The sequence below is a fragment of the Bacillus rossius genome, chromosome 1 (genome assembly GCF_032445375.1).
Source record: "Bacillus rossius redtenbacheri isolate Brsri chromosome 1, Brsri_v3, whole genome shotgun sequence".
Taxonomy (NCBI): Eukaryota; Metazoa; Arthropoda; class Insecta; order Phasmatodea; family Bacillidae; genus Bacillus; species Bacillus rossius.
Window position 1 is genome coordinate 82,657,491 of NC_086330.1, and position 72,089 is coordinate 82,729,579.

At 37.1% G+C, this 72,089-nt stretch overlaps 1 long non-coding RNA gene across 1 annotated transcript; it reads left to right on the forward strand.

The window, feature by feature from the left end:
• The first annotated feature begins 20,696 nt into the window (after positions 1 to 20,696).
• Positions 20,697 to 21,366, forward strand: LOC134529279 (uncharacterized). The gene is made up of 2 exons (XR_010074523.1): positions 20,697 to 20,816; positions 20,906 to 21,366. It is a non-coding gene; the product is annotated as an uncharacterized LOC134529279 (long non-coding RNA).
• The last annotated feature ends 50,723 nt before the right edge of the window (positions 21,367 to 72,089 follow it).

Below are 72,089 nucleotides of genomic sequence, written 5' to 3' on the forward strand. Positions count from 1 at the left end.
AATACAATGGTGTCATGTTTCTAAATAGAGAATGTCCATGAAAGAATAACCCAGTTATGAAATTTAATAGATGAACTGTAGGCATTGTAGATTGTTGGTTCAAGGTCACAATTAAAGAGTAACTCAAACCGTTTCAGATAAGCGCATGCGCGAATACTGCTTTGTTGTTTTCTCGCTTACGGCATGAAAGAATGGCTCTTTCCCAATTAGTAGAGGGTGAAACTGTAAATTCTATTTGGCAACAGGATGGAGCCCCTCCCCATTGGGATCTCTTTGTACGGGATCTCTTTGTACGAGAGTGGTTGAACTTCGAACTCCCTGACCGTTGTATTGGTCGTAATGGTCGTAATGGTCGTAACAGAGCTGTTTTTCTCTGGCCTCCACGTTCTCCTGACATAACTCAATGCGATTTTTTTTCCTTTGGGGCTTTATAAAAGATTGTGTCTACGTTCCGCCACTACCTATAATTTTCTAGAGTTGAGACTTGGAATTGAAGAGGGTATTGATTCCATTACTCCGGACGTGTTAACCAAAGTGTAGGAAGAATTGGACTTTAGGTTGGATGTATGCCGTATAACTAAAGGTGCACATACTGAACATTTGTAAAAAAGAAAAAAAGATTAGCTTACCTTTAATTTGATGTATGATTTGTTGTAAAAAGTCTAAATTAAACTGTTGTAATATACCATTGAATCTGGGACATTCTATTACAGAAACTCTGTATTCCTAATGATATGGTCCTCCGAAACAAATATCAATTAATTTTCTGGTATCCTTTTTTATGAGAAACTAGCATTCAATAAGTGGCAGCCCTACATTTTACAGGGCCCCAAAAATTTTGGAAAGGGCTTCATCGGGGAGCCTCGAAGATATGAATAGCCTTCCCCAGAAAATTTGAAGACTAAACTATTTAAAATAAAATTTTAAATCATACACGAACTTAAATTTCGGCGAATGTTTTGATGATATGCATTAATAACATATGGTATTCTTTCCCAATATTAAAACCGAGTTCATGTTATTAATGGTTATAATCGAATTCCGGTGAATTGAGACGATGGAATTTTTGAAAGTATTTTTATAGAAAAAGTCATGAAAACACAATAGTTGAAATCTATACTAATATTATAAAGCTGAAGAGTCTGTTTGTTTGTTTGATTGTTTGAACGCGCTAATCTCAGGAACCACTGAACCGATTTGAAAAATTCTTTTAGTGTTGGATAGTACATTTATCAAGGAAGGCTATAGGCTATATTATATTATCAATAACATTAGGGATCCTTACTAAAAGTCCAATTTAGAATCAAATGCGTTGGAGGGGGTTAGATACAACATGCAGTACACGTACGAAGTGTGTGTTGACAATGCCGCAGGCACTAGAAGTTTATTTCCTATTGCCTATTAACATTGTTGCCACGCACTAGATGTCTTAGGGGTCGTCCATTAATCACGTGATGTTTTTTTAGCAAATTTTTAACCCCCCCCCCTCCCCCCTAGTGATTTGTGGTGAGGTTTCAGACTACCCCCCCCCCCCCCCAAATAAATCACGTGTATTTTTTTGGTGCAAAATATTTTTAAAAAATTCAGAATATTATCTTCTTCCTAGTGTGTTAAAATTAAGCACAGTGATAAAAATGTCCAGGTATATTCTCACTAACATAAAAATAATAAAGGAAAGGCCTATATGTGATTTACGCATGTATTCGGCGCCAAAATCACAGTCTTACTGGCGACTGGCAAGCCGAGCCGGGTGGTTCATGTTGCGGCGGGCGGGGATATTGTTGCCTGGCTACGGCGAGTCAAGGTCACGCGTCGCTTTTCGGATTAGTAGAAATCGCGCGAAAAAATAAATACACGTGATATCTCTCTACACCCCCCCTCCCCCATTGTGATATTTCGTGATTTTTCCCGACACCCCCCCCCCCACCCTTTCGAGCCTCACGTGATTAATGGACGATCCCTTATCATTCTTAATTTTTCCATACAAGTAAAAAAACACCCGTGTGATCTTAACAACGAAGCAATCAGTATCCTCATAAGAGCACAATTAGTATTTAAATTTAGTATTTTTATCACTTTAAATCGCAAAAAAAACTATTGTTTTTTTTCCTCTCTCTGTGTTTAATTTGTTTATTTCTATTACTAGAATTATTTTTATTATTTTTAATTAATTTTCATTTTTCGGACCATCAATAATTTTACTCTCCCATTAAAATTCTGACAAGGACTTGTATGTATATATATATATATATATATATATATATATATATATATATATATATATATATATATATAAGCGAAATACCACTTACTGACACACTCATCACGAGATCTCTAAAACTATACACCCGATTGACTTGAAATTTAGTATAGTTACTCATTTTGTGATGTAGACGCTCACTAAGAACGGATTCTGCGGAAATCCGATCCCAAGGGGAGTTTCGGGGGCGTAATATATCAAAATTTCCAGTTTTTGGTAGGAAATCACCATGGCAACGGCTGTTGCTTTGTTGATGCTTCATTCGTCTCTATGGCAACGACTATTTAATTGTTAGTGCAGTCCTCATCGAAATGTTGCGGGTACTTTAAATATCAAAAATTGTCCTTTTTTTCAAGTATATATATTTTACAGACTTGAAACTTCACAGTAATGTTACTTATTTTACGCAGGATGACATTTTCCAAAAATTAGATCCCATGGGTGGTTAAAACCAGGCAACAGTGGGTACTTTGTCTGCATTTGAACAGGATTTTGCATTGTTCATGGCATCTGCGTCTCCATGGCAACGGGCATCGCGCGGCAGTGGCGTACCCAGAAGGAGGGGCATGTATAATGAGCGGCGCAAGAGTGATCTGCCTGTTGTGCCGTTGTGCACTTGTTGTGTGGGCATGCGCCCATTATTGCTTATATGTTGTTTAATTAAATGCAAACTGGGAGGCTACTTTTTTTATATCTTTTTTTAATACCTCATTGTTTTTAACTTTTTGATTATTTGAAGAATAATGAAATAATAATTATTTTAAGTATCAATTTGTAAGAAATAATTGTTTTTGTATAAAAATCTTTTTTTTTGTTAAAATATATTTATGTCTTTGTTAAGATTTGTGGATTTAAAAGAAAAACATATGGACTTTAAAAGACTTTAAAAGACTTTAAACATCATAAATTCCTTTTTCCTTTTGTTTATATTAATATTGTGGTTAAGATTAATTATTGAGTTATTGCACTTAAGTGCAGGAAAGTGTAACTTTTTAAGTTTCTCATCTCTATGTATTGTCATATCTATGGTCATCTTCATATTGGAAAGGAAAAGGTAGTACTTTCCTTTCTGTTTTTGTCAGCCATAATGTAGACATCAAAATTTTTGTGCTCGTCACGTATCTATCGACATCCATGTCGAAAGTTGTGTATTTACTACCGCATTAGGTGAGTTTTACCGCCTTTTCCCCGGGAATCATTGTTTTATAATTATTTATGGGATAGTTTAATTTTTTGTTGTTAAAAAACTTGTTTAGCGGTCCGGGAGTTGGCGACCTCTCGCTGCCCCATGCCTGAGGTGTGATCCATAAGCTTCGCCCATAACATCTGGGCACCCCAGGGCTTGTCCCGTGGTTCTACGGCGATGGGAGCCGCCAACAAATATCCCAGGAAAGTTTTCGACGACTAAATCCTAAGCATGCAGCATGGGTAGTTAACCTGTTTCGGCCACGCGTATCTTGCAATTTCATCGACTATTTCATCAAACTACCCCTTTGGCATCGTAACCTACATTTAATTCCTGAGTAATATTTTAATTCTTTCTGTATCTTAAATTTACGTTAATTATTTTGAAAATGTAACTAATTAATAATTTTTTTTTGAAAATGTAACTAAGTATAATTGTTATGGGGGCCCCATTTTTGTTTTGACTGTACGAATACTCAATTAATACTCTTTATAGTGTTTTAAATAAATATGTTTTGTTATGGCTGACCCGATATCAGTGTGTATTTTATGTTGCAATTACCTAACCTTTTTATTTAATTTCTTATCTATATAAATTCTTAACAGGTTATCAACTTTTGTTCGGTAGTTTTCCCAGTCGGCATATTTCCTCTCTACTCATTATTTATTCAATACAACAAAGTGCCGTGCCATTGAGCCTAAGGTCCTGGAGTCTTCTGCCGTGGTTTACCTTGGTGAGGTTTGGTAAACTGAGCCAAGAGTAAATAACGGCTCAAAAAGTTGGTAGCAGAGCATGGTTGTTCTGGCATGTTGCTTTGTTGTGTTTCTTGTGCATGTGTAGGATATTTTATTTTCCTTGCATGTGTCCCTGCCTCAGAGTTTTGCATGGCTTGGAGATGGCAATAGTTTGTTTTGTTAATTTGGTCTTGGTATAAGTTTTGTAAGTTATTTGTTTATTTTGACGTCTACTATTGTGCCTGAGTTCTTGTTAAAAGATGAACTTACTTTTGAGTGTCTTTCACGTGGTCTACCATGTGAAAACACCACAACTGCTGTTTTGCGTAAATCTCTGCGCACTGCCCTTCAGAATAATGTGCCTGTTGTTAGTGATAATTTAAAGGACATTGATCCTAATGAGGAATTTAATTTGGTCTCAAGTAAAATCCTTGTGTTACAAGAGTTAGTGACAAATCTTGTTGATGATGAGAATTTTGCCTTACTTTGCCTAGAGTGAGAAATAGGTTGAGACATTTGGAACGACGCGTTCAATCCCTGTTAGAGTTACATTCTCTTGTTTTGTCTGAGGTCCAGGTTGCCTCATTAAAAAATGTTTTTGCAGAAGTTAAGAAACTACTTGAACTTGTCAGTAAGTCAGAATTAGATTTTTCCTTTTTAAGAGACCTGAATCCTGTGTCATCCATGACACAAGTCTGTGACCGTCTTGCTGGGCTAGCATTGCCCTCTGCCTCTAAGCAGCATCCTACTACTGCACCTATTCCAGGTCCTTCTCATGTGAATCCCGATCCTCCTGTGGTTGATCTACCTAACCTAACCTACACCACGGTGACACCGCCCACGAGTTCAAATTCTCGTGTCACATTTAGTAACGCATCATGTGTACCACACCCAGTGACAACACATAACACTTCATTGCCCAATGTTTTTGGTAAATTGACTCACCCGCTAGAAAAAATGTTAAAGGATTTTCCGACCACTGATGGTCTGCTTATTCCTACCTTTTTGAATTTTCTCAAGCTTATCGTCAAACTGAAACAAAGTAATAGTATACATGAAACTCAGATTTTAGAGGTTATATACCCTTTTACGCTTGGTCCGTTGGCTGAAAGGACACAGTTGGCCATTACACAAATGTTTTCGTTCGATCAGTATCATGAAGACATACTTAGTTTCTTCATCCCATCTAGGCTGCTGACCCAACTACAGTTGAACAATTACAACAGATTACAAAAGCCAGGTGAACATCTTGCAGCCTATGTTAATGAGGTAAAAGAGGCGGCTGCTATTTTTCGTTTGCAAGTTAGTAAACAGGAGGTGATTAACACCATTCTAGATGGGCTCACACCTGATGAACGGTCCAGATTAGTTTTTCTAACTAAGCCTTGTACATTTTCCGAATTGGATAGGATGTGCATTCACTCCCAAAATGTCCGCTTTGCGGATCATCAAAGAAACGGGTCGTTTTCTCAGTATCCTGGAAATAAACAATTCAAGTATTATTCTAGCCCGCGTACTGAAATGCATCCCAGCCATAATACAGTATTTAGGACCTCAAACTCACGATTTCAGAATAATACACCAAGAAATCAGAATCAAACTTATCATGGGCCTATCTGCTATTTTTGTAAGAAGCCTGGGCATGTAATAAAAGAGTGTAGGGAACTAAAACAAAAAAATGCTTAAAGCAGGGAAGTAAAGTGAGCGGCTTCCACTGCAAAACTAAACAAGCCAATAATTCTCAATACAATGCTCACCTATTTCGTCAAATCAAATCTGCCCGGCATTTTCAAAGAAACTTTGGAATCCAAATTCCTTATAAGCGAAACCCAGATCATATTGGTAGTCTTGGTCTTCCTAATTTTGTGGGTTTAATTCCTGCACCTGTTCCTCGTATACCAGTAAGTTTCAATAATTTTGAGGAAGAAGCTCTTGTAGATTCAGGATCCACACGTTCCATTATTTCATATGATTTGTTTTCTAAGTTAAAAGCAGCTAACCTAGTCAAGTTTGTGGAGAAAGGTGATTTCAAGTGTTACACTGCATCTAATGATGTGTTACCCATATTTTGTCGTGCGACTATAAAGTTGAAAATTGCACATTTTACTTGGATGTTTCCATGTTTGGTTTCTAAAGAGGTGATTTTAGATTTTATTCTAGGAGCGGATTTTATGTCCAAATCTGGACTTGTTCTAGATATGCAAGAAAAGAGTGTTTTTTTTTAAGTTTCAACCTAACCTTAAAATTAGTTTTGTGGGCACCAAACAGCAACATGATAACCTTGCAGAAATTAGTACAGAGAGCTACAGTAATAAAGAACATGACCCATTGGATCATTTACCTCATCAACAGCGTATCGCTATCAAAAATTTGTGTGAACAATTTCCTAAGGTTCTAACCTCAGAATTAGGGCTTACCAAACTGTTGGAATACGAAATCAAACTTAATGATAAAAGTTATGTCAAAAGTCAACCTTACCGTCTTGCACCTCCCCAAATGAATCTTTTGAGACAGGAAGTACAACAATTATTGGATAAAGGGGTCATTGAACAATCTACTTCACAGTATGCGAGTCCCGCATTTTTGGTCCCTAAACCTAATGGCAAACAACGTATGGTTGTAGATTTTCGCAAGCTTAACCAAAAAATTGAAATTGAGTCTGTCCCTTTGCCTGATTTGCATTCGGCATTTCATTGGTTTTCTAAAGCAAAATATTTTACCACCATTGATCTAAATTCCGCATACCATCAAATTCCTTTGAAACAGGAGTCAAAACCAATTACTAGTTTTTGCGTACCATGGAATTTAAACCAATTTACTCGTGTTCCTTTCGGTCTTGCGACAGGCGCACAGGTTCTCACACGATTGTTGGATCAGATTTTTCATGACATCAAATTTAAGTTTGTTTTTAACTATTTGGATGATCTGGTGGTATATTCCGAAAGTTTCGAGGAACATTACCAACACCTGAATGAAGTACTGTCTCGTTTGGAAAAGGCAGGTTTAACAGTGAATCCCCAAAAGGTTAAATTTGCAGTTCAGGAAATTTCATTTGTAGGTCACAAAATTTCTTCTCAAGGCATTTCCATCGACCCTGAACGTACCAAAGCAATTAGAGATTTTCCACCACCCCGTGATGTCAAGGGTATAGCCAGATTCATCGGTTCTTTGGAAAATTTATCCCTAATTTATCGGAAAAAGCAGTCCCTTTAAATCACTTACGAAAAAAGAATGTGAAATTTGAATGGGGAGAAGAACAACAAAAGGCATTTGAAACTTTGAAACAGGATATTATGAGTCCACCTGTCCTCCACATGGCGGATTTTTCAAAACCCTTTATTTTACAAACTGATGCTTCTAGTTCAGCCATAGGTGCAGTTTTGGCACAAGAGTTCGATGGTGTTAGACACCCTATTGCATTTGCATCCAGAACACTCACTTTTCAGGAGAAGAAATCATCAATTTATGAATTAGAATGTTTGGCTGTTGTTTTTGGTATCGATAAATTCAGACCTTATTTAGAGCATGCAGAATTTTTGTTGGAAACCGATAACCAAGCATTATCGTGGCTTTTGGCCCACCCACGTCAACTAGGCAAAATTGGTCGTTGGATTATAAGAATTTCTTCATTAAAGTTTAAAGTTCAACATATCCGTGGAACACAGAATGTAGTTGCGGATACCCTTTCACGCATGTTTAATGAGACTTGGGTTGATAAACCTCTAGATGAAGCTGCTTGTAAAGTACTCTTAACCGATTTTCCCTTAGCTTTCAAAAATATTCAGGCTCATCAGGAAGAGGATGAAGAGCTGCAGAAAATTGTAACAAGTTTAAGATCCGGCATTTCCCAGGGCCCATATTTTTTATCTAAAGGTATCTTGTATTCAAGAATTCGAAATAACCAGAAACGTATTGTGCTACCTAAAATTCTGAAACCAGTTGTATTTGAATATTTTCATTCCTCACCTATTGGGGGACACCTTGGCATTTATAAAACTATAGAGGCTATAAGAAAACATTTTGTGTGGAAAGGTATGCACAGTGAAATTTCAGAACGAGTTAAGAAATGTTACTTGTGTGCTTTTAGCAAACCTGCTCAAAATACCCATTTGGGTTTATTGGCATCAGAGGTCGCTGAACGGCCAATGCAGAAATTATTCATAGATTTTGTTGGCCCTTTGCCAAGGAGTAAGCAAGGGCATAATATGTTGTTAGTTTGTGTTGACGCCTTTTCCAAATTTGTTTGGCTTATTCCACTTCGAAAAGCTGATGCACCTTCCACTATCAAAGCTCTTCAAACTCAGATTTTTCAAAATTTTGGTATTCCATCTACTATTGTTTCTGACAACGGATCTAAGTTTACATCAAAATTATTTAAGAATATGTGTTTCACCCACGGCATACGCCGCATTACCTTGTCTCCATACTATCCTCCGCCTTCGCATGCGGAAAGATTCAATCGTAATCTCCGTTCAGCATTAATTGCTTTCCATGCGAAAGACCAGTCTAGTTGGGACAAGAATTTAGTTTGGCTACAAATGGCTTTCAATTATGCCCGCCATGAATCTCATAAATCTACTCTATTTAATTTAATGTTTACTTTTGCTCCAAATAACCCTTTGTCAAATCTTTGGTGTCTAAATGATTTGTTACCACAGGATCCACAAAGTGTTAAAGAAGTTTGGGCAGCTGCCCTCAAGAATCTGAAGCGGTCTCATGATAAAAGTCTTATTAAGTATAACAAGAATCGTATTGCAAATCCCTTTCGGCCAGGTGATCTGGTTTTGTGCAAAGCACACCCTACCAGCAAAGCAGTTGATAAGAGAATGGCTAAATTGTCTTTTCGTTGGTCAGGTCCATACCAGATCCAGCGCTTTCTTACCCCTGTTACAGCTAGTCTAGTAAATCCTGAGACGGGAGTTTATGTGACGAGAGCTCACATTTCCCATTTAAAAAGGTATTATTCCCAGCCTTCAGTTTAAGTGTGCATTGTTTAGGAATGGCCGCCTGACTTTGTGTCCATTTGTTGGCGTTGTTTTGTTATTTGGGTCTTTGACTCAGTTGATCGTGGACTGATCACCCACGTGTCCTAGTCTTTGAGTCCCTTGCAACTTTTGAACTCGAGTCATAAAAATAAATAAATAAAAAACCATGGTACTAGTTTTTTAAGTTGTTGCAACATTTTTTTTTATATATTCTTTTTTAATCTCATTTCATGGGAACAAGTTTGGGTGCATAATGTAGTATGTTATTGTATTTACATGTAAGGGTAAATTTTTTGTTTGTTTGTTTCTTGGGTTAATATTTTCCAGTTGTTATGTGGGATCTTGGGTCGATATGTTTGTGACCACATATTTTTTTGGTTATGTGTTTTAGTGTATTTTTTCCGTCTGCTCCGGGATGTTGGGCACCTTCGCCATGTTCGGGGCGGGGAGTCTCCTTTCGTGTCTCTTTTAATTTGGTTCTCAGCGATGTTACGGTAAACCCTCTCAACTCTGGTATTATTTTTGAAATGGAAGATCCACTGTTGTTCTCAGACAATTTCTATTCCGTCGTGTTGAATTTTGACTTGATACAATTGGAAAATCAAAGTAATCAATTGGAGGTGGCGTTAAATGACATAATTAAAGTAAACAATGTGCACCTTATGGAAAACGATTCATGGAATGAAAACTTTGCTTTTGTGATCCACCAACTTGAAGATAATTTTAACGCATATAAATCAGAGACCAGTGCAATGACTTCTTTGTTGCCTCGAAAACATTTGCGCACTAAACGCGGTTTGCTTAATTTCGGTGGAAAAATTTTGAAAACTGTCTTTGGAACTCTTGACAATGATGACTTAATTAGTTTGGAAGAACGTCTCAAGGAAGTATCACTTAGTCAGGATGAAATTTCGGCCAGTGTTGTGAACCATATGTTTGTTGTGCAACATTTAGAAGAAAGAGTGATTAATAACACGAGACTTGTGAGAAATCTAGCTGAACATTATCTTGATAGCCACAATGCATTTTTTAAGCTTTTTAATAATACTATTCATGAGATTTGGGATAAAATCATGTTGGTGAATTGGCGAGTTGATTTGAATACCCTTTTATTTAGAATTAGTGAAGCCCTATCCACTGCACGTGTTGAACTTTCTGATTTGAGGCAAGCCATTGAAAGTAGTGTACATGGCAAATTAAGCTCTGTTTTGTTGCAACCAAAAGTTTTTATCAACAATCTAGAAAAGGTTCAACATTTAATCTCTTTACCCTTACACATGTTTGCTCCAGTTTCTTTTGATAATCTATATATGTTTTATGGTCTTAGTTCGGTCCAAGCAGTAATTTTTAATGGTTCATTGAATGTTGTTATTAACATACCTCTTGCCAATAAGGACAGTAGTTTTGAGTCATACCGTGTTTTTGCTTTTCCATTTTTCTTTCACAAACTTAACCATTATCTGTATCTTAAGGTTCACGATATCATGTTAGTTAGTCCTGACAGAAAACGTTTTGCTACTGTTGACACTAATGTTCTGTCTGGTTGTAAAAAACATGGCATAACTTTATGTCCCTCTGTTTTTCCTTTTTTTTATTCCCATGTCAACAGTTGTGAATTTAACCTTTTTCTTGGCAAACCTTTCTTTGAATTTTGTGATAAATCTATTGTTTCCCTGCAACTACCTTTCTTCCTGAAGACAAATTCTTTGTGGATTTTTGCAAGCAACACATCCATTGATGTTACCTTTTTATGTCGAACGACCACCAAATCTCTTTCACCGTTTACCATACCAATAATCGGTAGTGGTTTTATCAGTAATGCCTCACATTGTGATATTGTAAGTCCTTTTTTTAGAACTTTTGGTTCTGTTAGTTCATCCTTGACTCTCAATTTAACATTGCCTACTATACATATTCCTAAAGTAGATTTTAATGTAAGTAAGTTGACTTTTGCACCATTCTCTAATTTAACCTTAAATAACTCCATTGTTAAAGATATCAGTAATCTTTTAATATCGCAACCCAGTGGTGCCTCCTTTCATGATGTGATTAATCTTCTTAAACCTCACCAGCAAGTTGAATCCAGTTCCTACCTTAACATTGTTGCTGTATCCTTATCTGCTCTGGTTGGCTTGGCCATTTTTATTCCCAGTCTTACTCTTTGGTTCAAGTTTCGGTCTCAAACGACCAACCCTCCTGTCTCTTCCTCTCCTATACCTGCAGGTACTATCTTGATTCCCTTAGCATCATCCTCCACCGTGGAGTAATTGTATCTTGTGTAATCTTAATTTTGTTTTTTTTTTTTGGGTGTTACCTTTGTCATGGGTATTATAGTTTTAGTTAGTGCACTATTGCCATCTGCCAGCTGTGGTGTGCTTTGAGGGGGGGAGTGTGTGCCGTTGTGCACTTGTTGTGTGGGCATGCGCCCATTATTGCTTATATGTTGTTTAATTAAATGCAAACTGGGAGGCTACTTTTTTTATATCTTTTTTTAATACCTCATTGTTTTTAACTTTTTGATTATTTGAAGAATAATGAAATAATAATTATTTTAAGTATCAATTTGTAAGAAATAATTGTTTTTGTATAAAAATCTTTTTTTTGTTAAAATATATTTATGTCTTTGTTAAGATTTGTGGATTTAAAAGAAAAACATATGGACTTTAAAAGACTTTAAAAGACTTTAAACATCATAAATTCCTTTTTCCTTTTGTTTATATTAATATTGTGGTTAAGATTAATTATTGAGTTATTGCACTTAAGTGCAGGAAAGTGTAACTTTTTAAGTTTCTCATCTCTATGTATTGTCATATCTATGGTCATCTTCATATTGGAAAGGAAAAGGTAGTACTTTCCTTTCTGTTTTTGTCAGCCATAATGTAGACATCAAAATTTTTGTGCTCGTCACGTATCTATCGACATCCATGTCGAAAGTTGTGTATTTACTACCGCATTAGGTGAGTTTTACCGCCTTTTCCCCGGGAATCATTGTTTTATAATTATTTATGGGATAGTTTAATTTTTTGTTGTTAAAAAACTTGTTTAGCGGTCCGGGAGTTGGCGACCTCTCGCTGCCCCATGCCTGAGGTGTGATCCATAAGCTTCGCCCATAACATCTGGGCACCCCAGGGCTTGTCCCGTGGTTCTACGGCGATGGGAGCCGCCAACAAATATCCCAGGAAAGTTTTCGACGACTAAATCCTAAGCATGCAGCATGGGTAGTTAACCTGTTTCGGCCACGCGTATCTTGCAATTTCATCGACTATTTCATCAAACTACCCCTTTGGCATCGTAACCTACATTTAATTCCTGAGTAATATTTTAATTCTTTCTGTATCTTAAATTTACGTTAATTATTTTGAAAATGTAACTAATTAATAATTTTTTTTTGAAAATGTAACTAAGTATAATTGTTATGGGGGCCCCATTTTTGTTTTGACTGTACGAATACTCAATTAATACTCTTTATAGTGTTTTAAATAAATATGTTTTGTTATGGCTGACCCGATATCAGTGTGTATTTTATGTTGCAATTACCTAACCTTTTTATTTAATTTCTTATCTATATAAATTCTTAACAGGTTATCAACTTTTGTTCGGTAGTTTTCCCAGTCGGCATATTTCCTCTCTACTCATTATTTATTCAATACAACAAAGTGCCGTGCCATTGAGCCTAAGGTCCTGGAGTCTTCTGCCGTGGTTTACCTTGGTGAGGTTTGGTAAACTGAGCCAAGAGTAAATAACGGCTCAAAAAGTTGGTAGCAGAGCATGGTTGTTCTGGCATGTTGCTTTGTTGTGTTTCTTGTGCATGTGTAGGATATTTTATTTTCCTTGCATGTGTCCCTGCCTCAGAGTTTTGCATGGCTTGGAGATGGCAATAGTTTGTTTTGTTAATTTGGTCTTGGTATAAGTTTTGTAAGTTATTTGTTTATTTTGACGTCTACTATTGTGCCTGAGTTCTTGTTAAAAGATGAACTTACTTTTGAGTGTCTTTCACGTGGTCTACCATGTGAAAACACCACAACTGCTGTTTTGCGTAAATCTCTGCGCACTGCCCTTCAGAATAATGTGCCTGTTGTTAGTGATAATTTAAAGGACATTGATCCTAATGAGGAATTTAATTTGGTCTCAAGTAAAATCCTTGTGTTACAAGAGTTAGTGACAAATCTTGTTGATGATGAGAATTTTGCCTTACTTTGCCTAGAGTGAGAAATAGGTTGAGACATTTGGAACGACGCGTTCAATCCCTGTTAGAGTTACATTCTCTTGTTTTGTCTGAGGTCCAGGTTGCCTCATTAAAAAATGTTTTTGCAGAAGTTAAGAAACTACTTGAACTTGTCAGTAAGTCAGAATTATGTTTTTCCTTTTTAAGAGACCTGAATCCTGTGTCATCCATGACACAAGTCTGTGACCGTCTTGCTGGGCTAGCATTGCCCTCTGCCTCTAAGCAGCATCCTACTACTGCACCTATTCCAGGTCCTTCTCATGTGAATCCCGATCCTCCTGTGGTTGATCTACCTAACCTAACCTACACCACGGTGACACCGCCCACGAGTTCAAATTCTCGTGTCACATTTAGTAACGCATCATGTGTACCACACCCAGTGACAACACATAACACTTCATTGCCCAATGTTTTTGGTAAATTGACTCACCCGCTAGAAAAAATGTTAAAGGATTTTCCGACCACTGATGGTCTGCTTATTCCTACCTTTTTGAATTTTCTCAAGCTTATCGTCAAACTGAAACAAAGTAATAGTATACATGAAACTCAGATTTTAGAGGTTATATACCCTTTTACGCTTGGTCCGTTGGCTGAAAGGACACAGTTGGCCATTACACAAATGTTTTCGTTCGATCAGTATCATGAAGACATACTTAGTTTCTTCATCCCATCTAGGCTGCTGACCCAACTACAGTTGAACAATTACAACAGATTACAAAAGCCAGGTGAACATCTTGCAGCCTATGTTAATGAGGTAAAAGAGGCGGCTGCTATTTTTCGTTTGCAAGTTAGTGAACAGGAGGTGATTAACACCATTCTAGATGGGCTCACACCTGATGAACGGTCCAGATTAGTTTTTCTAACTAAGCCTTGTACATTTTCCGAATTGGATAGGATGTGCATTCACTCCCAAAATGTCCGCTTTGCGGATCATCAAAGAAACGGGTCGTTTTCTCAGTATCCTGGAAATAAACAATTCAAGTATTATTCTAGCCCGCGTACTGAAATGCATCCCAGCCATAATACAGTATTTAGGACCTCAAACTCACGATTTCAGAATAATACACCAAGAAATCAGAATCAAACTTATCATGGGCCTATCTGCCATTTTTGTAAGAAGCCTGGGCATGTAATAAAAGAGTGTAGGGAACTAAAACAAAAAAATGCTTAAAGCAGGGAAGTAAAGTGAGCGGCTTCCACTGCAAAACTAAACAAGCCAATAATTCTCAATACAATGCTCACCTATTTCGTCAAATCAAATCTGCCCGGCATTTTCAAAGAAACTTTGGAATCCAAATTCCTTATAAGCGAAACCCAGATCATATTGGTAGTCTTGGTCTTCCTAATTTTGTGGGTTTAATTCCTGCACCTGTTCCTCGTATACCAGTAAGTTTCAATAATTTTGAGGAAGAAGCTCTTGTAGATTCAGGATCCACACGTTCCATTATTTCATATGATTTGTTTTCTAAGTTAAAAGCAGCTAACCTAGTCAAGTTTGTGGAGAAAGGTGATTTCAAGTGTTACACTGCATCTAATGATGTGTTACCCATATTTTGTCGTGCGACTATAAAGTTGAAAATTGCACATTTTACTTGGATGTTTCCATGTTTGGTTTCTAAAGAGGTGATTTTAGATTTTATTCTAGGAGCGGATTTTATGTCCAAATCTGGACTTGTTCTAGATATGCAAGAATAGAGTGTTTTTTTTTAAGTTTCAACCTAACCTTAAAATTAGTTTTGTGGGCACCAAACAGCAACATGATAACCTTGCAGAAATTAGTACAGAGAGCTACAGTAATAAAGAACATGACCCATTGGATCATTTACCTCATCAACAGCGTATCGCTATCAAAAATTTGTGTGAACAATTTCCTAAGGTTCTAACCTCAGAATTAGGGCTTACCAAACTGTTGGAATACGAAATCAAACTTAATGATAAAAGTTATGTCAAAAGTCAACCTTACCGTCTTGCACCTCCCCAAATGAATCTTTTGAGACAGGAAGTACAACAATTATTGGATAAAGGGGTCATTGAACAATCTACTTCACAGTATGCGAGTCCCGCATTTTTGGTCCCTAAACCTAATGGCAAACAACGTATGGTTGTAGATTTTCGCAAGCTTAACCAAAAAATTGAAATTGAGTCTGTCCCTTTGCCTGATTTGCATTCGGCATTTCATTGGTTTTCTAAAGCAAAATATTTTACCACCATTGATCTAAATTCAGCATACCATCAAATTCCTTTGAAACAGGAGTCAAAACCAATTACTAGTTTTTGCGTACCATGGAATTTATACCAATTTACTCGTGTTCCTTTCGGTCTTGCGACAGGCGCACAGGTTCTCACACGATTGTTGGATTTTATTTTTAATGACATCAAATTTAAGTTTGTTTACAACTATTTGGATGATCTGGTGGTATATTCCGAAAGTTTCGAGGAACATTACCAACACCTGAATGAAGTACTGTCTCGTTTGGAAAAGGCAGGTTTAACAGTGAATCCCCAAAAGGTTAAATTTGCAGTTCAGGAAATTTCATTTGTAGGTCACAAAATTTCTTCTCAAGGCATTTACATCGACCCTGAACGTACCAAAGCAATTAGAGATTTTCCACCACCCCGTGATGTCAAGGGTATAGCCAGATTCATCGGTTCTTTGGAAAATTTATCCCTAATTTAGCGGAAAAAGCAGTCCCTTTAAATCACTTACGAAAAAAGAATGTGAAATTTGAATGGGGAGAAGAACAACAAAAGGCATTTGAAACTTTGAAACAGGATATTATGAGTCCACCTGTCCTCCACATGGCGGATTTTTCAAAACCCTTTATTTTACAAACTGATGCTTCTAGTTCAGCCATAGGTGCAGTTTTGGCACAAGAGTTCGATGGTGTTAGACACCCTATTGCATTTGCATCCAGAACACTCACTTTTCAGGAGAAGAAATCATCAATTTATGAATTAGAATGTTTGGCTGTTGTTTTTGGTATCGATAAATTCAGACCTTATTTAGAGCATGCAGAATTTTTGTTGGAAACCGATAACCAAGCATTATCGTGGCTTTTGGCCCACCCACGTCAACTAGGCAAAATTGGTCGTTGGATTATAAGAATTTCTTCATTAAAGTTTAAAGTTCAACATATCCGTGGAACACAGAATGTAGTTGCGGATACCCTTTCACGCATGTTTAATGAGACTTGGGTTGATAAACCTCTAGATGAAGCTGCTTGTAAAGTACTCTTAACCGATTTTCCCTTAGCTTTCAAAAATATTCAGGCTCATCAGGAAGAGGATGAAGAGCTGCAGAAAATTGTAACAAGTTTAAGATCCGGCATTTCCCAGGGCCCATATTTTTTATCTAAAGGTATCTTGTATTCAAGAATTCGAAATAACCAGAAACGTATTGTGCTACCTAAAATTCTGAAACCAGTTGTATTTGAATATTTTCATTCCTCACCTATTGGGGGACACCTTGGCATTTATAAAACTATAGAGGCTATAAGAAAACATTTTGTGTGGAAAGGTATGCACAGTGAAATTTCAGAACGAGTTAAGAAATGTTACTTGTGTGCTTTTAGCAAACCTGCTCAAAATACCCATTTGGGTTTATTGGCATCAGAGGTCGCTGAACGGCCAATGCAGAAATTATTCATAGATTTTGTTGGCCCTTTGCCAAGGAGTAAGCAAGGGCATAATATGTTGTTAGTTTGTGTTGACGCCTTTTCCAAATTTGTTTGGCTTATTCCACTTCGAAAAGCTGATGCACCTTCCACTATCAAAGCTCTTCAAACTCAGATTTTTCAAAATTTTGGTATTCCATCTACTATTGTTTCTGACAACGGATCTCAGTTTACATCAAAATTATTTAAGAATATGTGTTTCACCCACGGCATACGCCGCATTACCTTGTCTCCATACTATCCTCCGCCTTCGCATGCGGAAAGATTCAATCGTAATCTCCGTTCAGCATTAATTGCTTTCCATGCGAAAGACCAGTCTAGTTGGGACAAGAATTTAGTTTGGCTACAAATGGCTTTCAATTATGCCCGCCATGAATCTCATAAATCTACTCTATTTAATTTAATGTTTACTTTTGCTCCAAATAACCCTTTGTCAAATCTTTGGTGTCTAAATGATTTGTTACCACAGGATCCACAAAGTGTTAAAGAAGTTTGGGCAGCTGCCCTCAAGAATCTGAAGCGGTCTCATGATAAAAGTCTTATTAAGTATAACAAGAATCGTATTGCAAATCCCTTTCGGCCAGGTGATCTGGTTTTGTGCAAAGCACACCCTACCAGCAAAGCAGTTGATAAGAGAATGGCTAAATTGTCTTTTCGTTGGTCAGGTCCATACCAGATCCAGCGCTTTCTTACCCCTGTTACAGCTAGTCTAGTAAATCCTGAGACGGGAGTTTATGTGACGAGAGCTCACATTTCCCATTTAAAAAGGTATTATTCCCAGCCTTCAGTTTAAGTGTGCATTGTTTAGGAACGGCCGCCTGACTTTGTGTCCATTTGTTGGCGTTGTTTTGTTATTTGGGTCTTTGACTCAGTTGATCGTGGACTGATCACCCACGTGTCCTAGTCTTTGAGTCCCTTGCAACTTTTGAACTCGAGTCATAAAAATAAATAAATAAAAAACCATGGTACTAGTTTTTTAAGTTGTTGCAACATTTTTTTTTATATATTCTTTTTTAATCTCATTTCATGGGAACAAGTTTGGGTGCATAATGTAGTATGTTATTGTATTTACATGTAAGGGTAAATTTTTTGTTTGTTTGTTTCTTGGGTTAATATTTTCCAGTTGTTATGTGGGATCTTGGGTCGATATGTTTGTGACCACATATTTTTTTGGTTATGTGTTTTAGTGTATTTTTTCCGTCTGCTCCGGGATGTTGGGCACCTTCGCCATGTTCGGGGCGGGGAGTCTCCTTTCGTGTCTCTTCTATTTGGTTCTCAGCGATGTTACGGTAAACCCTCTCAACTCTGGTATTATTTTTGAAAAGGAAGATCCACTGTTGTTCTCAGACAATTTCTATTCCGTCGTGTTGAATTTTGACTTGATACAATTGGAAAATCAAAGTAATCAATTGGAGGTGGCGTTAAATGACATAATTAAAGTAAACAATGTGCACCTTATGGAAAACGATTCATGGAATGAAAACTTTGCTTTTGTGATCCACCAACTTGAAGATAATTTTAACGCATATAAATCAGAGACCAGTGCAATGACTTCTTTGTTGCCTCGAAAACATTTGCGCACTAAACGCGGTTTGCTTAATTTCGGTGGAAAAATTTTGAAAACTGTCTTTGGAACTCTTGACAATGATGACTTAATTAGTTTGGAAGAACGTCTCAAGGAAGTATCACTTAGTCAGGATGAAATTTCGGCCAGTGTTGTGAACCATATGTTTGTTGTGCAACATTTAGAAGAAAGAGTGATTAATAACACGAGACTTGTGAGAAATCTAGCTGAACATTATCTTGATAGCCACAATGCATTTTTTAAGCTTTTTAATAATACTATTCATGAGATTTGGGATAAAATCATGTTGGTGAATTGGCGAGTTGATTTGAATACCCTTTTATTTAGAATTAGTGAAGCCCTATCCACTGCACGTGTTGAACTTTCTGATTTGAGGCAAGCCATTGAAAGTAGTGTACATGGCAAATTAAGCTCTGTTTTGTTGCAACCAAAAGTTTTTATCAACAATCTAGAAAAGGTTCAACATTTAATCTCTTTACCCTTACACATGTTTGCTCCAGTTTCTTTTGATAATCTATATATGTTTTATGGTCTTAGTTCGGTCCAAGCAGTAATTTTTAATGGTTCATTGAATGTTGTTATTAACATACCTCTTGCCAATAAGGACAGTAGTTTTGAGTCATACCGTGTTTTTGCTTTTCCATTTTTCTTTCACAAACTTAACCATTATCTGTATCTTAAGGTTCACGATATCATGTTAGTTAGTCCTGACAGAAAACTTTTTGCTACTGTTGACACTAATGTTCTGTCTGGTTGTAAAAAACATGGCATAACTTTATGTCCCTCTGTTTTTCCTTTTTTTTATTCCCATGTCAACAGTTGTGAATTTAACCTTTTTCTTGGCAAACCTTTCTTTGAATTTTGTGATAAATCTATTGTTTCCCTGCAACTACCTTTCTTCCTGAAGACAAATTCTTTGTGGATTTTTGCAAGCAACACATCCATTGATGTTACCTTTTTATGTCGAACGACCACCAAATCTCTTTCACCGTTTACCATACCAATAATCGGTAGTGGTTTTATCAGTAATGCCTCACATTGTGATATTGTAAGTCCTTTTTTTAGAACTTTTGGTTCTGTTAGTTCATCCTTGACTCTCAATTTAACATTGCCTACTATACATATTCCTAAAGTAGATTTTAATGTAAGTAAGTTGACTTTTGCACCATTCTCTAATTTAACCTTAAATAACTCCATTGTTAAAGATATCAGTAATCTTTTAATATCGCAACCCAGTGGTGCCTCCTTTCATGATGTGATTAATCTTCTTAAACCTCACCAGCAAGTTGAATCCAGTTCCTACCTTAACATTGTTGCTGTATCCTTATCTGCTCTGGTTGGCTTGGCCATTTTTATTCTCAGTCTTACTCTTTGGTTCAAGTTTCGGTCTCAAACGACCAACCCTCCTGTCTCTTCCTCTCCTATACCTGCAGGTACTATCTTGATTCCCTTAGCATCATCCTCCACCGTGGAGTAATTGTATCTTGTGTAATCTTAATTTTGTTTTTTTTTTTGGGTGTTACCTTTGTCATGGGTATTATAGTTTTAGTTAGTGCACTATTGCCATCTGCCAGCTGTGGTGTGCTTTGAGGGGGGGAGTGTGTGCCGTTGTGCACTTGTTGTGTGGGCATGCGCCCATTATTGCTTATATGTTGTTTAATTAAATGCAAACTGGGAGGCTACTTTTTTTTATATCTTTTTTTAATACCTCATTGTTTTTAACTTTTTGATTATTTGAAGAATAATGAAATAATAATTATTTTAAGTATCAATTTGTAAGAAATAATTGTTTTTGTATAAAAATCTTTTTTTTGTTAAAATATATTTATGTCTTTGTTAAGATTTGTGGATTTAAAAGAAAAACATATGGACTTTAAAAGACTTTAAAAGACTTTAAACATCATAAATTCCTTTTTCCTTTTGTTTATATTAATATTGTGGTTAAGATTAATTATTGAGTTATTGCACTTAAGTGCAGGAAAGTGTAACTTTTTAAGTTTCTCATCTCTATGTATTGTCATATCTATGGCCATCTTCATATTGGAAAGGAAAAGGTAGTACTTTCCTTTCTGTTTTTGTCAGCCATAATGTAGACATCAAAATTTTTGTGCTCGTCACGTATCTATCGACATCCATGTCGAAAGTTGTGTATTTACTACCGCATTAGGTGAGTTTTACCGCCTTTTCCCCGGGAATCATTGTTTTATAATTATTTATGGGATAGTTTAATTTTTTGTTGTTAAAAAACTTGTTTAGCGGTCCGGGAGTTGGCGACCTCTCGCTGCCCCATGCCTGAGGTGTGATCCATAAGCTTCGCCCATAACATCTGGGCACCCCAGGGCTTGTCCCGTGGTTCTACGGCGATGGGAGCCGCCAACAAATATCCCAGGAAAGTTTTCGACGACTAAATCCTAAGCATGCAGCATGGGTAGTTAACCTGTTTCGGCCACGCGTATCTTGCAATTTCATCGACTATTTCATCAAACTACCCCTTTGGCATCGTAAACTACATTTAATTCCTGAGTAATATTTTAATTCTTTCTGTATCTTAAATTTACGTTAATTATTTTGAAAATGTAACTAATTAATAATTTTTTTTGAAAATGTAACTAAGTATAATTGTTATGGGGGCCCCATTTTTGTTTTGACTGTACGAATACTCAATTAATACTCTTTATAGTGTTTTAAATAAATATGTTTTGTTATGGCTGACCCGATATCAGTGTGTATTTTATGTTGCAATTACCTAACCTTTTTATTTAATTTCTTATCTATATAAATTCTTAACAGGTTATCAACTTTTGTTCGGTAGTTTTCCCAGTCGGCATATTTCCTCTCTACTCATTATTTATTCAATACAACAAAGTGCCGTGCCATTGAGCCTAAGGTCCTGGAGTCTTCTGCCGTGGTTTACCTTGGTGAGGTTTGGTAAACTGAGCCAAGAGTAAATAACGGCTCACTGTAGACTGCCGTAGCGAAGTACGGGTACATCAGTTGTACGTTGCGTGCACGAGTCGGGAAACCATCGGTGCTATTCATTTTCTATCCGGTACATTATACAGCATTGTAATAAATTTTCACTGAATTTTTTTTATTTACCATTACTGTAAATGGGAGATGTGGTTTAATTTTTTTCCATTAGTATAGCCGTGCGATGCCGGGTCGGGCAGCTAGTCTAAAATATACTGACCAGATTCTCGTTATTATTTGGCAACATTAGATAATGCATATGTTTTGTAATCTTAATTGACCCTTATCATTAGAGACTGGAAATATTCGCAGTTGTATTTCGTCATAGGCTAGAATCCAAATGCATTAAATTTTTTTGCAGCTTCAGTGTTTCAACCATAGTTTGTCTGAAGTACTCTGAGTCAGTGATAACCCTCAATCGAATCACAAGCATCCTATTTAACAGGTGTCACGAGTCATTATCCAATGAGCAGGTGTAACTTTCCCGAATTTATGGAGGACCATGGAGTCTGTCACAGATTTCACTGAAACCCAGATTATTTCCAATCCCTACTTATCATTAGATCGTGGATCACTAAACGAGCCTTAAACGACTTTAATTCAGTAACAAACTTCTGAATAACATCCGACTTAGTAGCAAGTGACCGGGAAAGAATAAGAAATATGGCAGGACCATTTGAACACATTATATCAACTTAACTATGGACATGTTTGTGAAGTATAACCTGGTAACATAAAATCAGTGTGATTCGCTATTGTCAAGAAATTGTCGTTTGACAGCAAGAATCGTGTGTGGTCTCGTCCAGGGGAAAGAAATGGCGAGAAACAGAGAAGTATATCCTTGAACAGCTTCCGCAGTGCTGAGGGTGATGAAGGAGTCCTGCCTGACGTTGCAACACAACACGGAACAATGGAGTGTCTGGCACGAAGAAGCGTGTCTCGGCAGCGAGCGAGCAGCCTTGGTTACTTCCGTGGCTGCGGGGGAACAAATGAAGCGCCCGGGAGCCGTTCATACATATTAAAGCCCCTCTCCACTTCTTTCTGCCCCTCCTGCGGAAGAATTAATAACCGTCGCGGGAGAGTAAATAGCCAAGGGTTGGCGCCCCCGAGAGAAGGGAGGTCGGTTGAATGCCTGGCTCGGATGGGGAGATGTTGCGAACTAACTACAAGAAGCTCGCGTGCGTAGCTCTCTAGTATGACTCTGGGGAAAATCTGCTAGTTCTTGGTTGGCTTCTGGTTTCAAGGGTGTCTTCTGCAGCTGAGGACCACTTTCAACTAAGCACATTGGTATTTTAAATGGGAAATATGGCCAAATTACCTTTATTAGTAGATGACCAGGGCTTTATCGTATTCTGTGGATATTTTCTACTGTAGGTTTCAGTAGATACTTTAATGACCCGACATACTACAAGGACCTTTAGTCCTACAGATGTAAAGTATAAAAAATAGACCCAATTATTCCTTTTCTAGTTAACTAGATTTAGTGGCATATGACATATATTTTCCAATAAGTTTAGACAAAAACGATCTTGGACAACACAGTGACAAACAGACGGACCAATCGATTATACAAAATCTGGACCACACGACAACTCACGACGCAAAATAAACCAAACAAAAATATATTCTGACCGTCGTTATTGTGTTATCCAGTTCTGTTCTTGTCCCAACTGTCTCGTTGTGGTCAACTCACTGTTTGACTGTGCTGTAATACGTTTTCCCCACTAATTCCTTTCACGGAATTCTCTCTGTGCTGTCTGTGTGTTCAACATTTGACATTGGTTGATTTCGGGTGGTTTTCTGTGTGTTTATGTATTCATCTTTCTTTTTCATTCTGGCGGTTTCTCTATGAAATACAGTTAAAACAAGCAATAGCATATGTCCATGGAAATATTTTAAATCAGGCTTCCCCATTGCAAGAATCATTCAAAGAACGAATCTTTGGATACATTTACTTAGAATATACTGAAAGCAATAAGTTCGATTATCTTCAAAGTGCAGGGACTTAAAAATACCGCGGATTCGTTTGGTGTCAATCTAAACTCGACCACTCTTGGAATGTTTAGGCTTATTTCTTTGGAAGAAACCAGTAGCGTTTTTTTTTGGTGTGTCGTACGATTACCTAACTTCTTAATTATTAATGGTAGAGTGCTTCCCAAAGAATAGCGTGGTACAATCACCACGACAATAAATTATTATTTTTAAGTATCTGGACTCTATGCTGGAACAAATGCATGTAATTTAGTCAAAAACTTCGGGTGTTGCTTCATACGGTGCCCTCATACACGCACGGTTTGGCTTTCCGATTGGCCTGAACAGGCCTAGCCTGTCAGATCGTTAAAAGTTTTGTACTGTGGCGATTACAAAAGGATACGATAGGATACGTTAGACTAAATACGATCAGCGGGATACGATAGGATAAGATCGATACGATGCTATTAATTGTTTTTTACTTTGGTTGAAACGAATGCAAAGTATTGAAAAAGTAGGGCTAGTTGTTCGGATACGCTTGGCCTGAACGCCTGACCTTGTACATGACTTGGTTGACATGACTTGGTTGACAGGAATGCCGAGGATCTGAAAATAAGGCCTCTGGCCTCAGGCGGAACTCCTGTATGTTGGGGATGCCAGATCCGCCCGCCGGGTCGGCATTCACTTTATGTACGAGCGAAGAGAAACATCGTTGCATTGTGGAATGATGATCGCGATCCGACAGTCCGAACTGCAGGTGTGTGAGACGAAGCCAGTACAGGTGAAACTGTCGCAGTTTAGCCTGTCAGCCAGAACTGAACGCCGAATCGTACGAGTATGGGGCCCTATTCGAACTGACAGTTTGAACTGAATTGAGGCCCTGTGCACACACGATCACTCCGAACTGACAGTTTGGACTGAACTGAAGTCTTCCCCACACATGATCAGTCTTGTGATTTCTGTTGCTGTTGGAAGTATCGATTCAACGTAGAATATGGAAGAAACCTTAGATGCTGCAGTTGCAGTTGCACTTTTATTTAGAAAAAGGAAAAAAAAAAATAACATAGCAACCATAGAGTGCAAACAAAACAGTTGGCCACGACACTCAACTTATGGACTGATTTTTGGACTGACGGCTTGGTTTTGACTGGCGAGGCGCTGTTCCCACACACAACAGTTCAGACTGAGGGCTCTCGATCCCACAGCCACATTTGATGGGAAGCCATCAGATCGTCAGTCCATCAGTTCCGACTGACCAGTCCACCGTCCTTGCTCACACGACTGCTAAGTTCCAATTGACAAGTCCGAACTGACATGTAACTTAGGTTCACACCTCATAAATTCATCAATACTCCCCCAGGCATATGATCCCGTTAGGGTGCTATTCTGGTTAGGAGATAGATGGGTCTTTTACATGCCTGACACTGTTACCAGTGCCATGCAAACATGGGTTCCGAGAACTGGGAAATAGATTCGCCATTTCCAATCGCGGCATGTTACTGGTGAGCGCACGGCTAGGTCGAGAGGTTGAGGAGACACTGACAGTTCGGACTGATCGCGGGTGGGGGCCTTGACCAGCCGCAGGAACCACCCACGCTCCGTGCCCTGCAGTCCGCGGGTCACGCGATGTCTCGGCCAGCTCCCCCAGACGCCCTGCCCTCACTCCGGCGACCGGCCCCGAGTGTCCCAGGAGGTCCCCGCCCGGCTGTTTGCTCTGCTCCAGGAGCAGTGTTGACCGGCGCCCGAGTGTGGCCGGCACGATTGAATGCAAACAGACTCGTCACGGTGATGGGCGGTGCGTGGACCTGCCACGACATGCGCCTGTGGCGAACATAAACAGCTCCACAGTCCTCGGTGCACGCAGTCCGGCTCCATTTGTTTATTGGCTGCTTGTGTTTACCAAGTGATTATTCGCTTCTGCTGTGGGAAGTCTCATATTGACTACGAGTAGAGATGGAGAAACTTTTCAACACATCGATATATCGGTCTTTCTATGTATCGATACCGATAAAATATAGGCCTGAAGATATCAATATTTTCTATATATCGGTCTACCTATGCTTTACTTATTATAAAATTATTATATATAAGTATACGTTATATTGAGTTCTTGATACATCTTAGTTAGTATAAATAAATTCCCTAATACAAGTTTATCTCTTTTAACAAAACTGAAGTTATTAATTTATATTTTATATTTTTCAATAAAAAATACGCGTCAATAATTTTTTCTACACTTTTTAAAAAAATATTATATTAATTTTATTGACGTTTATTATTACAGACTTCTGAATATTTTAAGCTTAAAAGAATTAAACATAGAGGAACAAATATTATAAATAAATATAAACTGAAAAATTACTTAGTTTTATTTGATTTTGCTGGTAAGAGCCAAATTTGCAATAGGTAATTTAATTATTGTTTATTTAACCAGCATAAATATATAACAATTTTTTGTCAAACTTAGAAGCATTTATTTTTCAGTTATTTATGTAAACTTTCATTAATTTACTATTTCTTCTTCCAAATTAATTTACAGATAATTTTATAAAAATTGTTTTAGTACTCGAATAATATTATTTAATTCGAATTCGGTAGTATTGGAACAAAATATCGATATCAAAAATCATCGGAACTAAAATATCGATATTTTTAACCTGAAATATTGATATTTCCGATATATGGATACATCGTTGCCATCCCTAACTAGGAGTCCTCCTAAGCATACATATTAAAATAATATTTTGATACAATTTCACAAACAAAAAACACGATCTAGTAGGTTGCCAAATCTCACAGTCTCCACGCATGTAAAATGTGAATTTCACAGTGTTAATTTTGCGTAAGTGAGAACTTAAATGATTTAATTATGCTTTGCACACATAAGACACGGTCAATAAAGAACAATTGATATTAGACTAGCGGAGTTATTCACGACAAATATTAATGAAAAAGTTGATTTTCGTAAAAAAATTATCAATTTAAATTTAGAATTATTTAAGTATACAGAGTCCAAAATTTAATCTAGCGCGAAAAAAGTTCGTAAATTTCTACGTTTGTATTGAATAGTCTTTTAAATTTTATTTTAAACTTACTTTTGAAAGAAGAAAAGAGAAAGTTCGATTGTAAGGACAAATTCTGAAATGCTTTTCAAGCCCAAGCCTGAAAACAAGAAAATTTAGCAATACACCAAAAGATTCAAGGGTTTTGTTTGGTAACCGAACATAATTTTGAATCTTTCACTTCTTTTATTTCTCAACTTGCTCACAATATATCTTGTCCTTGGACCTATTTCACAAAAGAGTAGCTATGATTGACTTGCAAGTAAACCTAACTACTTGAAAAAAATTGCGTTCCACAATTTTCCAAAACTAAGGTATCTTAAGTCCCGTTGAGTGTATAAAAGTTTAAATTACTGTTCTACAATATTACAACTAATAAAAACCCAAGTCTGCGTTTGGCTCTTGTAAAATCCTTATACAAATGTACCCACGTTAAATGGCACGGAAAATTACTAACAAGTGTATTTTTTAAAATGAAACTTGTTTGCTGAGGGGTTACAATTTTCGAGAATTACGAAATTTTCTATCGTTCGAGGGGAATAGTGAGATAAGTGTTAGGGGAACCGGTAGGTGTGGAGACGGCAGGGGGAGGTAGAAATGACGCTGCATGCTTGCACACTTGCATGCGCTCGCATTTTTTTTGATCTGTGACCTCAGCCAAAGAGAATTATGTTTCCTATGCCTAATAATATAATAAGCAAAGAAGTTTCACTTCCGTCACGCATGGACTCCACGCACAAACAGTTTTTGTGTTTTTAGGTAGTTCCAATATTATTTAAACTTAATGACAGATATGCTCGTAATGTTCCATAGAGGTGGATTACCAACGAAAAAACTATGCTTTTCGTGTAGGGACAATGAAGCAACTGATGGAAGGAACCAGTGTCTTCCTCAGACCTTGCTGACCTAGAACAAGCAGATTAAACTAGTGATGGGTCCGAAACCCAAATGACTCGAATGTAAATCTTGGACTCGAATCACAAGATGTACCTGAAATATAACCCTCGAAATATAATCTAGGTATAAAGGGTCAAAAATAAAATAATATACAATAAATATAAAATACTAACTCTTGTGTTAAAGTATTCAATCATTTAAAGAATTAAGTTTCTTATATCAATACAAACAGAAATTTTATTTAAATAAAATTATTATTACTGCCATATATTGGCAAACAATAATATGATAGGTACAAAGGAAAACACAAATTTATAAAAATTCATCGAGCAAATTTCAGAGTTGTCAATGTTGAAATTTGGTATTTGGAACGTATCCTCCAACACTTTTCTTTGGATTATTTATTTTAATATGAAATATTTTCTACGTTAAATATTTGATGGCATTTAAGTGTTGAGGATTATACGGGCGCATCCATGAAATAAACCAAACCAAATAAACACAGAACTTGGATGGTAGATTGCTTGCATGCATGCAAGACCTCGGGTGTGACGGGTTATGTTGATCCCTCAGGAGTATGTTTCGGTGTTTCTGGCCAAAAAAAGGAAGGTATTTTGGGCACGGGAATTACGCCAGGTAACACCGGCCACAAACACACTTCTTCCAAAGCGGCAGGGCCATCGTTGGAGGAGGGAGTCTGCGATTGTGGGCGCGGGGGAGGCCGGAGATTAACTCGGAGTGGTACCTTTGAATATATATACTGTATAGAAGTCGCCAGCCCAGGTTAAAATTTCTAATACGGTTTTGAGGTAGTTGGTTAATTCGGACAAGTGCCGAACTCTTCAAACACCCCTTCCCCCTCCCGTTGAACGACCTCGAGCTGCAGTGAATGATGGGTGAGGGGTGCGGGGAATGACAGCAGGCGACAGCGCTGCGCTCTAACGTGTAAATAACAACTAAGACGATACAGGGCGTTACGGCAGCGCACTGCAGCGGTGAAGTTCCCAAGCTGCTCATCATACGCTTCTGAAAAACGTAGAGTAAATCCTATCCACTCGCGACTTCTATACAGTATATATATTCAAAGGTGGTACGGAGGGAGCCACCCAAGCACAGAGTGGTCCTGGATCGATGATTCTGCTCTCTCTCTCTCTCTCTCTCTCTCCAATCAAGGGGGGCACACACACACACACGCACACGTTTCATATTGTGTGTTCATCACCATCATGACTACTTTTTCCTTTCCCCTCCACACCAGTTCCCGCCCTCCGACACAGCTTGGCCAGTTCGACTGGAAGGGCCCATAGAACACATGGATTATCCGTTGTTCGCGAAAAAAAAAAGAGGCCTGGGAGAGGAAAGAGGGTCAGCTAAGGACCCCGGATACCTTGCCACGCATACTTAACGGCGTGCAGAGTTTAAGGGGAAAAAAACCTCGCTTTTTGAAAACTGCTCAAGATATCCGAGTGGAATCTGTTTACTTAAAGAATTTTAGAATACGCTGACTGGTTTCTGTTTCCGTATTTTTCGTTTTTGAAATGTATTTTTCGGAGAGTGAAAATGGTTACACTTGTTTTCAGAATGCTTTTCAGTCGTTAAAAACCTGGAACATATTCTTGATAAACAGTAAAGGAATTCGCATTACACCTTTATCTTCATTTTCCCGCCATGTAATATCATGGTCACCTCTCGAATCTCATAGAAGAAGACTTCTTGCCACTCCACAACCGTGCGCTTGGAGGCGATACCGCGCTGGAAGCACCAGCGAGCGTCGCACCTATAATTCCGCCCCAACAACACGAATGAAACCCTGTCTGCTGAGCGAACTGAAAATCTGGTCGAATCCGAAGCATGACTGCGCATTAGTGTATTCCGAACCGTAACCGATTTTCAGAACTGGGAACTTCGGTAGGGCCTACTAGTCTTCAACGGAACCGAGAATTACCGGTACTTTCGGTACTAGGAAGTTTTTTTTTTAATGGTGCAGAATTCGGTGATTGAACGAGTAATAGTTAGTTTTGAACGAGTAAACAAGTTTCAGAGAACAAAAAATAAAAAGATAAACATTTGTGTTACAATTTTTTATTGCATAAAGTGTCTACCAACATGAAAAAAATTAATTTATTCTCAGTCTTACTCTCAATCTTTAACTTTGAAAAAAAAAAAACACTTTAAACCGATTAATTGTTTTGACACATGCAAAATCACAGATGTAATAACATTAAATAACATTTCTTCTTTTCATAACAAACTTAAAAAATATAATTATTGTTATTTAAATAATACTGACGCAACAACCACAGGCACACACATCAGTCCGAGCACCGACTGGCGACTGAGGATCGCCCGCCAGTAAAGATCGCCCTTGCTTTCAGGAATTGTAGTTATTCTTCCTGAAAAATTGAAAATAAATAAATAAAAAAATTTCAAATTAATAAATATGTCAATCTTTGGCTGAATAATTTAACTGATAAATATATTTATGTCATATTTAAGGAAGGTTTTATATACAGAATTAAATTATGTACTTCTACTTTCTTTCTTTTTGGATTTTTATATTTGGATTTTTTTGAAACAATTTTGTACTCTATTTTATTGATCTTTTTAACTTTATACTTTATGAATACTTATGTAAGATTTATAAATTTATTTTTATTTATTTGTAAGTTGTTACAATTTTAATACGTTTAAATTAGTACAAATACCGCTAATTCCTTAAAGTGACTAGATGCACTTACACACAAGCTTGCTTTTGTGAGTGCTACATTATCCTGTTAAATTAGTGAATTTTAATCAATGTGTAAAAAAAAAAAAAGAGGAAATAAAATCTATGAAATATTTATTTATTTATCTCTATACATAACTTATATATCTAAAATGGATGGTTTGTATTTACTTTGTATTTAGTTTTATTACAGTCACAGTCATTATTTGTTGTTATTGAGGATTACGGACAGTAAAAATTATAATATACCAATTTTCATGGAGATCAATTGAACGGTATAGAAGTTGATGCGCTGCAGCGCCTTCTAGCGGCGAGTTATAGAAAAATGGATAGCATAAAACCCTCCATAAAAAATCTCTCAGAGGTGCCAACTTTCATTGTGATCGGTCAAACGGTGTCACAGTTTATTAACGTCATATATACCAACATCCATATATAAATATATACACACATAAAATACGATACGACTCGCACGCCACCTACTGTGAGGTGACAGTTCTATAACAAAAACTTTCGCGAAAGTGCCAACAACAACTGTCCAAAGTTTCAACTCAATCGAATGAAAAATGCACGAAGGCAAATAAGACGAACACACAAACATTAATAAGTTTAGCCTTTACACAGCTACGATTTGTTTTGCTCCCCAATTGCCAACCAGTTGACTTCAACTTCAGAACGGACACCCACTCCACAGACTAATGCGTTCTTTGTTGTTACGTTGTAAACAAATTACGTGACAGTTCCGCTGTTCTTTATTTCTCTCGTGTCAGTTCACGGAAGCGAGACTCGTCAGAATGGAACGTGAAGTTAACAGGCGCGTGGGAGTGGCGGAGGTGGCGCCATGTTGCGCGGCGGTGCTGCTGCCTGGCGGAGCGCGCGCCAAGCTGCAGCTGCGCCGGACGGGTAATTAGCCGTCTCTTCGCGCGCTTTCACCAGCGGCTCATCCTCCCCTCCGCGCCATCACTCATCCCCACCGCGCCTCAGACACAGCCAACGACCATGTATCTCAGCGGGTGGCAACTCTAATAGCCCGGCATGTAGCCAAGTAGTGTTTCAAACCGACACGACAGTTAGCGCAACTAGAGCTAGCTAGTTCATAGAGATTGTTAACACTTATAATTAAATATTTGGAAGCACAATCCAAAAAGGAAGCACATTTGGAAACAAATAAATAAATAATAGGAAGCTGTATTGTGAGAACTCAGTCTTAGTTATCTAAATTTAAAAAAAAAAAAAAACCGAAATAAATTTTTTAAAGCTAAGTTATTTATTTTTCAATTTTATACGCATGCAATTTAAACAAGTCATTATTGTATGTAGCTAGCTTCCCTCAGTTTTTAAAGTATGGAGGCTACTTCGTCGATGGGCGAGTAGTTTCCTCTACGAACCGATGCCAACAATAGTCTCAGGCGATCAACCAATATGTTAGGTTCTTCCCATGACGTATAATCAACCTCTTCTGATATCTTCATCTTCCTGGAATGTATGTTATTATAATTTTTAAAGATCAATATCGCCCCAGAGTTCATCGTAAGCTTGATCAGAAAAAAATCATTTTATCGTGCCGTTTCTATCGTTTCTTTCTCAGGGATTCATCACAGCTTTCCATCTTGCCAGCTTTAGGTGCTTCGTCACAGTCTTTGGTCTTGTCACCGGCCTCAGAGTCATTGTCGCCATCATCGTAGAAGTCAGTGTCTTCGCCCAGATTAATGTAAAAATTCGAAATCTTTGACGTCGAAGCTTTTTCATCGTCTTCAAGCTTCCTTTTTTTAAGAATCCACAAGTTTTACAAATTACGGAGGATCAAATAACGGAATTAAATATATGAATTAATAATACATATAAGTAAAGCATACATTTTTATTTAATATTGGCCGCTTCTATAGTAACTGAAGAAAATAAAATTAGCAGGTAAAATAAAGCCTATAATGTAAAGAACTGTTTTGTAAATAGGAAAAAAAACCTTTCAGCTTTCTGAAATTTTATCGCTTATCCTGGCAATAAACAAGTCACGAGGATTTTTTTTATTACTATGCAAGACTGATTGTTATCTGTTGCCTCCGTTCGAGCATAAAAAAGCTGTTGACAATCGATTTTTTCAATGCATGTATCGTCACGCACTTTCGATCATGTTACATCATTTGAACACTCCTAGATGGCAGTGTATTAAGTGATTGTATGGACACAGCCATCCCCAACCCATCTACGTTCTTCGTTCCCAGCGCTCACGTCGCGTGCTCTGCCATAACCCTGCTTCTCTGCTGTTCGGACCGCCACACCTTCTGGCGCGAGAGCGTGCAACCTAGCGTAAGACGAACTGCTGGCTCTTATAATGTCCTCGAATCACAACCATTAGTGCTTCGTGTTTAAGGGATATGAACAGGCGGACGCTATCTCCGTTTCAACAGTTTTTTTTCCAAAACAAATTACTACAGTTTGATATTCAAATTTTTTATGTTGGCTTGGTTAAAGCTTAGTATGCCTGAATATAATGATCTCTAGCTTCAGCAAGTATTTTTCCCTGTGAAGTCATTAACGATACGTAATTAATTATTTTTTGGTAATTAATGCAACGGTAACACACCGTCAATAGATAATGATATTGACTAGAATGTACACCATGACCAACACATAGAAAAATTGATACACTCCATGTATCATTTAGATATGAATTCTCCACTTCGGTGGATGGATAGATTGAAAGGATTAAATAAAAAAATTTAATTGATTATATATCAATAACAAACAATAACTCATACCATTATAACGAATTCATTGGAAATGATGAGCAAAACCTGAATTAGTACAAGCATGATAATTCACGCGGCTTACGGGCAGGCGGGGGATGATGTCGAACCTCCCTCCACCCGGGCGATTATTGCGTGGGCGCCGCGGTTCGCACTCCCAGCAGGGGAGTGGAGGGGGTAAGGGAGGGGGCGTCTCCCTGACGTCAGAGTCGCTTCCTCCCCTCGCGGCGTGGACAATGGGCGGTCCCCTTCCCAGCCCATCACCTCACTCCACAATACTCGCTATATTTAGTAGCGGCCAGATTGGACTCAGCGGAGCGTCCGGGCTTCGTTGCAGAAGGTGGCTGGAGAAGGGGGAAAAGGGGGGAGGGGAAATAGAAAGAAAGACGTGGGATACAAAAACAGTTTTGAAACACGCGCAATCCTCTTTCCTCGAAGCTGCTCCGACCGAAACCGAACTTCCGGTTGCGAACAAAAGCCTATGCCATTAAATATGCCAAGTCCAGAACGCGAACGATATGAATTGACACAATGCCCAACCATCACGATAGCGTGAGCTCCGAAAATTTCGCAGATACAGATTACAAAAAAAAAAAAAAAAAAAAAAATACGAAGCTAAAATGCTACGAACGTATTAAAATAATTTCGCCTGATCTTTATAAGCTGCTCGTCATAAGGATCTGTTGACGTTTTGGTTTCATAGAAATATCGGCAGAATTTTAAAATTGCATGTATACATGTTTTTGGCAACCTTGCTCGATAAGAGATACTTTAGCTAAATTAATTAACTAGGGCCTTACACCACGTCAACACTGTAGTCGTTAGGGGGGAAAAAATCAGAGTTACGACACGTGATTGAAATACTGATGTAGTGAATGGGTTTTAAGTTACATTCTTTTTACCTATTAATAAGATTTTGCGGTATGCTTTAAGGTTTGAGCCATAGGAATATTTTAAGGGAATACCCAATGGCATTTCGGTCAACTGTGGCCCAGAAGTAATAAAGCCATAAGGGTGACAACAGCAGACTTATAAAGAGTTTCATTACCCTTACACGCAACAAGTAACACACCGAATTGTTCTCTACCTATTATACTTAGGTTTAGGTTAAGAACTCTATATTTTCTCACTTAATTGTATGTGTGATGTTTGTTAAGAGGTATTAGGCCTCTCCTTTTAATTTCAAATATTTTGATACTGCTTGAAAGAAAGCTTCTGTGCTAAATAATTTGGTATGGCATGGCATAGGACTTAGCTTAGGCTACTTGTAAAAGTCATCACTTGTGAACTGTTGTGATTATCACAATAGTTGTGGTCGCCGGCGTGAAATATTAAGTTGTTCCCTCGCGGCGCTTACAGACTGGAGCCTGTTAGTAAATATGTGGTTGCAACTAGGTATAGAAGGTCTGGGAGACATGATTTATGCCTTGACGTGCCAAAAATCTGGATAAATAGTACAAAAAAAGAATTATTGCAAAAATATGAAGAAAAAATCCAAAATAGTGGGGCCTGATCCTCTGACGTGCGGACTGCCCAACACTGAACACGGCCTCGCGCTCCCGAGGTCGTCACACCGGGCCGCGTGTTGTGCCTGAGGGCAGTGGAGATCGCCCATCGCGGGATTGGGCCTCCTCTTCAGCCAGCCACGCCTCGCCAGGCCAGGTCTGGTTCCGCCGAGCCACACTCACCCGGCGTCACCTTCATGCTGGCCTTCTTCTCGTCCTGGCGGCAGGCATGGGCGCAAATATCTGAAGGATTCCCAGGGAGAGCCCGCGGGATGACGTTTATCATTCCCATTCCACAGTTACGATTTTGCAAGCGCAAGCAAGTCCCCCCCCATGGCGGCAGGATTAGTACGTTTCATAAAGCTTCGTCTTCGTTACATGTTTGTTACCGTACTTATACTCTTTAAAACTCTAAGGTATTCTGTTTTAAGGGCCCCGCCTACCTGAGTACACATACACGGTGTGCAGAGCTTCAGGAAATACAACATGATTTCAAAAATACTCAATATACCCAAGTGTGGTCTGTTTACGAAAAGCATTTAAGAGTTCGCGGATTAAGTTTTTAAACTGCATTTTCAGAAGAGTTAAAATGTGCTAAAAGTCATGTTTTCAGACTAAATTTCAGACTAAAACAACCGGTACAGATTCTTGAAAGCACTTGAGGGACTCGCGTTACACCTTTATCTTCATTTCCCCGCCATATAATGTAACGTCCACCGCTCAAATTTTATAGTTGTCCTGTGCACGATGAGAAGACTGCGCGCCAGTTCAGAGCCTTGCGCTTAGAGGCGATCCCGTGCTAGAAGCACCAGCGAGCGGCGCGCTTATCATCCCGCCTCACTAACACATAAACACTCCTGACGAGTCTCGTGGTCATTAAAATCGTCATCATCTCTGTGATAAGAGATTTTTTATGTTAATGCGTTTCCGTAGTTTTTAACGCCATATATTAAATAAAAACTCACATCCCAGAGAACCTGGTAAGCGTGTGCAGTGCGAGGAAACGAAATTCAGGGGAACAGATATCAATGGTTAAACTAATTTGAAACCAGTACGATTTCCTACGGTTTGGTATAAGCATAATAATACAAAAGAGATTCAAATTATTGAATAATCGATTACCTTTTTCATGGCTTGACAAAATATGCTTGAATGAAAAAATCTATTAAAATATATAATGATGACCTAATTTTTGTAAGAAATACTCCGTAATATCTCAAAAAACGTTTTAATATATGTAAAAAAATAACCATAGGTAAGTATTGTACTAATTTACAATATTTTTCTTTTAGTGGCAGAAAACTATTTCTTGGCAACTGGTTTCCAAAGGAATCTTTTGCAAAAGTACAGAATTTTTTTCCATAATATCTGTTTGATTCATCGTTGGGCGTATATGTTTGTCATCAGCTCATTCAGGTTTGTTTTCTGTGGGTTTATGTCTAAATTTTAATTTCTTACTAAGTGAAGTACCGGCGTTGCCTGGGCTAAACACATCATAAGGAACAGAACTACCGAGTTTCAAGTCTACAGCGCGTAAACTTGAAAAACAGGGAAATTTTAAATTTAAAGTCCCATTGAATGCAGAATCTCGGTGCATCAAGGCTATGCATCAGCAAGACAGGGACGCAAATCTTCAGCTATTCTAAATTTTGTAAGAAGGTAGGTAACCCCTAGGAAAGACGCGAGGGACGGACGAAAAAATAGTGCGTTAGAAATTTAAGACAACGCCATCTATTGACGAAGTTCTAAACTAAACTGTTAACAATACACTTAGTACACTTGCAGCCTCGAGTTTCACTAAGCTGTTGGATTTTGCCAATGAGAAGGATAGGAAGTTGCCAATCCTTACTACATGACCGTGTGGCGGATATAGAGAAACGACACAACTCACTGTTTGTGCGTCTATGACCTACCTCCTATGATTTTCTATCATAAAAGTGAATTTACATCTTTTTTACATTTCCATAGGGATGGTATTTAATAGTTATATGTAGTCTATGTCACTCTATTTGTAAAAAAATAATGTCGATCCGTTGCACCGTTGGTGCGTGAAAGAAGGACAAACATACAAACGCATGTTCGCGTTTGTAATATTAGTAGTGATTTTGCATTTATAAATTTTTCCCGTGACAGACAGTGGAAAACTTCAATGGCGTATGTCCAAGAAATTGTAGTAAATGAGGAATTGTAATGTTAACAAGCTGGGCAGCGTCAATCTCTCAACAGTGGGCGCCATTTGCTCTGTACTGCGGTGTGGGCGTGAGACGGTCTTCAGCTGGTCTATAGTCGGCGGAGGAGCGCCGGAAGCCTCGCGCACTCCGGCGCTGTAGCGAGTCTGTCCACCGAGGCCAGGCGAGCGGCTTGTTAACAAGAGGCTGGTGTAGGCATGGGGGCAGGGTGGGGGGAGGACAGCAGAGACGGCACGCGCGCCGCCAGAAGGCGCAGATCCCATGATCCGCCGCTAATTGTGTGTTTGATCAGCGCATCAGCGCGCGATCCCCAGCTCACGGGTACAGTCCGAGCCAGCACGCTGTCGACCCTCCGTCGGCCAACACGAGCGCAGCACGTCACTGGAAACTCAGCAAACTTCCTCTGAGAATATACACCTACTTAGTAAAACTCTTAACACTGACTAACTGACATAAAATGCACAACTTAAACCAGTGGGTCTAGAAGCATTACATTTTGCATAGGAGTTCCTTAGATAACATGGGTAAGCCTTAAAAAATTCCTTTTTTCAAAATGCATCCCCTAAGGAGGTTAAATAGGGGATGGAAATTTGTATTGAAGTTTGTCATTTTTTAAGTTGGAAATATTAATATGGTGTGTAGGCTTCCGTTAAAAATAAAAGTCCGTTGTATCAGCATTTTCGGTAATTCAACAAAAATGAAGTTTGGAAATCCCATCGGACACACAGATAGTATGTATGTATGCGTAAATATATGTGTGTGTTTATCCTGCAGGAACAAAAAAAATTGTCCCCACACTACTTTCAGTCTGTTTGTTTACCCTTTTAGTAATATTTTGTTATTTCCTAAGAAATAATATTATTTTTTTAATTTTAACAACCTACATTTTTTATAAATTTTATGTTGTGATGAACTTTAGATATAATTATAATATTTATATATATATGTTTTATATTGCAATATAGGCAATTTCATAAAATATTTTTATTTTTTTCTAGGCCAATAATTGTTATGTCGACTAGAATGTACAGATTAACTCAAAAATTTAAAGTTTTATAAATTCCTATTATATGTGAGATTTAAATCGTCCACTTCGGTGGATGAAAAGGCAGAAAGGTTTAGCTGGGTTGGAGATCCTACCACATGCCTGCTTCTACAAGACACTGAACTGTAATTAACTATTGTTTGTAATCTACAGCAGACTTTCACGCACATTTCCCAGTAATTTATCTTTGGTTTCAAGTTTGAGATGCGTTATTGCAGCAGAACTGATTTCTCAAACCTGAAGATGCTTGCTGCAATGCAGAGCGAAAATTCACTACGGTCCACCAGTACGACGCGGCTCGAACTGGAATGTCAAAATAGTTTGTTATTGCATGTACTGTCCCGTATGCCCTTCTGCTTCTAGCAATTAGTTTTGGTTACTGATTCCTTGTAGACTTATGACACAACTGTTGTGAAAAGACATGCAGCATTTGCGTCTTTTCTCGCTGCCAGGATGGATATCACTCACGTTTAGACAAGTAAGTGGGTGTCCACTGTCCAGTAGCTACCTTCACATGCCACCTTCCAGACGGATTGCTGTGATTGGATCATTTGAATTTGGTAAATTTGTAATTGGTTTCATGTTCTTCAGGTACAGTAAAGACATTTTTCCAGTGGCGAGATTCGAAGCAAGGTCATTGAGGTTATCAAGCGCGCGCTCTACCATTGTGCTACCAAACGTGTTGACATATTGCAAGGAGAATATGTATTATTATTGTAATGCCAGTTTTCTTAGGTATTTTATAACCTGAGATAAATTTAGTCTATGACTGTTTTAGTTTACCAAATATAATCTAGGGTTTTTAACCTGTTTTAGCGGGTTTAAGTTGCTACACGTGTGACCACCATCTTGTTGTCACATTTCCTTTCATAGACTTACGTTCTTTTTTCATTAAATTACTCTCAAAAAATTCCATCTACCGAGAGCTAAGATGTTTACACATAACATAAAACTATAGTCCATTGAGAAAACATTTATAATATAATAACGGTTTTTATTTCAGCCTATCTACAAAATAATAACGCAAAATTTTCGTTCTACTGTATTGGTGTTCTTTCTCCGATAATTTTTGTTAGTTCACTGGCCAGGTTACTCTTAAAAGTGCTTTATACATCCGAACACATTTTGCACTACATTATCTGATTACTTTGTGACAAAAAAATTGGCAAGAGACATAAAAGATTTACACTGCGGGGAAGCTAACCATTACAGTATAGTTGATATTTTATTTTAAATATAAATATTGCGAGTGTAATGTTGAGTGTTATAGATTTGTATATAACAATATATTACTTAGATAAATTTTTATATTTGACCTCTATATTACTATTGACTGTGTATACAAACTATGACATAAATGAAATATGATCACTGCACAAGGTAATTTAAAGAAATATTTAAACATTAGTATCTAGCGTTGCCTTTAATATTTGAACGCACAACACGTGTCAAATGTTCTGCAAAATATCAAAATTTTAAAATTTTTGCCGGCTAATTTATAACTCAGTTGGAGCCTCGAGTCCTCTATTTCTCTACCACTGGGATAAAATCAAGTTGCAATTATTCATATTTGTAACACACATACCTTGATGAAATTTAATGTACCAATACATTAATGCCAATCATATCGTCATCTCAACACTCTTTCATCATTTATTATACCAGTTTGGTAATTTAATTCCAATTTAAATCACCTAGTTCTTGGCATAGAATGAATTAATTATCTCATACAGAAAACCATTTTATTCCGAACTAACTATTAACAATCCAAACTTCCATTTTTCATTTTAAAACCTTCCATGTTACTAGTTAGTAAAGATATTACACTTCTTTGCAAAAACAAAGCACATAAAATAAAATAATCTTTTCTCATAGCGTTCATTTGAGTCCAAAGACAAAATAAAAATTATTTAGGTTCATAATGCTGTGAATATGGCATATTTACAACACATTCACTTTGACAGATTTGAATTCTAAACTTGGCATCTTTTCACTGTACAACAACAGATTGCTGAACCACGGACAAACTTAGTCGGGATATAGCATAACAATCGACTGCCAATGAACAAAACACTTTGGCCTCGGCATCAGGGGCGTAGCCAGGATTTCTTTTCGGGAGGTGTTTACTTACACCCTGCCCCCGTACTAGGAAGGGGATCCGGGGACCCTCCCCCGGAAAAATTTTGATTTTAATGTGCAATTTGGTGCTATTTAAGCACTTTCGTAATTAAAATATTGGATTTAAATGACATAAATTTCTGTCCCGACTTTATGATATTTTTAACGAGACACTGTTGAAAACTCATTGCTGAATATTAAGGGTTATCGGCTCAAGGGTTCTTTCTTAGTTTCATCTATGTGCATTTACAACAGCTAGACAAGTGTAAATTTTGTCATAAATATATATACATATATTTTTTAATATTTCGGGGGGTGTTTGGATACCCAAAACACCCCCTTCCCCTGGCTGCGCCCCTGTCGGCATTCAAAGGACTGTGATGTTTATTGTGCTGGACACCAAACCCACGAATATTTCTTATCACTACCATTCAATTGATCTTTATGTTAAGTTTTGTGTTTTCGGCCTATCTATACTTGGAATCGTAGAGAACGTGCCATAAAACCGTGTTTAAAAGAAAAATAATTATTTATTATTCGCGCACGTACTGTACCCTGCAAATAAATAAGTCCATGTAATGTCCAGGTCCATAATCATTCTCTTGCTAGGGTAAAATCCTAAGGGTTGTATTCACTTGAAAAACTGTCATGTATCCACTTTACATAATTACCATTTAAAGTCAAAGTAAGCCAGACGATATCTAAGTGTTCGTGGAAACTTCAAAAAATATGTTTTATCAGTAATTTTTTTAACTGCAAGTGTAGTTGAGAGACAATACAGTACATCAATGTAAGGATCGAACCGAAAATCTGATACTAATTATTCCATGTTCAAAAAACTTCAAGTATTATGCTTAGGTTTAGAGTCCAAATGATTATTTAGAATTGTTACATTTATTTATGAACTCTAGTTTGTTTTGGCGTGTTATTTAAGGTTTTGAAGCAATTGTGTTTAGTAGCCAGCAGAGAGAGAGAATCCTAAACATCCGGAAGATGGACCAGTTTTTTTTAAAAAAAAATAGCTGCCAATGTGGTGCCAACGAATGCTCGCCTGTCAAGAGAACGGGGTGAAGTCTGGCACATCACCAAGAAACACCGGCTCGTTGAGTAAATGGAGGTACATGGCACATGAAGACAGCGTCTGCCGTGCTTACTAACACGTGTCACGTTCGTTTGACCAATCAGCACTGAAGCTTGATAAATGGAAAACAACTTAAAAAAACACATTTTTCATAACGTAAATATAGCCCTAGTAATAAAACTCAATATTTTTCATTCTGTATTCTGCATTTTTTTTACTATATTTGTATTCCAACAACAAATAATGTATCTTCAGATATCAAAAATAAATGAAAAAAAATTACAAATTTTAATGACTCGATTCTTGCAAAATTCTCGTTGTGATTTAGAGACGTCTCGAAAAGATACCATAATTTATTTACATAAAAAAAATTCATTGGTTAGTGGATATCTCACTCGCTCTGAAATACAAGGAGGCATTTAAAAACATTTGTGCGAAGAGTCCACGCGCGACAGACGTGAAACTTATTGCTTATTATGTACTAGCTGCAATACCCGGCGTTTCCCGGGCTGAACACAGGGTGTAGTTAGTAATTGTCTTCTTAATTTGAATGTCAAGTGTGAAAATTAATTTATATCACTTTCAGATACCGACAGACGTTGTTCTGCCAGTTTATAGTTATTTACCTGGTCTGTATGTAATTTAGACTTTATAAAGCAATATAGAAAAAAGCTGAAAAATAAGATATTTCTAATATTGAAAAGATTCCATTATCTAGCTAATGCTCGGCCTGCATTTCAATCTCATTCAGTTTTGTTTCGTAATATGTTTGAAGTAGTTCCACATATACAAATTATCTATCCATCTCTCTCTATATATTTATGTCTATCTACATCCATATACATGTATGTATCTATCTATCTCTAGTTATCTCTTTATATCTACATATATACTACCCACTATCTCTATATATTCTATATATAAGTCTATATAGCTCTATACATCTATAGGTATAACTCTTTATATAACCCATTTCATTCTCTATACCTCGCTCTATCTCAACTTACCTCTCCGTCTCTATCTCACTCTATATATATATATATATCACTCTATCTCTGTCTATCTTTTATATTTAAATAATTTGTGTCATGCGTGCGCACTTATACAACAAAACAGACGGTGCCGCTATATAAAATGAAATAAACTCATTTTTTGACACGATTCGTGCTCCAACTATTGAAAAATAGTTATACCGTCTCAGAAACCTTCATGGGCATGCGCATAACAAATCACCCAAATTTCATCGCAATCGGATGAATGGTATAGGAACGCAAACGGCACAAACAAATGAAAATTAAAGACATGACAAACGCATCAAACGATGGTGCGTTTAAAATTCAAGGCAACTCTATTTATTGACGAAATTAAGAACAAAACTGTTATTAGTGCCTTTATTTTGCTAGCCGCTGCGAGCTCCACTAAGCGGGCTGGTCTCACCAAGGAGAAAAATATTAATTTGCCAGACCTTACTATGTGTATGATCGTGTGTCAGACATAGAGAAATGACACTCACTCACTATTTATATGTCTATGACCTATGATTTTTTCTGTTATAAAATGAAACTATCACTTTTTCACTCCATTAAGGATGGAATTTCATATTGATATGGGGACAATGTGTTAATCCAGGTTATAAGCTAGCTGTAGGCCAAATTTCATTCAAATCCATTCAGTATTTTTTACGTGAAAGAGTAACAAACATCCATCCATCCATACTTACAAAATTTCGCGTTTATAATATTAGTAGGATAGATAGAGATAAATGATTAATGTTTTTTTATATCGGACAACATATAATAATTGACAATAGTAAAGATGCGGGTATGATCTCAAAAAACAACCTTTTTTCCGCACTCTGTACTCTCGCATACATACGTTCACTGGTGGCAGTTTTTAGCACCTCTTTTCGTAATTTATTTCTACGTTGCCTTTTATCATACCTTTTATCTGCTTCTGTATTTATTATTTTAGGCATGATTTTAAATTATGATATCCAGCTGAATAGAATGAAAGAACAAAAAAAAAAAACACTCTCAATCGAACATAAATTACACTTATGAAGTCTGTCTCACAAGTCTATATGTCCTTTCGAAATTTCAAATCACAGTTTTCACGAACGAAAAATAAATTACACTTGTATAAGCAACCTCTTAAGTCCATACGTATTTTGAACATTTTAAGTCTTACTATTCACATAAAAATGTATGTACTTATAAAGTTAATTGCACGACTGAATAACTCTTTTTCGTACGAATAAATAAACTGTAGATACTTTATATAAAATAAATCAAATAACGTAGCATCAATCGTTAGCCGTTACGAAAACCGTGGAGTAGACAAACACATGCAGCGTTACGAGAATTCCGTAGCATCACTGCTGCCTCATTTCTGCCTCTCCTCTGCGGTCATCCCTTCCGGCCGTTACAACTAGCATATAGCATGCATGCTACGTATCTATTGCTCCCCCCTACCCACTCTGCCATTTCCTATTCGACCGCTAGCGCATGCGTTGGAGTGTCGCCGCTGACGCATTCTCCTCCTCTACCGGTTCCTCCACCCCCTACCTAACTATTCCCCTCATGCGATCGGATTTGGCGTAACGCTCGAAAATTGTAGTCCCCTCAGCAATAAGTTTCACTTCAAAAAAATGAAAATCCATCTGACTCAACTGTTGGCAGTCCGGACAAAAGGTAGGATGTGGCAGTAGCCAATGGACAAAACACAGTGGTTTGTTTGTGTACACGTGTGGGGAGCATAGCTTAGAAACACATTTGGGCTTTGGATTTACGAACACGGCAATACAAAAAAAGTTTGTTTAGCCTACGATTTGTTTTTGAAAATGGAACAAAAATATTCACGTAAAATTACAGATATTTGTTAATTTGTACATTTACATGAAAACAACTGCATCACAGTTCGCAGGTGGACTGGGATCAGATTATTACCCGGAAATGTATGAATTTATTGTGTTGTCCCAATACCATCAAGAGTTAAAGTTTTTTGTTTACCGTTCCCTGAATATATTCCAAGTGTTAACTGCACTCACTAAAAATCACAATTAAACAAAATAAAATCGCATTTCTGTATATTCCATTATCTTTTTAACATGGTTTTAAAATATGCTTAAATGAAACATCAATTAAAATATAAAATTTTGTGCAAATTCTCGTAAGAAATACTCAGTTACAATATCTGTGTTGTAGTATTACAAACTACTTGTTGGCAACTGGTTTCCACTGGAATCTTTTGTAAAAGTACGATTTTTTTTTCGTGTGCCTACAGTGACGTATATCTGTGCACGGTGCTACATCTACGTGCATCCACTCTGCGGCCCAGCTGCCTGCGTCTGTAGTTCACCGGCTGGCCGCAAGCGGCGCCACGAGAGCGCAGCCTGCTCGTGTGACACCCTCTTCGTCAGGTGTGACGTATCGTTTGGTTCCGTGACCCACATAGTTGACGCCACGCTCGCCAAGTGAGCCAGGGGGTAAGGGGGGGGGGTTGTCTATTGATTCCTGTTGGAGGGCCTGCATTTATCATTTACCAGGCCGGGACGCGAGGTCAGTTACGGCGCCCTTGACTATAGTCGCAGGCAACCCGCCTTAACTGACCAGTTTGTCAGGTCAAGCTTCCTCACGTTCTTTTAATGATTCACGCAATGTGGAATCTCCATTTAATACAAATTTCTTGGACATAAAGCCGTTTCAGTTTTGCACTTGTTTGTCAAGGAAAAAAAAATTCAAGAACGCTAATTAAGAAATAAAAATGAAAGCATAATCTCACAGAGAACAAGCCTAAATCAGCTATGTCCAACAGATAAACCCAGCGATGTACCTAAATAGGTATTATGGAGAACACAGCGACGAAGGCACAGGCGAACACAATAGTTTTCCTATGGCAAAACAATTGCAACGTGGTTTTGTCATAGGAAACCTATTTTGTTTGCCAGTGTTGTCGCCGTTGTGTTGTACATAATATCGCTGTATTCGTATATGTTTGCTGCGTTGTCCAGGTTTTGTTGTCCGTCTGCATTTACTGTTATTGTTGAAACTGTCTCGTCGTTGTTAGCTCACTGTGATCGTCTGTGATGTTATTATTATTTTTATGCTTGAAGTCCTTTCACGGATTTATTTTACTGTCTGATATTCAAGTTTGTATTTGTTCGTCTGTGCTATAGCCGTTGTGTTTTCCATAGTACCTGTTTAGGTACATCTTTGGGTTTATATGTTTTACGTAGCTGATTTAGGCTTGTTCCCTGTAAGTTTATGTTTTTTTTCATTTATTAATTAGCTTTCTTGAATTTTTTCCATGACAAACAGTGCAAAACTGCAATGGCGTAGGTCCAAGAAATTGTATTAAATGAAACTTCCTTATAACCGATAGGCTATGTCAAGGCGATCACTCGTCAGAGCGAACACTGTACAACATTTTTGTACTTTTTACAAGGAGAAGCGTGGGCAACCCTGTTGCCAACGATATCACTTGTAAGACTACAAGGCAGAGCGTTGTAAAATTGCATATAGTACAAAACCCTGCCTTGCAATTTTACAAGTGATATCTTTGGCAACTGGGTTTCCAAGGAATATTATTGTAAATGTACAAAATATTTTTAGAGTGTAACGAAAAGGGCAACGCTCAGGATAAAGGTTAACTCGATGTTGGAGAGGAAGTCAGGGAGCCGATGTTACGATTTTTACATGTCATTCGCCGCCACACTGTTAGAAATTACAGTAAATTTACAGACTTTTGAGCAAAGAATTAACTTCAAACAGACGAAGAGTTCTTCGTAATTTAAAATAATTGAATCTTCTTAGAAAATACACTGCAGTTTGATTTCCGAGCTTAATGATTCGTTCTAAACAAAGATAAACTAACACGTGGACAAAAAAAGAGTATTCTAAACAAGTATTTGTTAATAAACCATGCATATTATTTTGGAATCATGTTCAAAGAAAGTGATATCAGTGTCCGTAAACATACGAAGATCCCTGGATAGTTTGTAACCAGAGTTCTTCGTAAATTTAAGGTGAAAATTTTAACAGAGCATCTGTGTCACAATTAGGAACTTAAATTGTGTACACTTATATTTAGTTTTATCTTTAAAGTGATTTTTTGAAGTGTTACGTTTCACTTCTAGCGCTTGCCACGTATTCAATTTATTATTTATTATTATTCAATATATACCAACGTATTTTGGAAGCTCATATTTCGATACCGTGAACCCAGATGTTTCGCATACTTATTCGTAGATGCATGTAATTTTTGCGAAATAATATACTGCAATAAAGTATGCCTGTGCCAGCACCTATTCTATTGTAATTGGTGGTCGTCTGCAAGAGAAGCAATTGCACTATTTGGCCGGGCCATTCATGACGCGTTTGCTTCCACACTGGATGGCTGTGATTGGTGTGCTGACAGTATACACGTAATTAATATAAATTAAGCTCACCATGAAACACAGACAATGCTATAAAGTTTTAACACACAGCTGGTCTGGAAATATTTTTGCGAAACGTACGTGGCCTTATACTTATTTGGCACGGTGCTAAACTTGTAAAGGTACTTCGGGCGCCTTTTGAAAGACACTGACCGGTCTCTCCGCTGGAAGTCCAAAGTCTTTCTGATGGATTGTTAAAAATTTGGCCCCGCCGCTGTCATCTTGTCATATTTTATTCAGACAGAGATGCCGAGGGTAGTCAAAAAATTACTAACGCAATGCATTGGAACACACGTGGTTTTAGACTATACTCCACGTCCAAAGTTCGCTGTAATTTTTTAAAGGTATTTTGTCTTTGTTTCGAACTTTGTGGTTTGATGTGTAAAAATCTTAGCTCTCGGTATACGGCATCAGGTAGGAGTAATTCCGTAAATGAAACTGGAGTTGATTAGAACGGAAATGTGTAAACACGGTGCTGCCATCTGTGTAAGTCTACAAAATATCGAAAAGATGGCGGATTCATCTGTTTATAAAGCTTTCATGAACATCGCAGAATATACACCGCGCATAGGTATTAAAAATAGAACTTTATTATTGTATGACAATCATTTATTTCTTTATGTTATAATTTATAGTCATAACAATAAATGACAACTTACTTAGAAAATACGCAAAAATGCTGGCATTACAATTTTGACAACTTTTAGTTAACATTGAAATTTATATATGGTGTAGCGTTCATTATACTGCAAAGACTCAACAAACTGCTAGCCTACATATATTCGACGCCATGTTGAATAAAAACCAATCATGATGAAATTCTTATCTACTGTTAATTTTTTAATGTTGGATCAGCTTAATACGGTTAAGGTTTGTTTTTAGGAAGTATTAGCAGACTGATTTATGTCGTTTATGCAAGAAAAAGAATACACATACATATATTACTTAGGGTTATATTATGTGTTTTAAAAATTTTCAAGTTAATTTTGTTTTTATGTATCTAGTGGACTGTAACTTTAAGCTTGAAAAATAATTAAAAGATAGCGCCACGTTCGCAATAATTTAGAGAATCAACAAAATGTTAAAAATATCTGACGCCATGTTTTTCCAACACAAATTTCATCGATAATAAATTATAGGTATTTTTAAAGTTGCGAGTTTATCTTGTTTTGACTGTTCAAGTTTACAAAATGTATTCCAATATAGTATTACTACCATAAAGTTTACTTTGGCATGGCACACCAACCCGCTTAGCACATCCCCCGATGTTCGCGAAAGTTAATACATACAGGTGAATGTTGCCACACGTGTGTCCGCCATCTGGATGACTTCGGCTCGTTGCTACAGCAATTTCTGTATGTATGCGAACTGGACTTTTAACGTGTTAAATTTCTGTTGTGTAATTCGCGCTTATTTAATTTCATTTCTGGTGAGTACTAAAATTTCAACCTCAACGCACCTAAAGAAACTAAAAAACGCAATGCGATGATTATTCCAATCTAGGAGGAAAATAAATGTCACAGGTACAGCGTTGAGACATTTACTTGCGATGTTGTTCGGCTAGAGCTGAGAAATCAATAGTACCATCTTGTTAAACAGAATTATTGTTGGGTTTTAAAAGGGAAAGACATTGTTACCTTTTTTTCCTAAAACAATCAGTTTCGTATAGTCATCACGCACGGCATTATTTTAAAGAATCCTACCTTCAATTTCGTGTCAAAGCTTCGTATTATAAATTTATTTGCAACATGAGAACACACAAATATGCTCGTTACCGTGGTTACATGTTTTCATATCACTGGCGCGCACTGGAAGACTCGATAATATTATTTTTGGTTACAGTCGTCTTTCATGTGTAATTATTTGTTGTTACTAATCGTTATTATTTCACTGAGAGTTAATTAACTTCGTAATAAGTTTATATTTGTTTATTATTCAGTGAATGTGTGCTGTCTTTTTATTGGTATTTTTTTATAAACTCTTGTTTGGCAATTGTAAACAGCCATTGCAGAAAGTAAAAAAATAAAATAAATAAACCAAAGCGAATGAGATTTTTTATTTGTTTCCAAGCAAAATAAATTATAAATTAATTTTGGGTTCACACATACCCATTGAATGTCATCGTGAAATAAAAAATAAATATTAATGCATGTGGTCGGGTAAAATCAATCATAAAAACAAGGTTGTCGAAAATTCGAATTAAAAATGCCAATCTAATCGAGAAATAAAATTCAATGCTTGTCTTTCTGGCAGTTTTTGTTTCATCATTCTTCTCTCTCCCTTTCTCGATACCAGTTATTTTTTTTCCCGGCAAGCTTCGCGCAGACCACAGCTGCCAGCAAGCCTGGCTGTTTTCTGCCCACGCACCCCTGGGCGGGAGAGATGTGCAGCTGCCCTCTGTACGCCCCTGTGACGTAGCAACGTTAGGGAACGTGGACATCCGAGAGGCTGAGACCTAGCGCTGCGCGAGGCAACCTCCAATCAGCATTCGAGCACGCCCGAGCCTGGATTTATTACTGCGACGGAGCCGACCGTGTAGCAATTTTTTTTTCTCTCGGGGAGAACTTCCTCTCCCCCCCCCCCCTTAGATTTACATTTTGCGTTTTCGGGCACAAGATAAACAAGAAAAAATTCTGATACATGGCTTCACGTCTGACATAAGAAGATACCTACACTGGAAATTTTCTTCTGTAAATGGAATGAAAAAAAAAAAAAAAATACTCATGTAAAATTACTGATGTTTGTTAAAAATGTACATTTACGTGAAAACAGCTCTATTACTACAAAATATTGTTCTCAGTATTTCTGGGTTCAGATTTTAATCCGGGCATTTATGCTTCGTGTTGTCCGAGTATCTCCAATAATTAAAGTTGTTTGTAAACCGTTTCCTGAATTGCTTTCCGGTATTAAGTGCACCCATAATAAGCATGCCAGAACAAAGAAATAAAATTAATATTCACTTATATTTAACAAGATTTTAAAAAAAATACGCTTGAATGAAATATTAATTAAAATATATAATAGTGAGTCAATTTTTGCAAGAAATACTCTGTATTGTTAGGAAAAGAGTATATCACACAAACAAAATAACCATCGCCTTGAGTTAAACATAGCTACATAAAATGTATTGTAGTATTAATTACAAAATAATTTTCGACAACTGGTTTCCAAAGTAATCTTTTGTGAAGATATAGAAAATATTTTTCTTCGTACAAAATTCTTGCTGTGTTTTGATACGAGGCTTGATTCCATACAGTCAAATTCATTATTATTATTGCCACTTTGACCATGTGTCGGATTGCATATGTTGGAAGGATACGAATTTTGTTATTTTCTTATTGCTGTATTAAGATTAGAGGCATGTGTATTCCAAGATGTCACTCTATCTTTTAGAGACGAACTAGGCTTTGAACTATTTATTTACTAATTTGTTCACTAAAACTCTAAGGTTCATCTAGGGCTTAAAATAGTGGAAATTCACTCATGTGTTAAGAAAATGTAATGATTATTTCCGATTAAAATCTGGGTGTTGACTGCATTTTACTTTCCTGGGTGCATATGATTAAATTTAAATAGATTGCCACCTATATAAGACCATAATAGTTATAAAATTATGAATGGCATATTTTAAGTTTTACTACATTTAACGAGCATTAATAAAAGCATGCAAAAATCGTGGAAAAAAATGTTACAGTTACCGAGATGTTTAACAGATTTGTTAGGAGTCACGCTTAACTATAAATTTTTACGTTGTGCAGGTCGAATTCTTTTTGAGGGTATCTAATCGCCATTTCGTCTACTTTGGACCTATTTATGTTACATTTTCTTAATTGTCATGACTGGCCTAGAATAATATCCACCGAGGAGAAAAAAAAAACATGCTAAGACGTTTTCAAATCAGCAATACATAACTACGGAAAAGTGATGAAAGTTATTTTGTTGCAAAAAACTCAAAACACTCTAATACAATTGTCAGTGAAAGAACGAGGTTTTAAAGTAGTGAAATGCCACCTGGTTTTAAATGATATTACTAATTATAGGAGCCCAGAAAGTAGTAATAGACATTTAAAAAACGGCTGGATTAAGGCCGTTCAAACCGTGAAAATTTTCCGTCTTACCGGTTTATATTTATTTATAATGGATTTTGGTAGTAACCCCGGGCGCTAGACGCTCGGGCCGGGTTGGTGAAAGCCCCGTTCACTCGAGCGCCGCATATTTTCTCTTGCCTGCAGTTCTTACTAGCAGACTGAAAGTTGGAAAAAATTAGGTTGTTTGCCTGCAATTTGAAATACAATACAGTATTTCGCTGCGTGAAACCCCGCCGTTTGTTGCGGCTCCGATGCTGTCCACAACGTCCCGTTGTACACGGCGAGTTGGCACCACAGCTACGGCCTATCGAACCCCGTACTTGGTTGTTGTCCGGCGGCGCAGAGTTGTCCCCAGAAGCTCCCGCACTCCTTCAACTGGATGGCTGGCGTCCGCTCGTTCGCCGACTGCCTTCTCCCGAGCCAGCTGGTGCTGCCCGACCCCGGTGCAGCTGCTGGTAGACACGTGGCGCCTCCCTCCTCTCTGGCGACACTTCCTCTCACTCGCGACAGCACAAGGCGTCATGTCTCCCGCTGCTCGCGTCTTCCTGCCGCGCCGTCCCAGTCCAAGTTATGTTTTTTGACGTGACAATGTCCAATAAATCGATGAACGTCGGCTGCACGCACGAAAAAGTGTCCCGTTACGCACATTGTCCCGTTAAACTGTGTCCCGTTACGCTCATTGTACGCTTGCGCCGCATCTATCTCTCTTCCACTCGATTGGAACAACCATCGATTTCACTTTTTCGAGGCACATTAAACTTGAAACACTCCCAATAACACAGATTGGAAGAAGTTAAATAGCAAACATGTATAAAAGTTATAGTTATAATAATCTCTTCGTTAAAGTAATAAACATATTTCAATTAATGAGTGCAAATAAAAGTAAATTTATCAATTAAATTGTAGATTTCATTTCACTCCTTCTTCTTATCCATACAAAATAGTGATAATTCAATAAAAATTATTCAATTTTATTCATAAAAGTATGCAATCATTTCATCAATGTTTTTTTTATGACGTTTTCACGTTAAACTATCGTCCGTAAACCGACTTTACAGACAACCAAGTTTTTGGAAAGCTTTTCACGTCTGACGTCACCGTTAGCTCTCCTTACGTCACTCCGTCCTGACCCAACCGTAGTTCCCCGTCATGCGGCCTTACTTTGCTCTCTGCTGACGGTCACAGTACCTTGCCTCTTCTGCTTACGTCTGTACATAATTCTCGTTGCGTCTCCTGTAACTCGGTGGCGTAATAGTCTCTTCGTGGTTTCGCTGATGCCTCAGGTGCTCTCTTGTGAACGCTGCTTTGTCAAGTCCGGAGGTTCTGTCACTGTTGGCTTCGATTCGATTTCGCGTCTCTTTCACTTCTACCACTTCGCACCTATTTATATTCCTCGCCAGTGGACGGTTGTTCTGCAATGCGTCACGACCAATCAATCAGAATGTAATATTCGAAAATATCGGCGTTGCAGATATTTGTACTACTGGTCCCGTAACTTCTGGGCGTACGCCTTGAAAGGCGTGCGGGCTGCCTCTCCGACCAGGGATGCATCGCTCACTCGCCGCAAAGAGTCTCAAACATATAACTGACGTGGCGCTGGTGGGCACAACAAAACCATTATAGGCCGAAAAAAATTCGCGGATTCATTTAGTATTATGGTAAAATTATAATAACTGCACCTGTGCTACTTCGGCTATTGGTTCACTGTTAATCTGAAGTACTCGTGACCAATTAAAGACCCTCGGCCAAATAAGTTTCGAACCACAAGTAACCCAGTTGAGATGCCTCATAAGTCAGCAGCCAATGAACAGGCTCAGTTTGTCCGAGTATGCCGAGTACCGTGGAGTCTATCCTGGGGGTTAATGGACCCACGAATGTTTTCAGTTCGAACAAATAACCCATTACAAGGAGGAATTGTGGGCGATAAAAACTTTCTGCGCTGATTTTCCTTCCAGAGGTTCCTCGACGCTGCCTACTGATGGTCTCGTTCCGCAGATTTGCTCCGAGGAACCAGGGCCATGAAGATGACTTCCCGCGTGTCGGATAAAGACACCGCAACTGGGTGGGGGAGGGGGAGTATCTATTCATGAATACCCTACGCTTCTGGGGGCGATGTTTCCAAACTGGCCGAAGGGAAAGGTCGGGGTGGAAGAGAAGAACTCACTAACTCAGGACCAGGACACTTCAGTCCGCGGGAGCAGCGCTTGGAAAGCTTGCTCCGGCGAGAGGCAGTTAGTCAAGTCCCGCAAACTTGTCCCATCAGATGGCGAGATCTATCGGACGAGAAGTGCCGCAGTCCTCCGAGATCACGGCTCCCTCGCGAGGGGACGAGTGCCGGAAGAAACAAGTTTTGATGGAACTCAATTAATTTTAAGTGTCTACTCAATAACAGTGTATTGAATCAACGGAAACCAACGCGATAATGTGTCAAGATGTTCTGGCTGTATGATGTACAATAAATCGTTGTGCGTTTATTCGTTTTTCGTAATTTCAAAACAGTTATTCTGAATACGCTTATCTATGTGTTTTAACAACAATGAGTTTATGGCCAGCACTGTGCAAAAAAAAATTGTCTCCCCAAGTGGTTTATTTGATGGTGAAACTTTGTCGTGTATCTGGTTCAAGAATCGTTGAAACGAAAGCACTAGTCACCAAATTATGTTCACTTACGTATGGTGGAACACAATTAACGTGAGTTTTACCAACAACGCACAGAGTGCGTTAAAGGAATTTTAGTCGGAGAACTTTAGAACTGTTTGGAGTTGGCTCCCATCCCTGTGAACTGTAGGCTTCCCCAGCGCGCCGCTGCAACAATCTCTGGTAATCTCGGAACAATGGTTCCAGCTATGCCGTGACATATTTTTAATTCTTTAAGCATCCTTGGATACAATTTTGTATGTATAACGAAATAGTTTAAAATGCATGTGATACTTGTGGTCTAAAGTGATTCCCAATGCCAGTTGGTTTATAACATTTTAATTGAATATAATAGATAAAGTATTTAAGATGAACCTATAAGCGTCTGTAAGATTATTAATTGAACAAATGTTACCACTTTTGCAAAAGTTGTGAGGGTAACAACATTTTTATCCATACATTTTCTGATATGCTTTCACACCTTTATTTCTAATTATTTCAAAGAAATCAATTTACGGCAGTGAAAATCATGGAAAATTAGGTGTACTAATATTTTTATGATTAACCTGGAGCTGAATTTTATCTGTCAAATTCTGATTCATTCTGTATACATATAAGGAAGACTGGCGCTTAAATGCCCAGTCTATCCATTATCCCCCCCCCCCCCCCCAAAAAGACACCTAAAAATTAAAAACCAAATTCCTTAGGTATGCAATGTAGGAAACCAATGACAAAAAAAGCAACTTTTAACGTGGTGAAATAGTATTTCAAAGTTCGTTTTAAGAAATACTACTAAATAGTTATATTAACTATTGAAAGTACTGCAAACAAATTAACAATCAAACACAAGATTTACAGTTTATTTATTAATCAAATCGTAACGGGTCACACTTCAGTGAAAAATTCATGCTTTAGTGAAGTAGTACAATGTTTCTATTAATTTTTTTGTTTACGTATTGTTAAAAATTAAAACCTAAGCTTAGAAGGATAAAATAATGTTATTTATCTTCTCATAAAAAACATAAAATGAGAGCAAAGACTTTTATCTTTTTTATATTATTAAAAAATTGACGCAAGGTAGGATTAGGTTTATCTTAAATTGCGCTTTCGTATACATTATTTTAACTTCGAGTTCTATAGAAGCGTTTTCCTAACAACATATAATCTCGTCGTTATTGACCTCGAAGTTTTGTGACTACCAATTTTTTACTCAGCCCATGACAAATACCAACTTCAAATTTAACAACCACGATGAAATTTTTTCCCAAAATGATTTTTGTTCTAGTTTATACTTTACAGTATTAATCAGTTTTGAAAGACATACTTATTATTAAAAAATATATAGTCGTGAAAAAATAATTCCAAGCGGACAAAGTCGTGAGGAAAATCTACGTAGTAGTTTATTAAATAGCTGTCTAGCATTATGACTTATGAAATGTTCTTCCATATGAGTTGGGTCGGCGAGCAGAATTAAATGTTAATGAAGTTCTGCCTTGAATATTTTTTTTTTTTGCAAAAATAAATTAAACTTACGCGGAAAGTGGAAGAAAGAATGCTGGATGCAGAAAAACCCCAGATGGAAAGAGAGAACTCGTAGCGAGGAAGAGTTGTGAGGTTGAAAAATTACAACATCGAACAAAGTTATAAGGGAGCTTTGAAAGGGAGACTGGTGAAGGCAGTGAAAACAAGGAAAAGTTAAGAAGGAAAGGCAACGAGAAGGTAGCAAAGCAAGATAATTACAAACTGCAAAATGAAACTGAACACGAAAAATTGCATGGAATAGCAAATATGGTGGATCGAAGCAGGAAACGACCATCAGTAAGTGCGAATATGTCACTGAACCTGGAAGTTGACAATTAAAAATTCCGGGAACAATTTAGGTACAAAAATTTCCTTACTGCACATTACGAGTCTAAACTCTACAATAACATGAATACACTTTAAAACTGTCGTTTGTTTACTTGTTTTCTGTTTACAAGTGATGAGAAATTTCTTTGTAAACTCTCACAATGAGGTCTGAGGAGCAAGGATCCGATGTCCGTCTTCTCGGATTGTGATATCACGGCGGACTTCTAGGATGAACTTCTGTATGGGGGAACATTCGCCAAAATTGACTTGAAATTCGCCAAAATTGACTCACAATTTGCCAAATTGTTTCAAAATTTTCAGTTTTTTTTTTTGGAAAACATTTTCACAAAAATCCCTCAAAAAATAATCTGAAAATAAAAAAATTCTCTTTTCGAGGGGAAAATACCCGTTTTGACGGTAAATTTTCCCGTTTTATTTCTCAAATATTGTCGAAAGCTTGAAATGTCTCCCGAAGCTACTTTAATTCCCCGTGTACCAGCCCCAAATATGCCAATGATTACATTTGACCTTGACCTTTAACCTGTACAACATATTGGATTCCGCCATCTTGGATTCTATAACTTCCCGACATCTTGAATGTTAGAAGGCCTCGTGGTGCGAAGGCATTAGTTCTATTTGCTTGTCATTGGTTTTCACGTACAGAAGACGCCATGGTTTGGAAACGAAGTCATAATACTGAATGTGACGCGCTTGTCGTGACTCGCACCGCTGTGCGACTTCTCGCCAGTACCTGTCGCCGCTGCGAACTAGCGCAAGGCACCCGGTCTTCAAGGTCACGTGGGAGCAGGACAGGAGCAGGAAATGAGGCCAGAGCCGCGCTGGGTCATTCATCACTCCCCTGTCAGCCCTCACTGCTTTGCTAAACATCAGCACGACTCCCTAAATAATAGTACTTTCGCAATGATTAATTTGCCACCGATCTGCGTTGGGGCTGTAATAATCACATGCAAATTTGTATTAAAGCTTAAAAGACTTTTATAACCCTAAATATCTTTTACCCAAAAGAAACACATGTACTAATATCAATAGTTATGTTTTTATAAAAAAAATATATGGAAAGAAGAGTGATAATTCGTAAGCATAATTTTTTTTTTACGTTCAAATCCCTGTGTCCGGTGTGTATTTGTTAATTGTCATCGTTAGATTTCTCTGTTTTGACATGTGTTGTCCAACGTAGGTTTTGTCTTTATTTACTGTTATTGTTGCAATTGTTTCATCGATATCAGCCCAATGTGATTGCCTGTCCTGAAACATTCTTCTGACAACTTTCTTTCACGGAATTATGTGTGAATTATATGCATATAAATTTAACCTTAGGTTAACTTTGGTTTGTTTTCTGTGCGTTTGCGTATTCATCTATTGTGTCCGTTATTGAAGTTTATGACATACAGTATAACCATCAATGGCGTATGCAGAAAAAAAATTTTAATCATTATTTATTTTACTGATCCTATACACAATGACTCAAAATGTTAATCTTGTAAACAAAGGTAAATGATAAAAAATAAAAAATAAAAATTCTTGAGTTAATATTAGATACTACACAAGTGGGTTGGTTGTTCTTTTCACAAAAGAACACATATTCTTCCAAAATTTTGGCTGTTTGAAAATGGTTACTCATAAATAAAGTTTCTTGTGATGTACGACAATACCTAATTTGATTTTCCCAAATTTTATATATAAGCTACTATATACCTACTAGGAGTTTTGGCACAATATTTTTTATACAATAAAAATTATGTTTAGTTACCACAAAATCTCTCTTCCCCCCACCAAACAAAACAAAATAAAGTTATTCCCTATCGATTTCAGCCTGACTGATGAACCAGTAACAATGCCCTTTCACTGACAATTTGGATTTAATAACTAAGAAATATATATTTTTGATTCATTGACCATGTACCCTACTTAATTGTGGACAGTTTCAATTTTTTAAAAGCACGTATTTTTATTGTTGTCAAATATGCAGTCATCCATTCAAAGAGGAAAACTAATAAATATAGTGAACCGCTATCAATTTCAGCCCACGCGATGAGTTACGCGGTGCGCCTTTCAGCGGAGTAGAATGTACAATAATGACAGAATAATAAATGTCATCTGCTAAAAATATATCCAAAATGGCTTCCACGAAGCACCGCCTACCTCGGCGGTTCAACGTATCCGATCAGATTATCAAAGCCCTACACTCCTATACAAGCCAGCGCGCCACTAATGGGTGCTCGGCTTTCCAATATGTGGCTCCTGTTAGCGCTGGGAAGTTCGGCAGGTTGTTCTTACCGCCGGAGGGGTTTAGGTGGAGGGGAGAAGGGGTGGCAACCCCTCTCTGCATCGTCTCTCTGCCCCTCGAGCCGCGGCGCTTCCAAAACAGGGCCCAGTTTGTCGTACACGGGGTCTGCCTGGGAATTATCGCCGACGGCACCGGGGAGAAGATAAGGGGGAGCATGTGTGTGTGTGTGTGTGTGTGTGTGTGCGCGCGCGAGGGATGCTCTCCGGAGAAGAGCTCGGAGGGGAGGGTACGCGCCCACCCAGTGGTTTATTAATAGCCGCTCTTCCCCCTCCTTGTTTCTCCCGGGCGCTGCGCCTCGCGCGCTGCAGCTTCGAGCGGCCGCCGCTCAGAGGGCAGCACCGGCGGATGGTGGAGTTTGGAGGAGGGAGAGAGCGGAAGGGAGGGGAGCCCTGAGCCCCTCCCCCCACCCGTGAAGCGCCCCCTAGGGTGACGGGCCGTATCGCGTCATCTGCTCGACTCGCGTGTTATCGCAGTCCGCGCGCGCCGAAGCGCACTGGACGGGTTCGCTCGCACCCAGCCTCTCCCAACGCACTGCAGCCCGAGGTGCTAACTGCCGGCTTCACGGCAGTAACTGCTCAATGGGAGCTGAATGAACCTACAAGATGCTGATGTAGCAACATTTAACAACTTTTGTAGTAAACTACCTTTAACTAATGGGGCTTGGACCAAAGCTCCTACCTGCGGATGCAAGAAATATGAGATAATTCGTTAATAAAGACTTACCGTAGTACGGAATTCAATATTACATGCATTGATATAAAATTTATAAAAATAATTTATTTCATACAAAAAATTTGAACATTAGATTATTAATAAAAATTATTTTCGAATATTTGACCCGTTACATTGACGATAGAAATTGATTGTAAATACAATTTTCTATAAACTTAAAAAAATTGGAGATTGCATTTTGACCAACGGCTCCCATTAAACCACAATCAAATGGTGTGACTGTAGGTGTCAGACTAAGGTGGCCATTTCTGTTAGTTGGGTACACCTCGCCATAAAACTGTCGGCAATTATCTTCGTGCAACACAATTACGTCACGTAATAGATGAGATTTATCGATTACTTGTTAAACACTTGCTTGTCTTCATTCGTGAAAAATGATTTCTTTATATAGGGTAAATCCAGGAGAGATGGACCACCTTTTTTGAAACTCTTATTATTTTGATATTTGTCAAGATATTGATGAAGTAAATTTCGCTATGATATTCTGGTGATCTATGTATATGAAAAGCAAAGGTATATGTAGAAAATTTACGTTGACAAAGTGAAGAAAAATGTGGAAAAATTTTGCAGTACTGGTCCATCTATACCATATACCTAGGGTTAGATGGACCAGGCTATATGGGAGAGATGGACCATCATTGAGAAAGCTATTTAATCATTTATGACTAACTTCAAATTCCGATTTAAGCACTCAATTAAACAAAACTTGTTTCTGACGTACAACAAGTCTACAGTGCCTATACATTAACATGTTTTACAAGGTCTTTCTTCTTTCAGATGTAGTTTTTAAAAACCGTAAAGATTTTAGTTCTTTTTTTTCCACATACATCGCACTTATTTTCGTACTTTGTGCAGTTATCATGCAACCAACGGGAACACACTGTGCATTTAATCCAGTCTTCTGTACTTTTTGTAGTATTGTAGTCCTCATTAAACCCGAAACATTCATCTTCGTCCCAGTCACCATCATCACTGTCATCATACAAAATTGGCTGAGAAAATACTTCGGTGTTTGGTTTTTTATGTTTGGTAGGCCTAACAGTCCTAGTTAGGATAGCTTCTTCTCTCCGTCCTTTTCTTTCTTATTGTTCTTTTATTTTCTTCAGTTTATAATGTTTTCCTTGGGTAATACGTTGTACATTATCCTTAAAATTTAGTACTTTCGAAACACTTGCACTCTTACCACGGGCTGTAGTTTTTTTTTGTTAAGATTGGAATAGGTGAGATGTTGTTCAAAATTTTTGTTGGCGTGGGGTTGTCGACCTCTGACTCCGGAGACACTGGTGGGCCCTGACGAAGTTCCAGGAGTCGCCAGGCATTCATCACTGATAGGCTGTTCGAAATGTCTTATAGACAGAGCAGATTAGAGTGGAGGGGTAGACCTATCGGTGACTATGGTTGCTTCTTGGTTTGATGTCAAACCAATATCTGGAGAGTGTAGTTGAACTAAGTTCGTTTCAGTAGCTTCGGAAAGTGACGTTTCACTAGAACCTCTTGTGTCAGGGGTGATGATTGTTGAATCTTCGCTAGGTGTCAGGTAAACGTAGTCTGGTATTGCAGACATGTTTAGCGGAATAATTCCACATGCATTGAAGCCGGAAACTGCATTTTCTACAGTCGCTGATTTGGACCAAGCACATCCTAGCAACTTGCCAAATTGCAGTCTCGTAATCTGCCGCAATGGGTTGTTCCTCATGAACAAATTACATTATTTGTTGTAGTTAGACTTCAATGATTTAAAAAAGCTTCTGTCAAGTGGCTGGGAGAAATGGGTCGTGTGACTAGGAAGGCTAAGCAAAATTATATCATTTTCATCAGCGAATTCAATCATTTCCACACTGCTGCAATGGGAGGAGTGTCCGTCAAGAATCAACAGTACTTTTCCAGCAGGCTTTCTTTGCAAAAAGTGATGTTTCAACCAGTCGAAAAATAATTCAGAGGTTATGTAAGCAGATTTCACGTTCATTACAATCATGGAACCCGGAGGCATGCCATCACTGAACTCCTGTTTCTTATTCTTCCCTTTAAAAATGTAATAGGGAGGAATGTAGTTTCCCTCGCCATTGAAACAACATACAAGCCATGAGGACGTGCTACCAACTAGACCAATAAGTCAATTATTGCATACGTACTTTTAAACAAATTTATATCTGTACTAAACAAAGGTCAACATAATAGGCGTATTGATCTTCAAAATCAAATTTACATTCGAATATAAAATTAATTTTTATACACAAATTGACTGAATTATATTTCAAATGACTACAAAAAGTTGTAAAAAATTATTATGTACGAGGCAAAGTGAGCACTTAGAACCTTTTAAATACGAACACGAACACGCGACTAATGAGAAAACTTCATGTAATAGGCTCATAAGCGATTATTTATATCCTATTTAAAAGTGGCCGAAAGATAATTTGATCAAATGATAAAAGTAACTATGGCCTCAAAAGTGCTCACTTTAACGTATACAGCCTATATTGTATTTTTGTTTTTTAAGTAGGCCTAACGGAGAGAAGAATTTACGTTAAAAGTTTGGAAATTAACCTACAAATTACTTAACAATATGTTTTGTGACTAATTTTTTTGTAGAAACGACATTACAAATCTACAGCTTACTCATTTACAATACGTAGGCCCATTTAAAACGATGGTCCATCTCTCCCACGATGGTCCATCTCTCCCACTTTATTTTGGTCCATCTATCCCGATCGTTAGGGAGAGATGGACCAGGCCGCCATTACGTCCCTGTTGTGCCCAGCGTAGCTACAGAACACTACAAAGATACGTTTAGATTGTTTACATGTTATAAGGAATGTTGGTTCAAAAATATTGCAAATTTACTGTCTCTACGACACAACTGCGTTCACATTAACAAAATTTTTGACCTACCTGTTTTCTATTTTCTTTAATATCTTCTCAATTTACTCATACAAAGGAACTAAAACAACACAGCAAGCGCAATACAGTTGCCACGACACATTCCTACCAACCATGGCGCTTTCTATTAGCAGGTTCGTGAACTATGCCACCGGTCCATATCATCCGGTGGTCCATCTCTCCTGGATTTACCCTATATATAAATATCTATTTTTAAAATATTTTTGATAGTTGTGATTTAACCAATTTCTCAAAAGCATCTCTTCCTAAGGAATTAATTCATGCTTTAATTTTTTACTTTACTCTTAGCATACACTTCTAACGCTGGCAGATGTTTATGAACTACGTCCTGTAAATTCTCTCGCTTTTCTTCTGTCTGACTCCTTTTTTGCAAATGGAAACATTTTCTCACTGGCCTGCACCACACCGAATCATGTTACTGCAATAAAGATGTTAATTATCGAACACCACAGTTATATTTCATGGGAAGTACGGGTGGCCACTATTATTGTGTTCACAACAGACAAATACCCCATTTTATAACCATTTAAGAATTTTATAATGTGGTTTGGGGCCCACAATTTTATCGAAGGGATTTCTGTGCACAGCCACTCAACACAGTATGACTACACTTTCCTTGTGTTATAAATAACTCCTGATACACAATATCATGCATGACATACAAATATCAAAGGATAGGCTCTAAATACAACACAAAAGTCACTGAAAAATCATAAATTACTATAAAAGCATTTATATTTGACTGTTAGATTTGTAATTATTTATTTTGGTGTTTTGTAAAGTTATTTATCTTTCACCGGTGGTTTGTATGGCCGTGTTTGCCGCACTTAAAATTTTAAGTTACATTCAAAATTAATTTAATTATCAATGCAGTACAGCAGCACATTTATTGCAATAAAAGTTAAAAAAAATAAGTAAAAATATATGCGCTCATTAGATTGTTCTTAAAATGAAATAGCCATTGTCATATTATTCTAATAACTATAAAATGTATTTAATCATTTTTGGTGACTTAAATTAACACTGACTTTGAACACAAGTGTCCAGTTTTAAACTTTGTACGCTCAAATCCAAGGTCATCTATTGTGCGTAATAATATCATAATAATGTAAAAAAATAATTTAACCTCCTTGGATTGATTTTTCATTTTGTTTTTATTCCTTATTACCACTAAAAGCAAAATATAAAAGTCTTTTTATTATATCACTGGAAAAAGAAATTATATAAGATAGTTGTCAGGATTTAATTAAATAAGTAATATTTTTGGTTTTTATTGTTAGTGGATGAATGGCCAGCCGACCAGACTCGAGTTGATCTCTCTTTTGTCGCACGGGCAAAAATGGTTTTATTCCACAGGCTTCATCTGTTAGCGCAGAGAACGAGCTCGGACGTGAATGAGTTACCGGCGAGCGTGCCGTAACTACGGCGCCGCGCGGTAGTTGAGTGGTGCGCCGCGCGGCGGTTAAGGGCCCACCCCCCTGCCGCCGCCGGGCGAGCGTGCGCGACGGGTTGCGTCCGGCGCGCGCCTGCGCGGCTGGTTGCCGGGGCGGGCAGGCGCGAGCTCCCGGACTTGCAGTCCTCGCCGGGAGAGTGCAGCAGCTGGAGGGGCCGGCCCGGCGAGCAGTGGTTCCCTCAGCGGGTGTCAGGGGGCGCGCGCGAGGAGGGGCGAGGGAGGGGATGGTCTGGCCTCTGGTCCGACAGGTGGCTCGCTGCTAGGTGAGTATCTGCGAACAGGCCTGGCCCGGAAACTTTACCTCATTTAGTACCGTCAGCCACTTCTACGACCGTGCCACTTCCACGAATAAACTTTACTTTAGCTGCTAAATACAACTTTAATAGCATGGGACGACAATTAAATAATTAAGATACGTATCAATATACCTGCGAATATTTATATTTTCTTATTATAAACCGCACTTAAAAAGACAATTTCCAATATTGCAAGGAAAAGGGGGGGGGGGGGGGGGGGGGTAAATGTTCCATTCTAAAACTATTCAAACCTAACATTAATTTATCTGGTACCACTTTGTCTACTTAAATTAATGAATTTCATAAATTTCTTGTGTAATATTGATAATATATATTTTTAAACAAACAAATAATAAAACAGGGGAAGTTTCATGTGCTGCCCAGTAGGCTAACATTACATCGGACTGAAATTTAAGGGTCGCTTTCTGGGCGGAGGAGGTTTTCTTCGTGTCTATGGTCCATAATTGCGGGACCTATGAAGACCGTCTCAAGCATAAAATGCTCAAGCTTCTCCTCACGAAAGCTCATGATCTGACCAGTAGCTCTCTTCGGCGACGCGTCTTTGTAGTGCATTGAGTGCTTCGTTATGTCGTGCCCTGGAATAAATAAATTAATGTTGTGGTGCATCCTTGAGCCACTGGAAAGTCTGCAACCGAAAATTATTGTAATAATCGAGATTTTAAAACAAGAGTTTGCTGTCATTTTCAAATTAAACGTTATTTGAAATACTAAAAAGACTAATACAATTATTTTGGTCATTTAATTCCAAAATGTTATTAAAATTACAAAGCATGTTATAACATAAGTATTTTACAAATAATTGTAGCTACTGTTTTATTACCTAAAAAAATTGCAACCATAGGCGTAATAAAAGAAATCTCTAAACTCGTATAAAACATAAGCAAAAGATGGTTACAAAATGCAAAAAAAATAAAATAAAAAAATCCTTAATTTTTTAAAACTAAATTAAAATTAAACAATTTGCTTAACAGTCCACTAAAAATCGTTTTCGCATTATCAACATTAATTTAGATTGCTATATCCCGTATTACGTGAATGAGATAAAACTAAACGTATATTGCTAAAATATTGCTGAGTAGGTGATTGTAATTCTGCAACTATTATTTTTTCACTAGTAAATGGGTTTCACGACACTCTTGATATTTAACTCTTGCTACATGATTTTTATAAAAATAGTTTCATTAGAATGTTTGTCGTTGGACAAACTACACTAAATAGAGGATGAACCTTTCGGGAAGCATTTCAATAACTAAATTTATATCAATTATCGTGTTTAATTTAATTTATTGCTAATTTTATACTTAATTTACTTTTGTGTTGAGTAAATGTGAACGCGCTATGAAATGCTAAAAAACAAACAAGTTTAAATATATCTACATCTCCTAATAATAATATACATTTAGTTTTTTCATATAATTTAAATACCGAAAGATCTAAAAATAATACATATGCGTGTAGACTATTTCATCACAATAAAAAAAGCCTACAAACATCGGCATTTCAAACTAGAAAATAGTTTGAAGTGAAAAATATAAACTATATATTGTCTCGAGACGACTGGGTGGAATTAAGTATCAAGAGAGTTGAGGATGAAAGTCGAATGACAATATTAGTGATAGCTATGTGCCTGAATTGAAAAGGGTTTCACCATTATGAACTAGAAGGAAACGCGTCAGGATTGTCGAGAAACTAATTTTGACTACACATGAAACGATATGAAACCATCGGATATTTTCAAGTTTGGTCTGCTGTGTCGGAAGATTATATGTTTCTTATAAATACGGGCTCTTATTATTTAGAATATTCAAGGGTAATTATTTGTTTAAATGTATAAAAATTAGACATGACAGATAAAAGAAAATGTACTGTTTTTCTAATAGTAAAACTAGTAAATTGTACACACCAGGTAACACAATTTTAGCCTTGTATTTTTTTAACACTTTTTCGACTAAAATCAAATAACTTTCAATGACGTTAACATCATCGTTAACAATATACGTTCCCTTTCAGTGAGTGACCGATGTAAAAGTGTTATTAGTAACGTAAAGCCTGGAACCACATAATGTGTCCAACAGAACAAAGGAATCGCCATGTTCATGACGTTTTAAAAGATTAGACTGTGGTCCATTAAAAATCAATTATTTGGGGATATTTTCGTCCTTACCAATAAAAAAAAATGAATTAGCTATACTTGTGCAAAAAGTTAAAGGGTTTTTCCTCAGAAGTGTTTATTTTAAGAGTAAAATACTTGATTTTTTAAAAGCCAGAAACTAAACACACAAAAAAATAATAATCATTTACAGCTTGGGAAAATAGTGCAATGAGAAAATGGTATGGTTTTGGTACCTGATTTTTGTCCCTAATTTAGGGACCAAAAAATATATATACGAGTTCAGAATTTCGTTGGACTTAACTTCAAGGCAAGAAGATTTGATTGGCCAGTTAAGTATAGCTTTGACTAAAATAAGAATAATGAAAAAGTGTCGTAATTTTGGATTATAGACGTTTTTTCAGAAGTTTTAAATTACTCACCCCTGCTCTAAATGATTAATTACTGGAAATTCTAGTTTTTGTTACATAATAATGTATAACCCTACTATTGATAACTCGAAATCAACATACTTTTCTTTTTTGGGCCAGGGGGGGGGGGATCTTTACATACTATAGGTGCCAAACAGTTTTAAATCTGGTGAGTTTTACTATTTATAATGGAAAAAAAAAATAATTTACCATCCTAACTTAGAAAGTTATTTGCTTGAATGACCCATATTTTTCAAATAATTTGCTAAGTTATCATTGTAAATATTTTAGCGGTATTGATAGTCGGAACAACCCGGTTAATTAATTTGCCGTATAAGTAATGAAAATAATTGTTTTAACAAAAAAATTTAATTGGTATTAATTTTAATTCTGAATTGTTATAAATGTATTAAAGTTATTCATAACTGCGCAAAAAATTTGTAGCCACAGTATCTTATAATTTAGGAAAGACATTTTATAACTTTTAAAAGAAAGCCTATATTCAAAAATCCATGACACATTGTAGTTTTGTTTTTTTATTCAGAACCGTTATTAATTTGCCTATCATCTGTTCTTGGCATAATGAGTTTTGGAAAAACCTGCCTGTACTTTTAACATAGGGACCGTTATATAATGTGCTTTTGGAACCATAAAACTGCTGCTGCAACTATGGTTTATAATATAGGTATTATATGCAGGTACTATAGTTAACTTCTAAATTGTAAACTCTTACAGAACTGTTATTTTGACATTACACTGAGAATATTTCCGAGAATATACAGAGATAGTATGTATTCTACGAACCAACTTTCACTGCAGGTTCACTACGACAAATGAAGTTGAAATCCTCCATGCGAGTTATGGTAAAAAGTGCTTTCCAAGGCTGGCATACGCTTTTAAAGTTGGGACTGAGCCACATTTTTATTTTAAACTAGCTAATGCCCGGCATAAGTTAAAATATCTCATTAAATTTGGTTGTAATTTGTTTTAAATACGTACACATATACAAAGCATCTCTCTATCTCTCTTATTCTCTATCCCTCTATCTTTCTATGCATATATCTATACCTCTCTATTTATGCATATATCTCTATCTCTATCTATCTTTCTATGCATATCTATATATCTCTATATATCTATAATTCTGTCTATATATCTACCTTTCTATCTATATCTCTCTACTTATCTATATATATCTACCTTTCTATATCTACCTCTCTTTATCTCTCTCTATATACCTCAATAACTCTTATTTCTTTCATCTATATACCTGTATCTATACATGTCTATATATATACATATATAACTCATATATTTCTCTATCTCATTTTATATGCCTATCTCTATATCTCTAGTTTGCTCTTTATCTCTATGTCTTTAGCGTCCTGTACATCTCTTTATCTCTATATATCTTTATCTCTCTATATCTTTTTATATCTCGCTATTTCTCTATCCATCTGTATATCTATCTCTATCTTTCTTTGTCATTCTATTTCTATCAATCTATCACTCTTTTATAATCAAATAAATTAAATTATGACATGCTATCACTTCATACAGCGAAAACGCACCAACTGGCGCTAAACTATAAGAAATAAACACTTTGTGGAAACGACTCGCGTGCCACCTTTTGTTTATATCACACACGAACTGAAATGTCGCTGTTTGTATCTGATTCAATTCAATTCTGTAATCCGTGCGCACTCACACATCGGAAATACACGACCTCCTGTTAATTTTATGAAATTCACACAGTTGTTGAAACGATTCGCGCGCCACATATTGTAGAATGGTTGTAATTATTACGAAACCTTAGCGGGCATGCGCATAACAACTCACCAAAGTTTCATCGCAATCGGATGAATGGTATAGGAACGCATACGGGACAAACAACTATGAGCCTTTATACAGCCTACCATTTGTTTTGTTATCCAATTGCTAACCTGTTGACTTCAACTACAGAACAAGACACCCACTCCATAGACTAATACCTCCATGGATACGACTAGCGCACCACCATTATAATTCGGATCATAGAAAAAAGGAATTGTCAAAAAATATTTAACGGTTATTATCCGATACAACTCGCGTGCCACCTGTTGTACGTTGCAGAAAGTAACCTTCCTCGTGTTTCCAAGGTAAAGTATGCAAAGTTTCATCGCAATAGGATGAATGGTATAGAAACGCATAAGGGAAAAAGAAACAAACAATCAAACAAAGAAACATTTAAATATATAATAGAGAATGTATTTAAGATAGAACATTGATCATTAGGATTATGTTTAATTGAAATTCTACAACCAACGTCAATTTTGTGGCTGTCACAAAATTATCCCATTCAAATAATTGGGAGTAACAACTTTATTTTTCACTCATCTTTGCGAGGTGTCGTTACCCCCCAAGTATTTCAATTAAATAATTTTTTTACATACAAAGTTAGTGATAGCTGTAGAAACTAATTCAACTAAACATAATACATAAGCTCGGTGTTGCATTAAAAATCCTTTATATAATATTTAAAATGAAAAATGTTGTTCAGTCCAACTTCAAAGGCGTCTAGCAGCCTTGGGAAGCACTTTAGACGTTAAGTCGTATTGGTAGGGAGTGGAAAAATTTGCGGTTTGGATGTCCTTCAGGATAGACTACACAGTTATCTGTATACTAGGGAACACAATGCCGGTTCACTGGCTGCTGACTTGTGAGTCGTTTAAACTGGTTTGACTGGAATTCAAAACTTTTTGGTTGAGGGTTTCTCATTGTCCCAGAGTCGTCAAGATAAACAGCAGGCCAATAGCAAGAGCAGCTTATAAATATATGAAGTTTAATTTCAGCTCATAAACGAATGAATACGCGAGTTTTTTTTCGTACATGTAAGATACCGGAGAAAAACGCAGTTTATTTTCGCGATAGGCCAGAATCCAAATGAGTTTATTTTTTTTTGCTTCTTCAGTGATTTGACTGCAGTTGGTCTGAAGGAACCTTGCCCAATGAATTACCATCAACGAAAGAAATATCGAATCACAAGCATCCTAGTTAACAGGTGTTACGTCAGTTACGAGTCATTAGCCAATGAGCAAGAGTAATTTTCCCGAATACATAGAAGTTCATGCAATTTATCCTAGAGGTAATTTTCCAGTCCATAGGTATTCGTTTTCAATATATTTCGTCACGATGAACCCACAGAAAAGTTTTTGGTCGAATTCTGACTTACCCTGGGTGTGTATATGTATATATAATGCCGTTAAAAGTCTCTGTCGTCCGTGGTTTCTATTGTTAGGCATGAAGTCATGGCTGTGCCCACTGAAGCGTAAGAGCCACGCCCGGCTGACCCAACATCTCCCACGGAACGCAAACAAGCCCGGGCGCGCCTCCTCCTTGGATAGGTCTTGCTCTATGTTTGGGGAGGCGCTACGGTCATCTGCGCGCGACTCTACGGCGAGGAGCGGCCGCCATGGAGGAAGCACTTCCTCCAAGCTAAAAGCCCTCACTTTGCCGTTACTCTGCGTAATGGAGGCAACACCGCCAGAGTGTGTCCCAGGCCTTCTCTCGGACATTTTTGCCTTCCACCTCAAGCCTAGCGCGAATGGGACGCGAACAACGTGTCTTTATTGTCGCCCGTCTCGAACAATTTATTCACACCAAGAAGCAAGTTAACCCTTGATTAACTAAATTTACGATCCACGTAAATGTTGATATCAAAGAAACAGAACGTGGTTATCAGTAACCTATGTACTAACCTTTTTCATCGCTTCAAAAGATCATCGCAAGCAGACGAGTCAATAAGCTGATCATCGTGTTCACATTGATCTCAAAACTTACTGCTGCAGGCTCTTTAGAAAAAGAGTTTGTCGTCATTTTAAAACCAATGAGACCAGCAATATTTGCACAATAATTTTTTCCACTAAAAATAAGTACTGTAGTAGCAAAATGTTTGCATTTTTTGCAGAAAAAATTTGTAAATTGGATGCGTTATTTAAATTTTCAAATCCTTGGTGTTCAAAAGATTCCATTAAAAAAATGTGTATTCGGAAAAAAATATTTGAGGAAATAACTAAATTCAAATAATCAGATAATTTCTTAAGTTACTAGGTAAATTTTTTATACATAACCTGTTCTATTCCCTAATATATAGTACAATTAAAATATAATTATATAATAAAAATTACAATATATTTTGATTCAGGAAACTTAGTTCATGAATAAAACTTGTAAAGGGTTAAATGAATAAATACCATAGTTAACACTTTTAATTTCTTGTTAATTATTTTATTATGGACCTTGAGACCTCGATTCCGATTCGAGGGGTGGATTTTTTGGTATTCATATTTAAGATTCGGATTCGAGAAAATTGGGATTTGACCAATCACTTATTGTAAACCAAGCAGTTTTCAACACATTGCTCGAACATGGCCAAACCAATTTATGGTACTCAAGTAGTTCTTGAAGTTGCTTGACTGATTGGATTGAACGTCACGTCTCAAAGCTATAACTGTGTATCCAAATGTGACACTGTATATCAACGGGAGTCCACCAGCTCACACGTAGTATTTATTAAAGTTAAAAACCTTTTTATTTTTTATTTATAACTACTCACTACAAACTTTATTGACGTTTGTGGACGGGACTTGAGCATCTAACAACATTTATGTTTACACTCGTCATTGCTGTTTATGTTGGTTGTCAAATAACCTCAGGAATAAACAACAAAGATGAATACAAACGCACGGAAAGCAAGCCAATAATCAAGCAAAAAGCAAGAAAAGCAAATATCAGCTGATTTGAAACCAGCATAAACCAGAAATGACTTATATCCAATATATGTTGAATCAATCTTCTCCGTTGCAATAATTATTCAAAGACGATGACTTGAACAATTTGCGCGAAACGCAAATTTAAGAAGTGGCCTTAGCTTATTTGTATAGAATTAGTGTCTCTTAGAGTTATTTGTAAACAGATTACGCTATTTAATATCATTTTGGAAACGTATTACGTAAATTTGTATTTTAATGTACGGAAACGTAATTCGTATTTGTACTTCTTGCAACCTAAAACCTGTAAAAAATCAGATGTAATTCAGTAATTTTAAATTTTAAATCTTAAATAAACCACTTTAGTTAGAAAAATTGTGAACGTAAGCTAGCATGTACAGATTGAATACAAACGGAATTTTTGGAGGACACTTTAATTAAATGATTAAGTTGACTGCTAATAAATTACCTTCGTTGAATTAAACACATTAAGAAAATTTATAATTAAAGCAATCTTACTTTTTTATTTTCGTAGCAAGTGAATGTGTGCGGCAACAGAGTAATTCACTCAGGCTAAAAGAGCGCGAAAAAATTAGCTATTTCCTACGGGGAACAATATCAAAGCAAAAAATTAAAATTGAAAAATTAAGTAATTGCAATCACTTTTATTAACCTTACCAAATAATGTAAACTCGATAACTAGATTTATTAACTTGGTCAGGAGTTACATTTTGAAATCACTCACAAAATATATTTATTTGCATCATTGAAATTAGATCATAGAAACAGCAAACGTCTTGAATGGTAATATTTCTGTATGGCATGTGAAGCCAATTAATTCAAAAGGCACAGTTTTAATTGTTTGATGGCAAACTCAGAATTTATCTAGATTTTTTGGCCTTTGAGTCTTTGCCATTTATTCTTATTTTAAATGTTTAAAATTTTCCTTGTTACACGGGAAAGGATTTACTGAAAATATTAGCGAGCTACTGCATACAACAGTTTATACTGTATAATTGCGAAAGTGAATGTAATGATTCTTTTGTAAGAAAAGCCTAAACTGTTATAACATTAATATGAGTCACTCAATTCAAATGTTGGAAAATTTGTAAAGGCCCATGCTATGAGTCAAGGTTCCCAGCAGTATTTCATTTATATATACAAAAATTATATAAAATGTTATAAAGATAAATAAATGGATTTTATGCCCAATAACAGTGATTTATCTTGATTATATGCTATTTACAAAATCAAAAGCATTGATTTCATGTTGAGTTTATTTATTTTGTAGTTGGTAAAGAATAATAACCTAATTTACAATTTTTTTTGGATTTAATTCAATGGTCCAGCTTTAAAGAGGTGAAATATTTTCATTAGATGATTTATTTTTAATCGATATATTTTATTTCAATAGCGTCCTTTAAAATTTTTTGACTACAGTCAAGGAAGAAACAGATAAATAAATTCACAACAACGGCCAACCCTCTGACAAATTATTCAGAAAAGATGGAAGTGTTAATTGGTCATAAAATTTAATTTTCTCTTTACAGTCAAAATAAACTAGAATATTGAAATATAAGCTAATATTTTATTAGTATTGGTCAACAATCTCTTAACTAAACGACGAATCATTAAAATAAAAACAGATTGAAAATTTTTAATATTTTCTAATAAAATTATATAGATCTCAGGACATATAAATACTAAACACAATAACCAATAAACAACATTGTACAAAATATATCATAAACCAATATGCATTAATATAATTGAAATAGATAACGCACAGACGATGTAAAACAAAAGACAAACTACAAAAAGGAAATTTACATCACCACTAAATATTATTAACAGATCAACGGTGAACTCTACTACTTCATTTTTAAGAACGGATTTTGGAGGCTAGAATGTGCTGGTGTCGTTCCACTGCTCAGGAAGAAGAGATCTGTAAAATTTCTAGGTCTAGATTTTGATTCATGATTTTTCTGTGCGTTGCAGTCTCGATCGACAGAAGACGGTAAGTTTATGCACTTTTAAGCTTCTTTTTAACGTTGGTATATTTCTTTTATTCTTTAATTTAATAAAAAAATTATAAATCAGCTTACATAAACCATACGTACCGATAATTCAGTTAAGTTGATGTG